Here is a 56447-nt window from a genome sequence, read left to right on the forward strand (position 1 = left end):
AGTGTGGTCAACCCAGCACCTGGGTATGTTTGCTGTTTGGGTAGCAGAGCCGCTATTTGGATAGCGATAGGAAGACTGCAGCTGGTGCTTGCTCTGCAGACAACAGGGTGCAAGGTGCACATAGCGGGGCTGTTCCCAGGGGACACAGTGCCCTAAGGGCCTCACAGTACCATCCATCAGAGCACCCGTGTGCGGAGTTGGTATCACACAGTGCCTGGCCAGGCACAGCCAGCAGCACCGAGGCACCTTCTGGAGCAGCCCCCAGCCCACCCCACGTCAAGAGGCCCAGCACCCAGGAGCCCCCAGAGGCACTTTGGCTGTGGGTGGGCTCACAGGCTCCTTGAGAGAACTTTCTCCTCCGTTCCTGTGATTAATTCCTCCCTCCCACCATGGACGCCCGCAATCGCATCTGTATCGGTAGCTCCCCACTCTTCTTCGGCTGTGAAATATTTATAACCCCCCACAGTAGGGCTCTCCTTTCTCCTCGCCTCTTTTTGCTCCTTTTATGCCTTCCACCCGGGCTCCCGGCTCTGCTGAGCCGCACCAGGAACCACTTCATTTTCATATAACTTAGAGAGTGGGGAAGCTGTGAAGAATAATTTAGATTTCGCTCAGGGAATGCGGTGCTTTTTTTAATTGCAGTCATCTGCAGCTTCTAAGCAATGTATTATTGATGGTTATTATTCAAATAAAACAGTCATTGCTTGTTTTCCCGTGGACGCAGTTGGCAGTGTTTATGGATTTCTTCTCTCTTTCTCCATTTCTGGAAGAGGTCACCTTTCATCTCGTATGCATTCTGCCTCTGCTGCCTCTCTGCAGCTCATGCTGGGGGGCTGCAGGGCTGAGCTCTGCCCGGTGCTGCTGGGGCTGCAGAGCGATCTATGCTTTCCATCCTCTTCCTCTCACTGGAAAATACCAGCTGGGTGGCTGACAATCAGTGCAGGGAGAGGGGAAAAGGGGGTTTGGTCACTGCACACTGGAGCTCAGTGCAGCAAAGCACATGGAGTGGAGGAAACGCCTGCGAACACCTATGCTAAGCAATGCCAGTAGAAGCCCACAGCTCTCTGCCCAGCCATTCCCAGAGCTCTGGAGGCATGTTTTGGGGAGGGCCTTCTTCTCAGCGGCCTGCTCCTGACACTGCAGCACCACAGGGGGCTGTGAGGTGTCACAAAGGCACCCTGCCCTGGTCAGAGCTGCTGGCACAGCACTGTTCCCCATCCCTGGAAGGAAGGCACTGAAATAGGACTTGGAGAGCAGGACTCCTCCACTCCCCACTCCCCCAGGAGTGACAGCTTGCAAGTGACAGTGATGCGAGCGGCTCTCCCGTGCTGTCACTTCTCCCTCCTCCCTTTCAACACTACCCACCACGTTGTCATTCCCAGCAGCAGGGACTTTCCTCAGTCCCACCGAGGTCCCGGAGGTGTTACTGTGATGCAAACACCGAGTGCGAGGTTCCTCCTCGATGTGACGAATGAAACAAGGTCAGAACCAAGGGGAAAAATGTTCATTTTGAGGTGGAGCAGAGGATCTCCCTATCTCCCTCTGACTTCCTGGGGAGGGGACAGGGGTGTCCCCAGGGCCCCAAGAGGTGGCCTTTGAGTTGCACTCACCAGTGCCATGCAGATCCCCCTGGGAATCACCATGGCTCCAAACACAGCATCCTGTTACCCTGCCCACAGGTGTCTGGGAAGGGGCAGCTCTCCCTCAGCTGTAGCAGATAATTGGGGTCTTCATCGATTTAGGGCCTGCCGTCCCTCTGGCTACAAGTGGGAAGGCGAAGGGGTGGGGAAAGGAAAAGCGACATCAGTCCCTGAGCTCCCGGGACTGAAGGCAGCCCTGAGCTGTGTGGAGAGCAGCCCTGAAGCACTTTGGGGACGAGTTCCTTAGGTGAGCAAACAACTTTGTCTCTTCATTGCACTCATAAAGGAGAACTGGGCCCAAATCCCTCCTGTTCCACCTGGTTTTTATTTGCAGCCTCCTCCCAACAAAGTGGCTGCTCAGTTACAAAGCAACCATGCTGTTAGAGCAGTTGGCAGCAGAGATGGTCCAGGAGATCTTTGGCAATAGCGTGCCAGAGAGGCTCTGGGATTTTTCTGGCCACCCCCTGCAGCAAGTGGGAAGCCCATGCCATAGTTGAACAACCTACAGGCAGCTGAAGGGAGGCAACCCTGTGCCCAGGATGGGACCAGAATGGGAGCATTCTGCAGCCCCACACTGCAGCAGCACCCGGGCAGCCCCGCGTCCCTCAGGACCCACCGCCAGCAGCTCACAGCAGAACAGTGCTGGGGGTTTATTTATCCGTGAGCACTGAAAGCTGAATTGCTCTCTCTCTCTCTCCCTATATTTAGCTCTGAATGGAGAAAGATTTCACAGACGCTCTGCCTGGTGCTCAAGGCTCAGTCAGTGTTTCCATTAGAAACCCTGGGGTCCAATCCTGCTCGCTGCCTCCCGGCACAGTGACAAAACCTTCCCTGCTGACTCCAGCACAGCCACGCTGGATTTGTACCCTCAGAGATGAGATCAGGATCTGGCCTCGGGTTTTGATGGGTTTGTATCTTGGCGGATACAACTTGGCTGATTCAATTCATTTTGGGCTAAAACTCCACCTACAAGTTCCCAGCCTGGGAGACATTAAAGACAAATTATTATGAAGTTTCATACACTTTGTAAAGGAAAATTATCACTTAAGCCTAATTTTTACAGAAGAACCTGGCAGACTGATCCTTTCTATTTCAGGGTACTTTTAGGCTACACACCGCTCAGGATCGCTTTCTCCTTTGCTCACAGAATGTATGGCCAAGGAGCAGCGCTCTGTCCTCTTCAGAAAAAGAGCACCAAATCATGGCTAAGAGCAGAGGATGCCAGCCCAGCAGGGCTCCCGGCAGGAGAGGGTTTAGGAGACAGTCCTGGTCCTGAAACCTGATGCAGTCCCTCAGCTGTGAGTGGGACAGCAAGGAGGGCTGAAGGATGGGGAGAGAAAGAGGTGACAAGAAGAGGGAGCAGAGCACAGGCACTGTCCAGGCAGCGCCCGCACCTCGCAGTGGGGTTGGCTCAGCACCAGCCCAGGGCTTGGATGACCCCGAAGCTCTCTGCAGGAACTCTCTGCTTGCCCTGCATACGCACTCTGCTCACTTCTCTGTGGGGCTGTCTGACTTTCCTCCATGTGCTTTTCCTTAAATGTAAAATGGAAGGGGCTTTCAGCCTCAGTGTTTATGGTTGCTCTTGATGTAATGGAAAAGCACCAGGCAGGAGCTGCTGAGCACCAGTGCTGTGATTGTGGGCTGACACGTTTTCCAATGGATTTTGCCTGGTTCCTTCAGCTGTGTGCAAGCTGGAAGAGCCTTCCCTCAATTTCAGATGGAGCCCAATGGGGCTGCAAATTCAACAGGTTCCCCGGGGCAGGAAGGCTGATTTCCTTTGCAGAGTCCAAATCCAGATGGTCAGAGATTCCTTCCAAGATCAGAAAACCTGTTTTAAAAGGCCAGTATGTCTCAACAGCCATTCTGCATCCCATCCTTTTGGAAGCACTGTCCCTCCATTCAATTTTCAAGCTGTTCTGCAGTCACTTGGACCAAACACGGTCAGTGCAGCCCTGTGTGCTCAGGAATGGAGGATGGCTGAGTTTACTTTGAGATACGAGACTTGCTTTTGCTGCGACAATGCCCAGATTTCATAGTAAGGAACAACCAGCACCAAAGAAAACATCAGTGATGAGCCCAGGCCCCTTTCCCCTGTCCTGCTGCAGAGCATTGGAGCAGTTTGGTGCCTTCTGTGTAAAGTCCCAGTGAGACACTGTGTCTGCCATGCCTGATGCTCTGCAGTCGTTCTGCTGATTTTGGATAACTGTCCCTGCATTGCAACCCAGGGTGGCTACAGGGCTGCAGGGTGCCCACTGCTGCATGCAGCTGTACAGTCTGCTTGCAGAGCACTGCCCTGAGAGCTCAGCAAACAGACAAAGCACGCAGGGAGGAATCCCCTTGCTACAGGCCCAAAGAGGAACGCCCCCCCCCCCCCCCCCCAGGACTGTTCAGGAATGCAGTTATTGAGGTGCAGGCCCTCAAGGCAGGGGGAAACGTTACAAGCGTTAAATAAGGGCTTGTGCACAGATGTTACACTGGTTTGACTTGAACTGGGTTGCATGCCCAAACAACAGGATTAGTGCTGACTTAAGGTTGCCTACACCCAGTGTTACACCAGCAGGGCTGCATCGATGCCGTGTTACGTTTTCCTTACAGCCACTGTGTTTCAAGGGCTTCCATTGAGTTTCAAGGCATACTTTCCTCTTTGCTTCCATAATAAAAGGGGGGAGTGGTGGCTTTTCCTGGGAGAGGGGCTGTGATTCATGCTCTGCAGCTCAAGGAGCAGCTGTAGTCCTGGGTTTCACCACCACCCCACGCTGCAGGGACAGCAGTGGCTGTGTCCTGAGTCGCAAGGTGGGGCAGACGTCCCCAGCACGTGTCACCAAACACAGTGACCACGAGGAACCCCGAGTGCTGCTCCAGGGATTTTGTGCTCCATGCTCAGAGCAGGGAGGACTTTTTGTGCATCCTGTTTTGCAGTGACCACACTACCAGAGGAGGTCCCAGCTGCATGCATCATGGGGAGCAACCTATACTGCTTGAGGGAATTTGCACCACCCCAGCAGGGGCTACAGCACAAGCAGAAGGGGGATACACAGATTTTGGGGGTGCAGGCACTGTTCTGCACCCGCAATGCCAGGGGTGGGGCATAGAGTGCTTGGGGGCACACCACCCAAGGGGGGATCCACAGTGCCGGGAGTGCATGCAGTGCTGCCCTGCAGCTGCTCCTCCTGGAGGTACACCTCTACAGCTTGAGGTGGGGGGCACGCACGGACCACAGTGCTTGGAGGGGAGGTCCACTGTCCCCAAGGATGCGGTGCGCTTGTGGCTGCTCTACAAGGGTGACATTGCACAGACACGCACCTCCCGGGGGTACATCTGGGCTACTCGGGGGGGGGGGGGGGGGGGGGGGGCGTTGGGGGAAGGGGTGGTGCTTCTGGGGAGGCCCACAACGTATGGAGGTACACGTACCAACACCGGGGTTCACCTGTACTACCCGACGGGGGTTCCTGGGGGAGAGGGGCGGTGTCCGCGGGGTACACCGATATCGCCCGATGGGCCTCCCGCACCGCAGCGCCCGGGGGACACAGCCCCGCCCGCCGCCTCCCGTCCCCCTTAAGCAGCGGACGGGGCGGGCCGCCACCTTAAGGCAGCCCCTCCCCCGGCAGGCCCGGCCCGGCGCGGGTTGCCATGACAAGCATTTTCTCCCGCTAGCTCCGCAGCCGTCACCGCCCTCCTTATGGCCGCCCGCGGGGGCTCCACCGACAGCCGGGACGGGGCGCCGCGCCGGTGAGTGCGGGACCGTAGCGGAGGGAGTTTGTTCCCGGGTGCCCCCTCGGGTGGGGCGGGCGGAGGCGGCCGTGCTGCCTTCGATGTTCCGTTGGGGGGGGTGGCCCGCGGAAGGAGCGCGCGGCTTTCGCCTTCCATAACGCCGCAGCTGCTGCGGGGTCGTTTGCTCTGGGGGGGAGGGCCGTCGGTTGGGTGCACGGGAGAGGTGCGGCAGGTGGGAGGGAGCGGCGGGGACTGGGGATCCTTCTCCCATCGGAACTTGGGAAGCGCGGGGGCCGCGCGCATACCCCAGATTCGAGTGGAGCGCGGAGCGGTTTGGGGGGCGGCCGTGACACCCTGGGTCTGTGCGAACCCGGAGGGGTCGGTGAGGAAGGGGGAGCGCTCCGGCTGTAACCGCCGCCGCCACTTGTTGCTGCCCTTGGGGAAAGGGGGAGCGGGGGGGCTGCCGCGGCGTTCCCGCGTGGCAGAGCGGCGTGGGGGGGGTGGAAGGGGAGGGGGAGGGGGCAGGCACGGCTCGTGGACGCGGCCGCGGCCGGAGGGAAGGGCAGAGCAACGCGGGCTGCGGGGCTGGAGGGGGGAGCGCCTTGCGGCAGCCCGAGGGCAGCGCCGGGAGGTACCGCAGGGGCGGCTCCCCCTCAGCCCGGGGCAGGAGCCGCTCCCAGCCTGCGGCAGCGCCGGGTGGGGCGCGGGTTGCGGTCACGGCCCGGGCCGCGGGGCTGCACGGCCCCCCTCTTCCTGGTCGTTCTGGATGCGGGCGGGGAGGGAGCGGGGGGAGGGACAATGGGTTATTGTCCTCTTATCTCCGGAGACCTGAGGGCGGGGGGGTGCTCGGCTCGCAGACCTGTTTGCGCCGCGGGGCGGGGCGGGGGCACCTCTCTGCATTCTCCCCCCGCCCCCAAACGGGCGCAGCTCTCCCGGTAAGCGCTCGCGTCGGATGCTGCGTCCGCTGCGCTCAACGTGAGCGCCGAAACGCACCTGAATCGTTAAACAGCGAACGGGAGGGGCTGACGCCCCCGCCTCCCCCCGCTCCCAGCCCGGCGCCGTCCTGCGGTGTCCGTCCCCGAGCGCTGCCCCGCGGGGTGCTGCCTCCCCCGAGCCGCCCGCCGCCGTACGGGGCTCTGCGCTCCGCGGCGCTCTGCGCTGAGCATCGCCGTATCCGCTCGTGCGGCGCTCCGGCCCCGTGCTGAGCGGCTGCGGGGAGGGACCGCTTCGCTCTGCCATTGTTGTGCGGCAGAAAGCGGTGGGGTGGAGCCGTGTGTGAGGAATTCCCCCTTCCCCGAGGCCTTCCCTGGCTGCTGAGATGCCCCGGGAGCTGCTTGCACACTCTCAGCTTCCCTTAGTTCCCTGCATTCTCGCTGATTGTCTCTCCCTCTTTTTTTTTTTTTTTAATTAATCGATGTGTATATAAATACATCCGCGTGTGTATGCATGTATATAATTTATTTTCTCCTTGCTATGCCGTGAGCACAGTTTGCTCGTAGCATTTCCACTGCCTGTTGCTGCAGTGCTGTAAGCATCCCGCAGGGATCTGCTGCCCTGTGCTGCAGGCACTGCTGCTGCTGGCTGCTCCCCTTCTACAGCTCCACTCCAGGACGCGCTCCAGTCCGGATCCCTCCCTGCTGTGTTCTGCAAATCCTTGCTGCTCTCTGAGCTCTCTGGAAGCTGCGCTGCTCAGCATGGCTGGGGCAATGGATGCAGGTCTATAGGGGTGGCTGCTGCAGTGCAAGGAGGTGATGCTGCCTCCCAAATTCCTCCGCCTTGTTGGAGGCTTCTGGATTGGATCCCGGGGATGCGGTGTGAGCACAGGATGCTGATGCCTGATGTTGAGGTGGATGGAGGCAGTGGTGTCTCTTCTGTTGTACAGGTGCATGAAAGGGGAAATAAATGGGTCTGGGTGAGCAGGGAGATGGAGTGCATCCCTCTTTCACCAAGGCGATGAGGACCCGTCGTGTGCTTCTGGTGTTGTGGTAATGGAGATGCGCCTGGGGTAAGCAGCTTTGGGCTTAAGTAGGAGGAGGATGGGATCTCTGCATCCCTGCTTGCAGGATTGGTGTGTGCAGAGCTCCTGCAGCAAGGAGGGATTGAAGCCCCAGCCTCGGGCTCCTGGCTCTTTGTGCCTGGTGTGGGGCTGTGCAGGAGCATCCCTGCCACCTCCTGCTGGAGCTTCCTGAGCTGATGAGACATCCCACTTTGATGTTTTAATGAGTTGCTTTTGGCTTTAATGCAGAAGGATAATAGAGTTTCCATGGTCTTATAAATCCTTACTCCTATATTTGCTCGTTGGAAAAGGGGGAGGGAAGGGGAAAAGAAAAAAAAAAAAAGGGAAGAAAGGAAACGCCTGGCACTTGTGGAGTGCATGACACTGCTGGTGTGTCACCCACCTGTGTTGCTCACCAGGACTCCCTGACACTCACTGATCTCACCGAGTAAAGGCTGTGCTGTGTCCTGCTGCCCTGGGGAGCTGCTGAGCTTCACCTGCAGGAGGCTGAGGTGTGGGTCGTGGGGCAGGGAGGGGTTGTGGGGCAGGAGCATCCCTATAGCACATGCAGAGGGACGCAGGGGCGGCGGTGTGGCGTGCGGGGTGTGGAGGTTTGGCTGTGGTTTGTGCTGATGGGGAAACTTTTCCTTCTGTGGCAGGGATGAGTCGGCAGCGGGCTGGGAACCAGCAGAGCTCTGGCATCTGCAGGCTGACAGAGTGGAAATCTGTCCCTTTATTATTTTCAATGCCCAAAGTGTGTATTCCCACCTACTGAATGATCTGGATGGGGTGAGCAGTGGGTGGAAGCCCTACCTGTAAGAGTTTGTCCAGCAGGGAGGAGGGATCCTTGCCTGCTCCCTCCCAAGCGTGGCACAGCGCTGTCCCACTTCTGTCCACGCTGCTCTGCCACCTCCCAGGCTGCTGCTGTCTTCTTGGATGCACAAAGGTCAGTGCGGCGCCCAGAGCTGGGAGTGCAGCGGAGCCCTGTGCTGCAGGTCCTGACCCCAGCATCCTCCTCCTCCTCCATAGGCAAAGGAAGGCTCGGTGCTGAGCCGTGCTGAGGTTTGGGTGGGAGCTGAGGGGATCCATTCAGGCTTGTTCTGACTGGGAACCGGCAGCAAAGCTCCAGCTTTCCTTAGGCTAAAAATAAGCTGGTGGGGCCGGGGGGGCTGCGGGATGGATCAGCCCTGCTGGGGGGTCTGGCTGGGGCTCACTGCGACCTTTGCTCTTTGAACGCTGGATCCGCTGGTCAGGTTTGCAGCTCCAGGCTCAGATTTCTGGTAGAAGGTGTCTGATTTTCAGCGCGGTTTCCTGTGATGGTCGTTAGGGACCCTGAGCTTAGCTGTCCCTTCCGCTCTGCTCCTGGCTCTGCAGCCGGGGCTCGCACAAGGCTCTGTTTGCTCTGTCTGAAATGCCCATGTCCTGTCCCAGCCCTCCTGCAGGCAGAGTGCTATCCCTGCTGTTGAAATCCTTCTTCCCACCTCCTTGCAAGCTGCTCTGGAGTTACCCTGGGTTGTCAGAGTGCTTCGTTTGTTCCAAGCAGATCTCTGGCTGCAGCTCGCTGATGCTTTCAGCTGATGGTGGGAAAGCTGCTCTGGTGCTCGTGCTGTCGCTCAGGCTGTCACTGCTGTGGGCAGTGGGATGTGAGGACCGGCGTGGGGATGGCTCTGTTCTTGAGCACCTGATGGATTGTGTGCTCTGTCTTGGGTGTCTTTGTGCAGATGTGGTTCTGTGTCAGCGCTGGAAGTCATGCAGGGCTGCTGCTGCTCCTCACATTGCATGGGCTGTCCCCGTGACCCGAAGCTGCCGTGTCCCAGGCTGTGCTGCAAGCTGTGAAGCTGCCTGGCTGTGCTCTGCAGGGTGATGGTGCCAGCTATTTTTAGGTGTCAGGACTCAGCTTGGCTAAATGATGTCTTTTGAGTTTTATTTGAGGGAGGAGGGGTGAGGTGTCGTTATTTCCCAAATGACGAATTGCTTGTAATGCTGATCCCAATGGGACCAGCCAAAAGCAAAGGGGCCGAAGCAGCTGACTGCACTCCAGCAGCATTGCCTTGTCAGAGAGTGCTGGACTGTGAATTCTTCCCCATCTTCCCCATTGCCTGTTTCTGTGTGCTTGGGATGCTCTGTGCCCCCTGGTGTCACCTCATCCAGGCATCTTACCCCACATGCACCAGGTTGGAGGTGCAGGTGGGTGGCATCCCTTTGTTTCTCCTTCCCGCAGCATCTGCCCGTTGCTCTGCAGGGCAGCAGGCAGGGGTTCCTCTAACTCCTGCAGTTGGACGTGAAATGCATCACATCCACATGAGATGCTGCAGCTTGTGCTGCTGCAGCGCAGGGGGAACTTGTGCTGCGCTCCCCAGGCAGACGCTGTGGTGCTTCCCGTGCTGTCTGATGCTTTGCTTCAGGGGATGTCCCTTTTCCCTTTGGAAAGAACACTGAGGGATCCTCCCTTCCTCCTGCCGCTTCCCTGCATGCAGCTGTCTGCATGGAGCAGCCTCGCTGTTCCTCAGCCCTGCAGTATCTCCTGACATCCTGCTGCCAAGAAGGGACCCAGGGAAGCACGCTGCCCAGAGCCTGTCTGCACGCAGAAGGGCAGTGGGGAGGACAAGGATGCCTAATGCACCCCAGTATCACGCTCACGGAGCTGGCTGCTTTGTGCCTGCTGCTGCAGCAGTCTTCTGCCCTCTCACTGCTTTCCCTGGGTTGGAGCCCACCGGTATGGCTGTCTGTGGGGGTGGGTGCTGGCCACAGTCTGGTGAGCACAGCGCAGTCCGTGCCTGGCTGTCACCTCGTGTGACCCTGCGGTCACAGAGCAGTGTTTGGTAGCTGGATCTGAGCTTGCAGGGGCGCAGCTTGCTGGGGGCTTTGGGGCACATATGTGTGGGTTTCTTCCCTACTCAGCCTACGGCTGGATGGGGGATGCAGGAGGAGGAGGTGCCCCAAACATCAGTTTCCCATTCTTTGCTGTGGTTTTGCTTCAGTAGCTCTTCTTCCCCCCCGCAGAATGTGGGGACCCTGTGGTGTGCATGCAAACCCCTGCGGCGTGGTGCGTTATCCTGAGCAGGGGTGGGCTGCTCCTTCCTGCCCCTCCCGTGGCCCATCTGACTCTCGCTTATTGGTATGTGCTTTCCAGGCTCTGATTTGCCTCTTCCGCAAAGCTGCCGCTCTGCCTCGCTGTGATCTCTCTCGATGATATCACAGAGCTGCGCTCCACAAAGGGTCTAATTTGGTGCCTGGGCTGCAGCCTTTCTTCCTTCACATAAACGTTGCTTTTTGGTTTTCTGCATCTCTCCTTCTCTCCCTCATTCCCTTTAATTAGACTTCTTACTGCATGGAACAGTTTGCAGTTATATATGGAAAACAGCCTACACTTTCCCAGGAGCGGGGAATGTTGGGAAGGGAAGTGGCGAGCAGCCGGGGAGCGGTGTGTTTTTCCTTGCTGCTGCCGGCTTTGCTTTTTAACCCTTTAGGAGGGGGAGGGGGGCTCACAGCCCCCCCCTCAAAGCCCCTCTGTCTGCTCGGTGTCTGGAGTGGCGGAGCATGGATGTCCTTCTGTGTTCCCAGTGCTGGAGGTGCCCTGTGCTGGGATGCGCCCCATGTTTTGGGAAATGCTCTGCTCATCCTGCGGTGTATGCTAAGTGTTGTGTCTCCTGCCTCAATTTCTCCTGCTGTCATCAAGAGGGATTATTATTTTTTTTTTTTTAATTGTGGCTATTTTATTTTGTTTCTTGCGTGCACTTTCTCTTTCTGCTGAGGGTGTAGGCAGAAGCATTGCATCGTGCCAACACAGGTCAGTGCTGCAGCATTGCTCCGGTGGGATGGGGGTAGGTCCCCCTGGCCTAGGATGCTGCAGGACCCCTGCTGTGGGTGCTGGGGGGATGGGGTGCTCACAGCACTGCTGCTTATTCCTCTGCTCACAGGAGGAAGTGCCGGGGCCTATTTTAAACCCCCGGGGATGTTCAGGGTAGGAATCCCCTGTCCCTGTGTAATACTGCTAAAAATACCACGACTGTGCCCATGTGGCCCCAGCTGATCGCTCTCCTTCTCCGGGTGTTGTTTTGCCCGTGAGACGCCCTCGTGCTCTGCAGGTTGGTGCCCGCCTGCTGCTTCTTGTTTTATTTTAAGTGGAGCTGTTAGCCTGCTCCCCGTGCAGGGTGATGGTGGGGCTGCCTCGGTTCCCCCAGCAGTGTGCGCTGCGGGGGAGCGGTGCTGCTCCAGGATGTTGCTGCGTTGTGGGGAGCGCTTAGGAAATGCAATGTGGGGAGCTCAGCTTTCTGAGTGCTGCTGTAGTTGGAGCCCAAACCTCAGCAGAGTCAGAGCTGTCTGCCTCTCACCACGAGGGAACTGCCTAACAGATGGATCTGGATGGGCAAAAAGCCACAGGAGTGAAGGGTTGCCCAACAGGCAGCCGGCTGGTGCCGTATCACCACGCACGGTGCTGGGGCAGGAGGAACCTGTTCCCTGGTGCTGAGTGGGATGGAGAAGCAGAGGGTAAAGGCTGTCCTGCCCCATCCCTGTGCCCGTGGGGCTGTGGAGCCCAGCGGTCCCAGAGCTGTGGGAGATGCTGCCCTGTGGTGGGGCTCCGGGTGCTGCTGGTGCAGGAGGGGCTGCTTCGTGTGCATTCCTGCGTTCCTCCACCAACCCTGCTGCCTGTGCTACCTTGTAAAGCACAAAAGAATAATGAGAGGAGCTCGGGTGACTTAGTGCAGGCGCCGGGAGAGAAATACCAAGGCCTTAGATGGAAACATTCCCCTTGACAGCTTGCCTGGAGACTCCCTCCGTTTTCTTTTTTCCACCCCCCTGAAATTCCTCTGCTCTGTGTCCTGCAGCTGCGGGGAAGCCCCATTGCGTGGGCACATTCCTGAGCCCCCAGCACAGGGCTCCTGGTCCCGCATGGATGTGCCATGCAGGAGCCCCACTCTAGACACGGAGGATTTTGGGGAGCTGTGGTGGTGTCCGAGTGTGGTGCGCGCTGCTGCGGTGCGCCTGCTGCTCTTTTGCAAGGGCTGATTGCTGCCTTGGGCGTGTGGAAAGAAGTTTTCCTACCTTAGTTAACAAGAGGCAGTACAGGCATGAAGTGAGCAACGTTAATTAGTGGGCTGCTGGCAGCTGCTGGCTCCCTGTGGAGTGATGTGCAAGGTGAGCTGCCCTTCATCTGCGATGGTCCTCCTTTCATCTCAGTGCAGTCCACCCCTGCTTCCCTCAGCCCTGTGGTGGGGGGAGGAAAAGGAAGATGTGTAGTGGTGTGGTGTTGTGGGCATGGGGTGCTGCTGCTGTGCCTGCTGGTGCCATGGCGGTACAGCGTGTGTCTCTGTGGGGTGGCTGCTGCCCATCTTCCATCTCCACAAGTGTGGGTTTTGTGGGTGTATTGGCAGGGATGCAGTGGTTGGAGATGGCTCATCCTGGGCTGCTTCAGATGTGGGAGGGCAGTGGGGCACTGTGTAGCTCCAGCCGCACGGTGCCATGGGGATGCAGCAGGGTGACGGCTCTGAGGGCTGTGAGCCCTACCCTGTGCTTGCAGGCGATGTCTGTGTGCTGGGTGCTGCACGTGCTGCTGGCAGCCCTGAGTGTGGGGCAGCCCAGGTTGGAGCGGCTCAGAGCCCCTCCTGACCCTGCAGCTTGTGTTCCAAGTGGTGGCAGCCCTGTGCTGCTGGAGTTGCTGTGGTGCAGTGGCAGTCTCTGTGTGCGGAGGCTCCTGCTCAGCTGTACTGCTGGGCTGGCTGCTTCCTGCAGCTGAGCCCCTCATGCCATGCTCAGTGCCCCTCTCTTGCAAGATGAAGGCTGGGAGATTCTTCCCAACTGTGAAGGAAAGAAGGGCACTTGCCAACTTGTTAGAGTCTGCGCTGGACTTTGACTCTTGTGCTTTGCTCAGTGCTGGAGCTGTCCCCATGCCACACGCCTCAGCTCCCAGCGAGTCAGGTGGCTGTCAGTGGCACTCAGGGTTTCCCCATGCAGAAATACTGCATGGTGCTGTCACCTCCTTGGGGCTCTGGCAGCCCCAAACCAAAGCAGCACCAAAGGAAGCAAAGGCAGCAGATGATGCTGCAGCTGGGGGCAGAGGTGAGGAGGTGACGTCCCGTGGGCAGTGTCCCTTTGGGAGCCATGCACTGCCCCTATGGAGTGTGTGGTTCACAGCTGTGAGCTGCAAACTGCTTCTGTGCTTATTTTTTTTTTCAATTGCGTGAGTTAACATGCCCTGGGGCTGGCGTCCCAGCACGGGAGGGGTTAAGCACAGTGAGGGGCAGGCAGCCCATGGGTGTTGCTGGGAACCAGGAGTGGAGCTGCTGCCATCTGCACATTGCAGTTTGGTGAGTGTGCAGGGAGGAGCCCGGGGCTCCCTTGCTCTGGGGTCGGGGGGGATTGGGGACTGCGTGGGGTGTGGATCATCCGCTTGCAGCACTCCATCCTTGCTGAGGGGCTGCAGCCCAGGGCGGTGATCCCTCCTCCTCTCTCATCGCAGTGGATGTGGCTCCATGGGGGTCTGCGCTGGGGGAACCATTGTGCTCTCTCATTGGATGCTTTTTCATTTTTTTTCCTTTTTTCTCCCGATTTGGCAATGTAAACAGCATCCCTGCCGCAGCTTTACATTGACTTTTCCATGGCAACCTCCAGGAGCAGTTTTTTTAGCCCCTGTTGCTGAAGCCGGGGAAGGGATGGCCCTCAGCAGGGCTGGGACAGGGCAGCTGCAGGGGTCAGGGGTGGGGAGGGTTGGGGGCGAGGAGCTCCATGACTGGGGCCTGTGTCTGCTTAGGGGGCTGTATCCTGCGTGCCCCAACTGAGGCTTGTTCTCCTTGCTGTGGCTGAGAGATGCTCAGGGCTTTCTCGTGCTAAATGCAGGAAGATGCTGAGCCGGAGTGCTGATTTCCCCATCTGTCATGGGTAAAGGAACAGCTGCGCTGGGCTGGGTTGGCTGCTGGGTGCAGTGCTGGGCTGGCTTTGTGTTCGCTGTCTGTCTGCTTTCTCCAAGCAGAGGTGAGGAGGGTTTGCTTTAAAGCACAGCAGAGGACACAGGAAGCACTGCTGTTGCTGTCCCAGGAGCATGTGGTGGCATCTGGCAGCATGGGAATGGGGATCTCCATGCAGGTCTGCATCCCTGCTGCCTGAGCAGCAGCTGCAGGTTGTGTTGTGCCGGGGCTGCAGTGCTGCTGGCATTGCAGGCACAGCTCTGGTGCCTTGGCATGAAGGAGTTGTGTGGGAAATGTCCAGCCGGTGTCATGCAGCCAGTTTTTGTTCCTGCGTGGCTTTGCATCCTTAGGGAGGAAGCTGTGAGCCCTGGGCGCTTGCACTGCTTGTGCCACGGAGAAGCTGTGTGATTGTGGGGCTGCTCCGGTGCCCATGGACACAGTCTGCATCCTGCAGCCATGTTCCTCTCCCTGCTGCCCTCTTTCCTTTCCCCACATCTGACAGCAGATGGGTTCCTGCCCTTGTGCCAGTGGCTGCTTTCTGCCTGGTGCCTCGCTGTGTGCTGAGGCTGTGCTGGCATGCAGCCACTCTCCCAGCCAGGACGGAGGTGTAATGCAGCCGCTTATTATTCCGGGCAGGTTTGTCTGCAGCACTGCATCGGATCCACGGCTGCCTCCTCTCTGCCGCCTGCATGCTCGCTCCTCGGCTCTGTTCCTGGGTGTCCTTCCTGCTGCCGGCTTCTGGTCTGGGAACACTGCTCAGGAGGTGACACCGTGCTGCTGGTCTGGGCTCCCCAGCTGCGTGCTCCTGCCAGCACTGTGTTCACTTGCTCTGCAGGATGCAGGCACCCAGTGCCTTGTCCTCCAGCAGAGGAGACAGCACTCCTTCATCTCCAGCACCTGGAGGCTCTGGAAACTCATTACAGAGTGATGGGCAGCCCTGAGCGCTGCTGGAGTCATTAGGAACTCATTAGAGTGTTGGCTTCTGGGGAAGCCCTAGTCCTGGCCAAGGTCTTCCTTTATTCCTGACCGCCGGAGTGAGTCCATGGGGCTGGTATTACTGCTGGAATAGCACCTGTGGGCTCCTTCAGGGGGTAATTAAAAGTTAGGCACTGCGATATGAATTACCTGCCCTTCCTTCACCCTCTCAGCTATGGGGTGCTGGTGCTTCAGTTTTTGTCCTTCTATGGGGTGCAGAAGGCAGAACCACAGCACCCGTGCAGCAGTGGTGACCCCACACAGCCATGCCTTTGCATGGGACTCTTCATTGGTGTGGCGTTGCAGGCTGGTTGGTGCCTGCTGATAGCTTTGCAGTTGCCGGGGCAGGGGTTGGGGTCAGGCCATGGGGCAGCAAGAGGGGGGCTGCTTTCTGCAGGTCCTGCTGCCTCGGGGGGGTGCCAAACTGCTGTGATTGGGCTGAGTTAGGTGTGAGGATGGTGCTGAGATGTCCAGGGCTGCCCTGGTGGATTTGCTAAGGGCTGTGCATGTCTGTGTGCTTGCACTGATTTTAATTTTTCCCCTCTGCTGGGCTTTGGCTGCATGTTCTGAGCCTCTGGGTGCTCATACAAGAGCACATACCTCTTTTATTACTCCTCTTTAAGAAGAGGCTTTATTGTCCTTCTGCAGAGCCTCTCCTGCAGGGTTGGGGTTAGGGTTAGCATCCCTTGTGCTGGAGCTGTGTGCTGGAGCTGAGCAGGGGAGCAGAGCCAGAGGGTGTCTTTTTGGGGGAGAAGGTCCTTCTTTCCCCTGGCTCTTGCTGTGCTGCTGTCTGCTCCATCTCCCAGGCTGCCACCAGTGTTGCTCTTTCCTGCTCCAGATGCCAGGGTAGGGAATGCTGTGCCCAGGGGAGGTTGCTGCCTGGAGCAGGTCTGGGGTTCTGCCCTTGCTGCAGGACTCAGCCATTGTCTGTCCAGCAGCATTTGGGGGCTTTGAGAGATGTCCTTAATGCACCAACTTCTGTGCTAGAGAGATGGGGGAGTTTCTGTCATTTCCTGTCAACTCTTACTAGCAATCAGAAACCAGCTTGGCGCTGTGAGCCCCCTCCTGTCAGACACCTGGGATGCTTTCTGTACTTGCTCTGACCAGGCGCTCCTGCCGGGGGACCGCAGTGTAGGGAGGAAACAGCTGCTTTCCACTGCTGAGATGTATTTTTAAATCCAGCTCATTCTGGACTGCCCAGCTGCGGGCTGAGTGGAGAACCACCTGGCTGCCCTTCCTGCCCCCAGCCCTGCTCAACACGGAGTTTTGCTCAAATAAAGCCAAACCCTGATGTTCTTTGGGGCCGGGAGAGCAAGCGTGGCTGGTGCATGTCCCCAAACCCCACCACCTCCTATTTCCATCTGCCATCCCCACAATGTGTGTTTCTTCACAGCCCTCCCCATGACCATCTCCTCATTTTGCCATCTTTTTCCGCAGCTCCAGTTGCTGTGGTATCCAGGGAGCCCTCCTCCTCCGGCAGGAGATGCACGCCGGCCGTTGCTAAGGTTGCCTCCGCGGTAACATGCACATCCTGTTTACACCTTCATCCGGAGGACTCAGGCTCGCCTAGAGGTACCGCTGCACCCAGCCCACCCCAAGGGACAGGGACATCTGTGGGGCTGCCCCCAGCTCCCCTCGAAAGCAAGCCTTCGTGGCTCTGTCCTTGGCGAGATGACGAACAACGTGGCCGACCACCACCCTGGGAATTCGGTTGCTGAAGGCAACCATGAGGGGGACTTTGGTTGCTCCGTGGTGGAGCTCAGGAATCTCATGGAGCTGCGGAGTGCCGAGGCAGTCGCCCGGATTAACGACTCCTATGGCGGCGTGCAGAGTGTCTGCAAGAGGCTGAAGACGTCGCCGGTTGAAGGTAAGCGGCCCCTTGGCCAGATGGGATGTGCACGGAGCTCAAGCCAGAGGGCTCCCAAGCAGCCGGCGTGATGCTGCTCACCCAACTGCCGGCGGAGCTTCAAGCGTGGTTCCATTGCACTGCATGTCTGCTGTGAGCTTTGAGGGATGCAGTATATTGAAGAATGAGGGGTGGCTGGTGGGGCTGAGGCTCCTCTCCCTGCCCTGCTGTTGCCCCACGTGTGGCACTGGCTTTGCAGCTGCTCAGTGATTCGCAGTGGGGCTGTGTGGGGTGTTGCTTGTTCTTTTGGTGTGAGCATCTCAACCCAAAGTGCTGATGGGGACGGGGAGATGTGCTGTCTTCCTGCTGATTTAGGGCTTCTCAAGCAGCCGTGGGAGCTGGGAATGTGACTGAGTCGTTCTGAGCGCCATAGGATGGAGCGTGGTGGTGGGTTTGGTGCTGGCTGCCTTCTGGAAAGTTGTGGTGGAAGGATGTCACCAGATGTCACCTCTCCCCTTGGTGTGGGGTGGAGTTTTTGGTGTTCCCCCCCCCCCCCCCGCCCATGTGATGCTGCGGCCCTGGCACAGAGTAGCTTTGAGCCTTTTCCATGGTTTTGAAAGGGGCATGGAGGGAGAAACGCCCTGCTCACAGCACTGAGGGCTGTGGGAATGGCGTGGGCAGGATGCGGCCCTGTGGGGCTGTGGGATGGGGCTGTGTGGTTTGCTGGTGCTGTGAACTGGGTTAGCGCGTTTCCCAGCTGTGAGCTGCACCGGGAAGGGGAGACAATCCCGGGATGTCATTAGAGGAGGAGGGGAGTCTCAGTGGAAATACCAAGTCCAGATGACAAAACAATGTGCTTTGGCCATGCCAAAAGGTGAGTGCGCTTTTGGGAGTGGGAAGGGAGGTGGGAAATGAACCCAAGGGGCTCTGCCCTGGCCTTGGAGCTTGCATAAGGAACGGGCACTGCTTGATCCCAAGGGCAGCTTCCAGGCCTGAGCCCCTGCCTCCATATGAGGCTGTTGGCTGTGTTCACATCACTGTATTTTATGCCTCAGGTGTGGTCCCGTCCTCTCCTTGCTTGGAGGTGATCTTTATTGTCTGTCCTGCTGAGCTTGGAGAGGGAAGAAAGGTGATTTCCTATGAGCTAAGGTTGTGTAGGAAGAGAGCTGCTGTCTGTTCACACCTGAGTGGGGTGCTCGGTTCCCACTGTGCTGGGTCTCCAGCGTGGAGGCCTTCTCTCTGTCCATTGCCCTAAGAGGTGCCAGCAGACCCCCAGAACTCCAGAGAGAGCTTGCAGGTGTGCTGTTCCCCTTCTTCCCATATAGGGCAGCAGCTGCGCCAGCCCCATCCCTGCTGATAGGCATCCCTAGTCAGGCAGAGGTGGTGGAGGAGTGGAATGGGAGCATGGCTGAGTCATCAGTCGGAGCATCTCTTGCTGGGTGTCAGCAGACACTGCCTCACACACAGCGCTTGGAGCAGCTCTGGCAGCTACTGCCTCCTTGACCCCCACCCCAAGTCTGCTTTGGGAGGCTCCTAGTGAGGAGGATGGCTCTGCTTTCCTCCCACTTTGTGGAGCTGTCCTGCACACAGCTCTCCTCCTGGGTAGGGATCACAGCTCCTAAAAAAAGAAGGAGAAAAAAAAAAAAAAAAGAGAGGAAAAAAGCTGAAAGCTGGTGGGCTCTGTCTGCCCTATCGGGAGGATGTGGGGCAGCTCTGGAGGAGGCTCTTGCAGGTAGGTTTGGAGGATCCATGTGCACACCCTCCTGGCCCCGCGGCCTCCAGCCCTGACGCTGCAATGAGTCAAGCGTGGCTCTTAGCGAGATTTTCCATCCCCGCCGCATGGGCAGGGCTGGCTGGGGCCGCGGGGCTGGGAGATCCCGCTCTGAGCCCTGGGTGGGAATGCAGGGTTAGTCACAGGGAAGAAGGGGTGCGTGCAGGCGGAGCTCCTCCTGCTGCTTCCTCCATGGGGTGCAGCGGGGCTGGGCGTTACAGCTGCGTGCCTGCTGTTTTTGGAGCTGGCAGCAGCCCCGGGGTGTGCTTAAGGTGGAGAGCGTGGAGCTGGGTGTGGGGATGGGGCTGCTCCCACGTGGCCTGCAGCCACTCTCTGCACTGCTCCCCCCGAGCTGGCAAGGCTCAGGTGGCTCCGGGCGCTGCTCCCAGTGCCAGATTTACGGTTAATTTGATGCGGTGTGTAAACAAGCTGGCCAGTGCCAACTGGCATGGCTCTATGTGCACCCCAGGTGTCCCTGCCTGTGCTGCGCAGGGGCTCTGCTCTGCTCAGCAGTGGAGGGAACGTGGCGGCTGCATTTCTGTTTGGTCACATCTTGCCCTGTCCCGTCCCCAGGTCTGTCTGGGAACCCGACTGACCTGGAGAAGAGGAGGCAGGTGTTCGGCCAGAACTTCATTCCTCCCAAGAAAGCCAAGACGTTCCTGCAGTTAGTGTGGGAGGCACTCCAGGACGTCACCCTGATCATCTTGGAAATAGCAGCCATAATCTCCCTGGGGCTGTCGTTCTACCATCCCCCGGGTGGTGACAATGAACGTGAGTGGTGGGACAAAATCAGGGGACCTGTGGGGTAAGCTGCAGAGCCTTTGGGCCATTCTGTTCCTTCTCGCCTTTGATGGTGGCTTCTCCCCTCCCATGCATGTAAGGGATGGGCACTGACAAGTGTCTGGGTGCAGTGTCACTGCAGCTTGCTCAGGGCTGCTCCTGGCTGGTCCCTGTGGATGCTCAGAGACCAGGGGTCTGGTGGCCCAACCCCACACAATGCTTTGTGGTTTGGCGCACAGAGGGATGGGGCTGGCTGTTCATGAGCGCCTGCCCAGATCACAGGGTCACAGTATCACAGGGGCTGGCAGGGACCTTTAAAGATCATCCAGTCCAACCCCCCTGCCAAAGCAGGTTCCCTATGACAGGTCACACAGGTAGGAAGGAGACTCCATAACCTTTTAGGGCAGCCTGTTCTTGTGCTCTTTCACTCTGACAGTGAAGTAGTTCTGCCTTATGTTAATATGGAATTTCCTGTGCTTCATTCTGCCCGTTGCCCCTTCTTCTATTGCTGCTTGCCACTGAAGAGTCCATCCCTATCAACTTGACTCCCACACTTTAGATATTTATAAACAGTGATGAGATTCCCCTCTCAGCCTTCCTTCCTCCAGGCTGAACAGCTCCAGGGCTCTCAGCCTTTTCTTGTACTAGAGGTGCTCCAGGCCCTTTAAAATCTTCTTTGTCGCCCTCCACTGGGCTCTCTCCAGCAGTTCTATGTCTGCCTGGAACTGGGAGTGCAGCACTAGGCGCAGCATTCCAGATGTAGTCTCCCCATGCTGAGATGTGACAGCCCCTCACCAGGGTGGCCGTGCTCTGTGTTGTACGCCGCAGGGACCGCTGGCTGTCTTGGCCGCCAGGGCGCACTGATGGCGCACGGTCAGCTGTTGGTCAGCCAAGGCGCCACTGGCCTTCTTGGACACCAGAGCATGCCGTGGGCTTGTGGTCATGCTGTTGGCCCCCAGGACCCCTTGGATCCTTCTCCACAGAGCTCCTCTCCAGCAGCTCAGCCCTGGCAGATGTGGCAGTGCTCCTCACAGCCGCGATGCCCCATGGTGGCTGAGCCATGCCATAGGGCAGTTCCCTTTTTCCCCTTGGTACAACATGTTCTCCTCTCTGATGGCAGTGTGTGGGCAGTCGTCAGGTGGCGTGGAGGACGAGGGTGAGGCACAGGCCGGCTGGATCGAGGGGGCAGCCATCCTGTTTTCAGTCATCATCGTGGTGCTGGTGACTGCCTTCAATGACTGGAGCAAAGAGAAGCAATTCCGTGGCCTCCAGAGCCGCATTGAACAAGAGCAGAAGTTCACAGTGATCCGCAAAGGGCAGGTGATCCAGATTCCTGTGGCGGAGATCGTGGTGGGAGACATTGCACAGATCAAGTATGGTGAGTGGGGTGAGGGTGGCCCGGTTCTGCCCCATGGCACACGGAGGTTGGGAGCAATGAGACGGAGTTCTGTAGTTTCAGCAGGGTGATTGGAACTGAGGTCAGCACGTGGCTTTGGGCTGCTCCAGCACTGACCGTGTCCTTGTTGGAGATCGTCTCCCTAGCAAGGGGTGTCCTAGATGCAGCCCTTGGGCAAAGTGAGGCCCTGCTCCTTGCTCACCCAGCACTCGTTTCCTGCAGCTTCCATCAGGAACGAGGGTTTTCTTGTGTGGGGCTGACTTTTACGTGGAGCTTTCTCTTGCCCCTGCAGTTGTGTGTTCCTGCAATGGTTTGGAAGCATTGAGGCTTTGGGAAGGTGGGACGTCGATTCATTAAAAGCAGACACAGGGGGAGCACTGCCTGGTGGAGTGAAAGGCCTCAATGCTTTTATACAATGCTTTTATACACCAGTGAGCTATTGGAGATCAGCTTAATCCCCAGCTTCTCTAAATTGGGATGAATTTCTTGAGCCCTGTTGCTAACTCAGAGTTTTTCCTTGGGTGCAGCAGACAGGGATGCTGCAGCCGACTGGACTGGGACCAACCCCATCTCTCTGCTCCTCTCCTAGGTGACCTCTTGCCAGCGGATGGCATTCTGATCCAAGGGAATGACCTGAAAATAGATGAGAGCTCGCTGACTGGAGAGTCCGACCAAGTTAAAAAATCACTTGATAAAGACCCCATGCTGCTGTCAGGTGAGGCTGCTCCTCCACTGGAAGTCCCAAAGCTGTCAGTGTGGTATTCAGAATTGCTAAATTGATTGGGATGGGATCCTCACCATCTTTTTGCAGCTGAGTTGTGGCTCCCAGCCCTGGAGCAGCTCTGTACTGCAAGAGATGCTGGGATGGCAGCAGGGCCTTTGCCTGGTCCCCATGTGACAAGGGCTGCTGTGGTGTCTGCTGAGGCTGCAGATGTCCCAGGGAGAAAACCTTAGCTGACATGAGGTTCTGGGGCTAGTGGGAGCCCTGTGCTGTGTCCTTTCTCACCATGCTTTCCTGCTGTGCCAGGTACCCACGTGATGGAGGGCTCTGGGCGGATGGTGGTGACCGCAGTGGGAATCAACTCCCAGACAGGAATCATCTTCACTCTTTTGGGTGCAGGAGAAGGAGATGAGGAAAAGAAGGTGAAGAAAGGTAAGGAGATCTCCTAAATCTGCTTCTTCCCATCTGTTGCCTTTCTCCCTTCCCTGGGAAGCACCTGCTGGTGTGCGACAAGCCCCATCCACAGCAATGGGATGTGGTTGTGTGATAGTGCGTGTGATACAGGCAGGTATGATGAGCTCTCAGGCCAACGTGGGATGTGCTGCAAGAGAAAAGCCCTTTGTGCACCCAGATCTCAGTTCTCCTGCTCTTTTCGGTCACATCTCTGTCTCTCTCATTCAGCTAGCTGCAGCCTGGAGTTGGAGGCTGGGCGGCAGTCAAGGACCAGAGAGGAATGGGACTGAGGGTGTTGTTGTTGGTTCTTTGTAGGGAACTCATCAGCCACCCTGTGGTTGTAGGGTGAGTTCTGGCTGCCTGCAGGATGCCAGCAGCACATGCTGTGCCATCAGGACTTTTGGTTGGCATCCCTGAGTTGACTGAGCTAAGAGGTGAAGCACAGGGCGTGGGAAGAGGGCGAGGAGAGATCTGTGCCTGGTGGGTGTGGAAGAGGAGAGGGACCAGCTTGAGATGTCCCTGATCGTACTGGAATGTGAACTCTTTCCTGCCTTAGCTCTGCCCTTTTGCTGCTCCATCTCAGAGCTTCTTGATCATAAAGGGTCCCAAGCTGGTGTTGCTGTGATCCAGGCTGGGGCAGCTGGGGTGTAGCCCAGCTTGGAGATGGGATCATGAGGAGAGAAAGCTGTTGAAGCTAACAGCAGTGTGTTTGAGGTCCATGCATGAAGCTTGGTGTTTTCCTCGTCCTCAGGCTCTGTCACTTGATCCCAGAGCAAACCTAGCTATGTGTCCAGTGCTGAGACCTTGCAGCCCTTAATTTGGGAGCATAACTTGGGAAAGGGAGTGCTGCCCTGACTCATCTCTTGCTGTGCTGCTGAGGGGAAGGGAGGGAGGGAGAAACCAGGTCTCTGGTATATAAACCCCTTTATTGTGTGCTGCTTGTTTAGGTAACAGCAGCCCTGCGCTTCCCATATTATGGTGACCCATTGGGGGACCCCAAAATGGGGACCTTGCCTGCTGCAGACCTGGGGGGATCTGCGCAGTGTAGCACTGCCCGTTGCTGGGGGAGATGTGTGAATGATCTGCTGTGCAGAGATCAGGCTCTGCTTGTGTCTTCTCCTTGGAGGTCTGAGATGCCCTTGGCACCCCGTGGAGCTCTGGTGGGGTTTATAGTGGGTGCTTTGCAGGGGTGATTTCAGGGAACGTCTGAAGCGGTGAGGTCAGGGTGCTGGGGAACTCCAGCTCCTTGCTGTGCTGGGATGCAGGATTACCTCTGGCAGGTGAGGTGAGCTGTCTGGGGTCCCACATTCAGCGCCCTGTGGCGGTGAGCCCACAGCACGGGTGCTGCTGGAGCAGTGTGTGCATCCCCTTGGAGGAGGGCTGACCCTTCCCATCCCTCTGTCTGGTCTGTGTGCTCAGCCCTGCACCCTTTCTCTCTTTGAACAGGTAAAAAAACCGGAGCCCCTGAAAATCGCAACAAAGGTAACCAGCCTCTCCATCCTTTGAACCAGCACCACACTAACTACCAAGCATTCCTCCTTCCTTCTTCTCATGAGTCTGTGCTCTTTGCTGCTCTGGCGGGACTCTCGCCTCGTCCTGGGAGAGGGTGCAATGGTCCCAGAGCTCCGGCACAACGGGATCAATGCCCTGTGGCCTTTGCTTGGGGCAGAGTCTTTGTGCAGGGAGGATAGGCCTCTTCCTGACAGTCTGGACTGCTGGCACAGCATCCCTTGGTCCAAAGCAAGTCCCCGTTGACATGACCTTATGGCTCTGAAGCATTTGTGCTGCTTTCCTGCAGGGTGTGTTTGGGCATGGTGGGGCAAGAGACATGGGTCACATCCTCCTGGGATAAATCTCCCGTGAGACCCGGCTCGTGTGATGGTTGCACCCTCTCCTCCCATGGCCTAGACTCCGTGAGCGTCTCCTCGCCAGTGTTTCTCACCCTGTTCTTTGCAGGCTGTGGAGGAAGCCCATTTCTGCACCTCTTTCTCCACCCCTTTCTCTCTTTCTTTCCTCTCAGCAGTTTGAGTTTTGCTCTCCTTCCCGTCAGATGTGTCTGGGTGCTTGTTTTGTCTGTATTGTTGTAACTGTGGAGGTTGTCAGGGCAGCTTGGGGCTGTCTCTGACCATTGAGCAGTGGCTCCAGGAGGGAATGGGTCCTGGGGCTGCTGTGGGGTGCTCCTGCTGCTCCCCCAGCCCAGTAGCTCTCAGCCTTTGCTCCATCATACCGCTCCATGCCTCCCAGCCCAGCTGGGATTTTCAGCTGAGGGAGGCCGTGGAGCTGGGCCTGGCCTTCTTGGGTCTCAAAAACATAATGAGCAGCTTGGGGCTGGGATTGCGGGAGCTGGTTCACTCCTCTTCCAGTTCCATTGGAATGCCTAACCTCCCCCTCCATCTCCCCCTTCCAGTGCTCCTCTGTGAAATGGATTCCTGCTGAGCCACCAGAAGGGCTTTAAAAAGGGCATCAAAGCACAGAAGAGGGGTACAGAGCAGAGAGAAGCTCTCTCCAAGCTCGGCCTGCTGTGCTGCAGCTGGGATGGGGTCTGCTGGTGCACTGGAGCTGCTTTGGGGCAAACCCCGCGTGCTTTTCTTGTGCTGCAGGGTGTGAAGCAGCTGTGAAGAGCTTGGAGACATCCTGCCTGTGCCCAGCAGCCAGGCTGGGGATCTCTGGCTGCACTGCTGTGACCCGTAGCCAGCATCAGCCTCAGGACCCTTTCTGCACGGGGCTGGGACATGGGGTAGATGTCAAGACTGTCCCATAGGGAGGCAACAGGGCCCCTGGACAAGGGATTTCCATGTGCTCGGATGTGTGTGTCATGGAGAATGGTTTGTGCTCTGGGTTTTCTCTCTTTCCCACCACCATATTTCTCAGCGGTGTCCTGCAGGTCTCCCTGGTCTCTCTCCTACTCACATGTGGTGTCTTATTTTGCCCTGGGGCTGTAGCTAAAACTCAGGATGGTGTGGCCTTAGAGATCCAACCCCTGAAGAGCCAGGAAGGGGTGGAAAATGAGGAGAAGGAGAAGAAGAAGGTGAAGGTGCCCAAGAAGGAGAAGTCTGTGCTCCAGGGGAAGCTGACGCGCCTGGCGGTCCAGATTGGGAAGGCAGGTGAGCCATCACCGGGGGTTGTCACTGGAAGTGGGACAGTGGGAGGGGGCTGTCCCCTGCCTGCCATCCCCATGTCCCCTCACTTGCTGCTCGGCATCTTCCCCCAGGGCTCATCATGTCAGCCATCACGGTGATCATCTTGGTACTGTACTTTGTCATCGACACCTTTGGGGTGCAGCGTCGGCCCTGGCTGGCGGAGTGCACCCCCATCTACATCCAGTACTTCGTCAAGTTCTTCATCATCGGTGTCACCGTGCTGGTGGTGGCTGTGCCTGAAGGGCTCCCCCTGGCAGTCACCATCTCCCTGGCCTACTCGGTGAAGGTGAGGCCAGTGGGGACGAGTGGCGGGTATGGAGAAGTGTGATGGGAGAATTCAGGCTTTTGGCTTTAACCTTCTTGGTCTGCTGCAGAAAATGATGAAGGACAACAACCTTGTGAGGCACTTGGATGCTTGTGAGACCATGGGTAACGCCACTGCCATCTGCTCAGACAAGACTGGCACGCTCACTATGAACCGAATGACTGTGGTGCAAGCCTATGTGGGGGACACTCACTACCGCCAGATCCCTGACCCTGAAGCCATCCTGCCCAAGATCCTGGACCTCATTGTCAATGGTGTTGCCATCAACTCTGCTTACACATCCAAGATCCTGGTGAGTCAGCTCTTAAGAACCGCAGCCTTACGTTCCCACAGTTGGCTATCCCTGCTGTTTCCATCCCACTGTGTTCTGCAGTGCCCACGTTTATATTGCTTTTCCTCCTTTCTTCTCCAGCCACCAGAGAAGGAAGGGGGGCTACCCCGGCAAGTGGGGAACAAGACAGAGTGTGCCTTGCTGGGCTTCGTGCTGGACCTGAAGCAGGATTACCAGGCTGTGCGGAATGAGGTGCCAGAGGAGAAGCTGTACAAGGTCTACACCTTCAATTCGGTGCGCAAGTCCATGAGCACGGTGCTCAAGAACAGCGACAACAGCTTCCGCATGTACAGCAAGGGAGCCTCTGAGATCATCCTCCGCAAGTAACTGTCCCCCATGCTGTCTGGGTCCTCTCCCCATCCCAGTTGTCCCATGGGCTTTGAGCTCTCAATGCACTGTTGAGCTATTCTGGGGGGCTGCGGGGCTGTGGGGTAAAGGGGACCCAGCTCTTGAGAAGGGGGAAGGGGAAAGGGTGAGCATCAACAGGTGCTGCTGTGCAAAGTGCTAACTCTTCTTAAGGTGTCTTTGGTAAGGCTGTAAGGGTACTGGGTAAGAGGGTTGTGCTCATTTTACAGATGGGAAAACTGGGTGATGGATTGTTTAACAGCCACAGGCAGCCTCCTTTACCCTCCTGTCCTGGTCCTGGTCCTGTGTTAGGTGCACCAAGATCCTGGACAAGAATGGTGACCCCCGGGTGTTCAAAGTGAAGGATCGGGATGAGATGGTGAAGAAGGTGATTGAGCCCATGGCATGCCATGGGCTGCGGACCATCTGCCTGGCCTTCCGTGACTTCCCTGCTGACACTGAGCCTGACTGGGACAGTGAGAATGAGATCCTGTCTGACTTGACCTGCATTGCTGTGGTGGGGATAGAGGACCCAGTGCGGCCAGAGGTACTGTGGCTCTGACAGCCCATCACCCAACCATGCTCCTGGCCCAGGACCCTCTCTTCTTGATGTTTAAGAGTATGAGCCCCTTACCAAACTACCAACATGCTACTGTGTGCTGGCATTGCCCTTGCGTGCACAGGCAGAAGGACCTGGTGGCAGCCTGCTTCCACTCAGACTTCCCTCCCTTGTTGCTCCACGGCCCTTTGCAGAAGCCCGACAGGTTCCGTGTGCAATTGTCAGGTGCAGGGAGGCAGGCAGCACTCCTGCACCAGTCAGGAGTGATGAGAATGCTGGAGAGGGCAGGACTGACCAGCTGGTTCCTTCACCTTGCAGCTTGCTGCCCCCATTTGCCTCCATCACGGTGTGCCAGGCAGGCAGCTGACCTAATGCAATAAACCTTCTGCTACCTGCCTCTTAATTGCATTTTGGAGTTTGCCCCTACGCTTCTGCCTTGCTTGCATCTTTCCTTATTAGATGTTCAAGTATCTGGGTCTGGGAATTGCATTACAGATGTCCTGTCTGCACTGACTCTGGAGGTTGTGATTCAATTTGCAGATTTCTCACCAATATCCTCTTCCCCCACTGCTCTGTAATAGATAAATCCATTAGTGTAGCAACATGCTTCCAGAGCAGTGCAGGGGCAGGAGGAATGCCCCTGTTCGGGTGGGCTGCCTGGCTGTGCCTCATGATGGGCAATGAGGTTCTCTTCCCTTGGGGCAGGGGTTGGGGGGGCTGCTCCAAACAGGGCTGCGAGGGCAGGAGCAGGGTGCTCTGTTCCCTAGAGATTTCTCCGTCCCTCACAGATAAGGAGCTGAGCTGGTTCTGGGTGGGATGTGTTGGTTCAGCATCTTGTCCCTGAGCTAAGGGTGGATGTAAATGGCTTGTGATCCCACTGGGACCATGGCCTGAGTGCTCTGCCCACCCCTCGCCTGTCCCCATCACCAGGTGCCAGATGCCATCCTGAAGTGCCAGCGTGCGGGCATCACTGTCCGCATGGTGACTGGGGACAACATCAACACTGCCCGTGCCATCGCCACCAAGTGTGGCATCCTGCTGCCTGGAGAGGACTTCCTGTGCCTGGAAGGGAAGGAGTTCAACCGGCTTATCCGCAACGAGAAGGGCGAGGTGGGGGAGCAGCGCGGGGCCCTGCTGTGGGTGGCTGGGTGCTTTGAGGGACACATTCTGATGAGGCAGAAGGTGTCCGGGGGGCCCTGTGCCTACTCACACCCACCCTGTCCTGCAGGTGGAACAGGAGCAGCTGGACAAGATCTGGCCCAAGCTGCGTGTGCTGGCCCGCTCGTCCCCAACAGATAAGCACACGCTTGTCAAAGGTGGGTGTGTGCCTGCTCCTGGTGCTCACCACCTCTCCCCCAAGTGCCCTGGGCAGCTCTGCCCAGCTGCTTTTTGCAGCATGATCTCTGCTGGAGCCTGCCCTCAGAGCTAACTTTTTCTGCGCTCCTTGCCCCCCCTGTTGCAGGAATTATTGACAGCACTGTTGGTGACCAGCGGCAGGTGGTGGCTGTCACCGGGGATGGGACCAATGATGGCCCAGCTCTGAAGAAAGCTGACGTTGGATTTGCTATGGTATAGAAGAGCAGTGGGTTTGCCAGCAGGTGCTCCCTGGCTATGGGGGTGGCCTTTGCTTTTCAGGGAGAGGATCTGAAGATCTACTTGATTGTTATGAGCACTTAAATTCTCTCTGCAGCGGTGAAACTCTTTTTTCAGATCTTCCTTAAGGGCTTAAAATGGAGAAATAAACCTGTCCAGAGGTTGGTGCGAGGTTTCAGGAACCTTCTAGGACTGCTAGCAAGTGATTGGAAAACAGTTCTCCAATAGCCTGGGTTAGGGGTGGGTTTCTCTGACGCACTGCAGGGGGGCAGTGTGAGGCTGAAGTTGGTAAGGTGCTGGTGCAGCACCAGAGCTTTGCACAGAGCCAGCCTGGGACAGAGCTCACTGTGCATTGGTTCAGCTTCACAGCTGTGCACCAGGCTCGTAATGGACAAGTCAGAATCCAGTCACAGTGCTGGTGCTTGCCTGGAGTTGATTTGCACTGAAAGAGCCCCGATCTGCCTCACTGCTTTTCTTTGCCCTGCCTGAAGGAGGCAACAAACAATAGCTGAGGAGTGTAACTGCTTTCCACTGAATTGTTAGTTTACATCTCCAAGCATGAGGCAGCTGCTGGACAGAGCCTGATGCTTGCCCATGCAGGGCACAGCAGGAGCGGGAGCCTGTGAGGGGACAGCAGAAGGCTGTCTTCCTTGATAATTGTGCAGCGATGCTCTGTGCCCCCATGTGTGGGATCAGACCCTGACCGCTGGGCTTTGCTCGCATTCCCCCAGAGCAGCAGTCAAACAGTAACCTTGTGCTGCTCTGCCCAGCTTCTCTCTGAAGCTCGTGCCCTGCAAAAGTCAGGCATTTCCATCCAAGACAGGTCTTGCAAGTCTCAAGAGAAGGGAAAACAATGGGGAACTGTCTCCTTGCAGGGCATTGCAGGGTGTGTTTGATACACTGCATTTTCTGGGAAGAAGCAGCATTGTAAAGCTGGGCGTGGAGCTTGTCCTGTCACTTACCCCTGCCCACTTCCTCCCTGGCCCTTAAGGGCATTGCAGGCACTGATGTTGCAAAGGAGGCTTCAGACATCATCCTGACGGATGACAACTTCACCAGCATCGTCAAGGCAGTGATGTGGGGTCGCAACGTCTATGACAGCATCTCCAAGTTCCTGCAGTTCCAGCTGACAGTTAACGTGGTGGCTGTCATCGTGGCTTTCACGGGCGCCTGCATCACGCAGGTATGGAGCTGCTGCTCTCGGCAGGAGGAGAGCGGAGCACCTTGCAAAACAGAGGTGAAAATGGGCTGGTTTAGTCGCTATGTCATGTTGTCCGCGCTCTCCCTGCAGGATTCTCCCCTGAAAGCTGTGCAGATGCTGTGGGTGAACCTCATCATGGACACCTTTGCCTCCTTAGCCCTGGCAACGGAGCCCCCATCTGAATCCCTGCTGCTCCGCAAGCCGTATGGCCGCAACAAGCCGCTCATCTCCCGCACCATGATGAAGAACATCCTGGGGCACGCTGTGTACCAGCTGACTATCATTTTCACACTGCTTTTTGTGGGTGAGCTCTGAGACCCCCAAGAAACTGGGGGGAGAGGGTGGAGGGAAGGGGTGGACTGCCCCCAGATCCTTGCCGGTGTTAGGGGCTGTTTGTTCTGAGCTGTCACCCAGTAACCCCCAAGGCAGCACAGAGCTCCTGTAATGGGTGGGAGGTGGTGGTATGATAATCACGAGTACTTATGCTGACTGCATGGGTTTGTTTTGTCCATCAGTGGCTGGTGGTTCCAGCCAGGGAAGCATATTTTCCAAATTTTTATGGCCTTTTTAAGGAAATGATGGTTGATTGGGGCTGGTGTCGGGGAGTCCAGCTGGGTCAGGGGATCTTCACTGAGAACCTTGGACTCCAATTCTACCTCCACCAGTGCAGAGAAGATGAGATCCTGTTTCTTTTCTCCCTGCCTGTGTCCCACCCCAAACCCCTTGTCTGCTTAGGGGAGAAACTGTTTGACATTGACAGTGGCCGGAACGCCCCGTTGCATTCCCCACCCACCGAGCACTACACCATTGTCTTCAACACCTTCGTCATGATGCAGTTATTCAATGAGATCAATGCACGCAAGATCCACGGGGAGAGGAATGTCTTTGAGGCCATCTACCGCAATCCCATCTTCTGCACAGTGGTGCTGGGGACGTTTGCAGCCCAGGTGAGGGTGTGTGGGAGCAGCGTGGGGGGGGGAAAAGGATGGGTGGTGGAACTGGGAGGGGACAGTGATGCGGGGAGGACCAGTATGTGCTGCACTTCCTCACCACGACTCTGTTCTTTTACCTTGCTCTTCTCCTGCAGCTTCTCAATGACTCCAAACCTGACATCTGGGGTCTGGAGTGGCTTGGGAGGTTCTGGGGCTGGCTAGCCAGCATGCATCTCTGGTGGCCTTACTGGTCTAGATGGGAGGCTCCAATGCTTATCTTATGATCTGTGGGTCTGGAAGACCTTTTCTTCCCATGACTACTGATCGTTGTATCCCTCTAAGTTTCCAGTGTGTGACTTGTACTCTCCTGTGCTGTAGATCATCATTGTGGAGTTTGGTGGGAAGCCATTCAGCTGCTCTGGGCTCACCCTGAGCCAGTGGTTCTGGTGTATATTTATTGGAGTGGGAGAGCTCCTCTGGGGCCAGGTAAGAGCCAGCCTATATGAAAACTAAGCAGCTGTTCCTCCTTGCCCAGCTGTAACCCTAGCCAAGCCCACCTTTCCTTTTCCCACCACTTCAGTGCTCAGATTCTCCCTAGATTCTCTTTGTTCAAAGCTGAGGATGGTGATGCTCCATCCCAACCCCATACCACCAGAGAGGAAGCTGCTGGTAGATTCCTTGCTCTCACCCTGCTTGCCTGAGATGTGGGTTGTCTCAGCTGAGCTGCTCTCCTTGCCTCTCCCCAGCTGATCTGCACAGTCCCTACCAGCCACCTGAAATTCCTCAAGGAAGCTGGGCACGGCATCACCAAGGAGGAGATCCCAGAGGAAGAGCTGCCAGAGGATGTGGATGAGATCGACCACGCTGAGATGGAGCTGCGGCGTGGGCAGATCCTGTGGTTCAGGGGTCTCAACAGGATACAGACGCAGGTAATGTGGGGCAGCGGGTCCTGTGGGCCCTTCTTCTCTCTCTTTCTCCTTTTCCCTTTCTTTCCAGGGCTCCGTCTGGAAAGATGTGACAGCCACTGCTCAGAGGATGCCATCACCTCCTGGGCTAGACTTCTCCCACCACCTGTGCCTTTCTGGGTCTGTCCTGGTTTTCGGAAACCAGGATAGTCTGACTTTCTGGGACAGCCTGGGGTGGGCAGGGGGTGGTACGAGTTCTGTTTTGACGCAGAATGTGGCCGATGGCCACCTCATTGGTAGCAGAGTAGTGCTGGAGCTGTAGTGATCCTGGCAGGGATCAGCCCAGTGGAGCTGCAGCGTGGAGCACTGAGCACTCTCCCTTGGGGCTCTTACAGCAGGGCTGTCTTCCACTCCAGGCTGATGTGAGCTGGTATCAGCCTAAGGCAGTCTGAGGTGTCTGGGGAAGGCGTCTTCCCCTTGCCAGATGGTTGCTGGTGCTTCCAGGAGCTGACTGTGCTCTCTGAGCTCAGGACCTCAGGCTGAGCCTGGCTCCCTCAGTCCTCGAGCAGAGCCCTGCTCCAAGGGGATGGCTGTGGATGAGCATCACCTCCTGCTGCCCTCGGAGGGTTCTCGCCATCCTCCTTGCCAGCTCTCCTGCTCTGTGTCTGCTGCTCTTGGCCCTGCAGCAGGGAAAGGGAAGAGAATTGGTTAATATGGTTTTTGCATCAATTGTTTCTCTGACTTTTTTTTTTTCCCCCTGAAAGGTGTTTGTTGTCCTCGTGTTTTTTTTCCTGCCCTGCCTCCGCAGTGGTTGGCTGTTTGGGGCAGGGGGAGTCCCTGCAGTGAGGAGCTGTCCTTCTTCCCTTGAGGCCCAGGACAGAGCTGCCTTATGGAGCGAAGCTTGGGGCTTGGGGCTCATGTATCACCCTTTGTTCCCACTTCTCAGGCCTTGCAACAAACCAAGTCAACTGAAGTGGCCCAAGTGCAGGAACTGGAGCTAGCATGGCAGCTGTCTTGGGCTGGGTTAGCTTGGCTTCTCTTTGAGATGTTGCCTTGAGGGTTTCAAGGTGAAGGGCAACGCTGGCAGGGGCTGAGCTGCCTCTGGGAGCCCCGGGTCAGGTCAGGAAACAATCCCAATGTCCTGATAGGCGTGGGCAGCCAAAAGTCAGGCGTGCTTCTGGCTCTGTGCCTGCATTTGTGCCCGTGGCTCTGGATTCTATGTCCTGTGAGCTGTGGTGGACCTGTTGCAGTGCCTAGGAGCATTGTTCCCCTCTGCAACTGCTGGCAAATCTTGAGGCCTCTCGAGCATGTTTTTTCTGGCTGTGGTGCCCCATATGTCAAGTGGAGCAACAGCAGGTCAGACCTGAGCATTTCAGGGGAGTCAGTGCCCAGATGGCATGCCTTAAACAGGCTGTGTTCCTTGTGGCCAGCCTGGCGTGCCAGGGCAGGGTGTGTCCCTGATGAATGTCAGACTGGGCAAAGAGCAAAGCAGGGTGTGAGAGCTGCATGCAATCTGGAGAAAGTGTCCTTTCCCCAGGGGAGCAGCAAGGGGTCGGCACAGGGCAGGGGGCAGCCGAGGGGACATGAGTCAGGGAAGCTTCTGAGTGCTGCTCGGTCCCTCCTGCCTGGAGTGTGCCATGGGTGCAGCATCTTGGTGGCTTCCCTGCCGGCTCTACCAGCTCTGCTTCTGGGCCCTGTGTTCTTCTGGGGGAGAGGCTTTGGAATGCATAGAACGCTATGGTCCTGTGTACCTGCTGCACTCCAGGACGCAGCCCCGTGGGGCCAAGGGACCACGAACTCTTCCTCAGTACAGTTTTCCAGGCTGCCAGCTCACACCTCCGCTGCTCTCTCTCTGTCTCTGCTCCTCCTGCAGCTCTGGGAATGACCTGGGCTGCTCCTCGTGCCGCTCCCCCTCGCCTCATCTCTCGGTGGTGGAACGAACCCTGCACCTCTTGCACCCTCAAGGACTGGAAGCCTACCTCCCCTCTGCCCCCGTGCACTGACCAAACCCGTGTGGGTTTGTGGGAGTGAGGGCTGGGTGGTGTTGGCTCTCTCATCCTTCCTCCTCCGCCTCTCCATCCTCTTCCTTCCTATCCCTGTGTGTCTGCCCCAACCCCGTTCCCTCTGTCCCTGACCCCTGTCTCTGTTTCTGGCTGGGACGATGCTATCTCATTCTCTGATTCTTTGCAGATGGACGTAGTTTACACATTCCAGACCGGCGCCTCCTCTTTGCAGGGAGCCCTCAGGAGACAGCCTTCCATCGTGAGCCAGCACCACGATGTAAAAAATGTTTCTAGCCCAACCCATGTAGCTCTTTCCTCCGTCAATTCCACTCCCACCACTTCTGCTGTTGCTGCTGCTGCATCTCCTCCTGCGGGCAGTGAGTGATAGTCTATTACAATGCATGACTTCTAATAACCACAGAGCACTGCACAACCTGACCCAGCCTGCTTTCTTTCCCTCTGACCCACTGTTTTCTAAAGTGAAGGATGGGGTGGGAGATGGTGTTTGTTTATTTATTTATTAAAAAAAAAAAAGAGGTGCTGAATCCTTAATAAGTTGGTGATACTTTTTGGTCCTTCCCTCACCCCATTCCTTGTTGCTTCCTTGTTTTTTTCACCTCTTCTCCTTTGCAGGACTGACATGTGAGTCCCCCCTCCTGATTGGGTTGGGGGGAGGGGGAGGGAGGTGCCAAATTGGTGGTTCTGGCTGAAAGAACCATGCTAATTTCTGAGCAATTCAGAGCACCGCTGTGAGAAGGGAGTGCTGTTTGTGCCCAGACGCTGCCAGTTCTTTGCAGTGGGGCCCTGCACAGCCCCAGGAGCTGCTGGAGAGGTTGCTTTTCCAGAGCCCTTCACGTGGAAGCAAAGCAACCTCTCGGCCCTTCCCACAGCAGTCAGCACACTGTTGGGGCTGGCTGGGCCGCAGGGCCGTGCTGCCTGCATGCTCTCTGCTCTCGCCACGTGTGTGTGAGTGACAGTGGGGTTTGCACCCTACCATGCTCAGCAGTGCAGGAGCAGTTGGGTGCTCTGCATCACTCACCCACAACCAGGCCCACCTGTTCAGCAAGCAACCTCCCCATCCCAGGGTTAACCTGCATGCCTTGTGGGATAGGATGGAGGGCTTCGTGCCCAGCCTGGAGTACTCACACCCCCAGGGTCCCACAGAGCCCAGCCCTGAGGCTGGAGAAAACCTTGGGCTGCGCAAATGTGCAGCAGCTCAGCAGAAGTGTAAATGATGCTGTGGCGAGGAGCACACCTAAGTGTGTCCCCTGCTCTGCAAGGGTGGCATGGGGGCTCTGCTGGTCCCCTGGTGGCCCCGGAGCATCGCTGCCCTGTGCAGCAGCTCAGCAGGGCTGGCTGCTCTATTCTGTGCCCACAGCTTTCTGCATGCAAATGGGACGGAAAACATGGCTGGACAAAGCTGGATCTTGCATCTGGCAATAGGTTTCCAGAGCAAAGCAAATCTTGATCTGTTATGGTGCCCTGTGTTTGTTATGAGCAGAGTAATGGCCCACGAGCACGTGAGTGAGGATTCTGTCTGCAGGGCTGTCAGTAGGTAGTGCATCTTTCTCAGATAATTGGCTTTTTTATTGCACAGTCATTTTACCTTCTTCTGTTCTTATTAAGGAAATACCCTGAGTGACTTTTTAAGCAGCTTTCAGTCTCCAATGTTTACACAGTGTGGTGGAGAAGAGAGAACTTTTGTATAATTTTTTTTCTCTCTCTTTAGTCAACACTGATACCTGAGTTTTGTTTAACCCCAGTGTTTCTGAAGCAGCACGGCTGCCTTCTGGTCATCTCTGCACCGAGACGTTCTGACTGGAAGAAAACCTATTAGAGGGGTCTCAGGGCAGGGTGTTTGGATGGGCAAAATCACAATGCAGTTTTTTTTCAGTCTGTGGATTAATTTTCTCCCTGTTCTGCAGCAGGGGGTATTTTGGATAGCAAGTGTCCTTCCAGGCAGCAAACAACTTCACCAACAGCTAACCCAAGCTGCTAAGTCTTCCCTCTGTTTTCTGTCTAGATGTTTCTCTATTCCCTTTGCTGCTTTCCTTCCCTTGCTCTGAGCTCCAGTTCCCTCTACAGATTAACAGTGTCTTGCTGTCTTCCACTTCATTTCTGGGATGAGTTTTCCAGGGCTGGACCTCAGCAGCCCTGTGTGCTCTGTTGGAGCCAATGGACGAAAGGGAGATCTCGGGAGGGCCCTCCAAGAGGTGGTTGGCAGAGCTCACCTCGTGTCTGGTTGGACCTGGTTTGGGATGGTGGGGTTCAGCAGTCGTGGTGCAGGAGATGTCACTTCCACCTCGTTGTGCACAGTGGTTCTACAGTGGTGATGGTGCAAAATGAGAGTGAACTGTAAAGCTTATGTAAAGTTCTTTTAACGAAGGAACAGCTTCTTGGATTAATCTTGCAACAGTGGTTCAAGAGATGGTTAAATCAACGAGTATATGGAAAAAGCTGCTGCTCTGGCAGAGCAGATGGTGTAGGATGACAGGTGGGATCTGGGCTCACCTGTGCTGCAAGTGGTGGGGAAGGGAGAGCTGTGCGACTGCTCCAGAGCTCGTGCTGCACTCCCTGCTGTGCTTGGCAGGCACCGAGGCACTGTCTAGGTGGGTTAGGCTGGTTCTCTGTGGCTTTTATACACCACGTCAGGGCAGTCAGCACTTGCAGTTGCTCTTCTTGAGGTGCTGATGAAGTGCTGCACTGTTGGTCTCAGTACCAGGTGGTCTGCTCAGCGGTCTGCCTTGTCTTGTGCACTCACATTAAATCCTGACTTTATCTAGGATGTTGCTGTGTTCGCTTGTGCAGCAAACGGCTCTGAATCCCTTTTTCCAGCCATGGAAACTTTCAGTTGTCACAGGACAGCTGGTGCTCCAGCTTCATGGTGGTACTTCCTCTTGAGTGCCTGACATCCAGCTCGTGGGCTCCGAGCAGGTTTGTTTACTTCTAGCTAGGATGTGCTGCATCTGTGGGGATGCCCTGGTGTGGGGTATCAGCGTCATTCTGAGCCTGATGCGGAGCAGATCAAAAGCGCATCCCCTGTGCTGAGGGAACCCTGGAGCATTGTGCAGGTAAACCTCCTGAGTTTCAGGCATAAGAATTGTGTTTGAGTAATTTCTCTGGTTTGCTTCTGTCAGTGCTATTAAAGCTGAAGCCAATGATCCCCGGAGGCTCCCTCTAGCTGTGCTGGGTTTGATGTGCTTCCCAGCCTCTAATGGTTCCTGAAGAAGTGGCAACATACACTTTCAGCATCAGCTTGCAAGGGGCTGCATAGCTCATTCTCCTCTAGCAGCTCTTCGAGCTCTCTGCTTCCCCTGCTGTGTGATGGGGAGGCTGCAAGGGTTGCAGCATGAGGGTGCTTTAGAGAAATATCTGTTCTGTGTGATCTACAGCTCTCCTTCCATTTGTTCCCCAGGGGATATGGAAGGGAGTTAATAGAGTTCCTTAGGTGCTGGAGCTGCTTTCTTCTTCTGTGTGCCTGGAGATGGAGCAAGAGTAGCGGTGCTGCTGTGGGGAGGGGTCACTGATGGCTAAGGCAGTGCCCAGTGGCAGTGACACGAGCCAGCAGTATGCTGGTGTGAGCCCCAGCAAGGTGGGAGCACTGGGGGAGAAGCAGCAAGCAGAGTATCTGTGGGAGCTGCCATGGAGTCATCCAAGAGCCGCTTTGGAGGAGCCCTGTGTGCTGCACGGCTCTTGGCTTTGTAATAAAAAGGCAAAGCAGGGAGTGTGGTTTCACCGGGTCTTTCTTAACTTGGGAGCCTTCAGCTGTTTGTCAGCCTGCATACTGCAGCGTTCATCCAGTTTGTCTTTTGACATCTTCTGAGTGATTGCAGCCCCCAGTCATCTGCAAGAGCTGGAGCCCTGCAGGTGCATGCATTGGTTGCCCTGTGCATGGTGTGTGGGCGCGGGGCTGCAGGGAGAGCTGCCTGCTGAGCCCCCAGCAGTGCCCCCTCACCCCTAGGATCTGATGCTTGTCACCTGTCATGCAGGGAGGGACTGGAAGAGCACAAGGCTGCACTTGCAGAGGAGCTGGCAAGAGCAGTGAATTTGGTGCTGGCTGTGTCCTGGCTCATTTCCAGAGCTCTCCCTCCCCCCCGCCCAGTGCAGCACAGCAGGACCCCAGCTATGCAAACTGGGCTCTGGATCTCTTGCTTGTCATGCCTTGCTTTTTGGCAGCAATGGAAACCCAGTGGTTTCACAGGGCAGCAAGTGGCCAAGCTTTCTAGTGAGGTTTTGGATTTCTTGTGTGTGCAGAGCTCCGAAAAGAACAGCTGAATCTGCCTTGGGGGATTGCTGAGACCTCTTTGGCACATGCAGGGCAGGATGCGGAGCTCCAGCCTGGGATCTCTGGCTGCAGTGCAGGGAAGCTCACGTGCATCTGGCTTCCTCCTTGCATGTTTCATTGGGTCCTATTTTGCTACTCATGGCATCTATTTGGACCTACAGCTTCACGTGGGCTTGGAAAGTTTGTGACACCTTGTTAAAGCCCGTTCCTTTCTGTAGGTCTAAAAACAGAACAAACACATTGCTCCCACAGTAGGTTTTTTTTTTTTTTGCCTTGAAGCAAACCCACTGTTTGTCTAACCCACCTCTTTTTTGAGTTGTAGTGCCACTTTTTTGTCCTTGTTTACACACACAGATATGCGTGCGCACACATAATGACAACTAATGCAGTTTGGCTTCTGTTCATTCAAAATGATCTCGTTTCGTTTTTTTGTTTGTTTGTTTTTGAGGTTTTTTTTGTCTTTTCTTGCAGCTTCTGAAGCAAGAAAGTCAGTTGACTCCCCATCACACACCTTGTGCCTGGTCTGGTCCATGTTGGCCCTCCTAGTTCACCATAGATCTCTCATTTTGACTTACCTGTCTGTTCCGTGGTGGTGATCATTGTTGTTGTCCTTTTTGTTTTATTGTCCCTTTGTTTTTGTTTTTTTTTTTTTGTATTTTCTCCCGGGAGCTCCAGCCTCATGGCTGCTACTAACCCCTCTTTTATTTATCCCCATGCTCTGCACCCTCGCCTGCTGGCAGATCAAGGTGGTGAATGCGTTCCGTAGCTCCTTGTATGAAGGCCTCGAGAAACCTGAGTCCAGAAGCTCCATCCATAACTTCATGACACACCCGGAGTTCATCCTGGAGGAAGATGAGCCTCGAACACCATTCCTTGACAGCGCCGAAGATGACCCCGAGACCGACGGACTCACAAAGCGAGGTGGGGGCAGCCTGGGTGGATCTTCATCCCTCAACAGAAATAACAACGCAGTGGACAATGATCAAACCGAGGTCAACTTTGTGGAGCCTGAAAGCCTCTTTCACAGCTTGGAGACATCGGTTTGACCTTAGAACTTCAACCCCCCTCCCACCGCCCTCCTCCACCTTCGCCCCACGTCCAGCGTGATGTTGCCATCAGTAACTGATCACAAGCTGCAGTCACTTTGTGTCAAACTGCTCATAAGTATATCATTTGGGGTTGTTTTTGTTTTGTTTTGTTTTGTTTTTTACTATGATTTAGCTGTGGGAACCAGAGTACCATGATGCTGAGAATTAGAAGAGGGGGCATCGTGCATCTTTGCCCCTAGTTTTCAGTGGTACTTGCCCAAGTGAAACAGCCAGGTTATTTCCTCTCTGAGAGTTGGGCTCCATGTGCCTGCAGGGGGTTTTCACGTTGAAAAATGCATGTTCCAAGGAAGCTCAAATTGTTGTAGTCTTACATGCACAGTCCCTGCCTGAGGGCTGAGGTGCACTTGTGACTTTCTTTTTCACTTGTGGTTTTTAAGGTTTTCTTCCAATGTTGGGGGTTTGTTCTTTGCTTGTGGGATTTGCCCCCAGTTACTTCACAGTGGGAAGTTGGGGGAGTTAGCACTGTAGTGCAAAAAGCCTAAAAATAAAACAAAAACAAAAAAAAAAAGAAAAAAAAAAACAGTCGGGAGGAAGGTGTTTACTCACAGGTTGCTCAGACAGGGATGTACACCAGTCTTCCACCTTGACAAATGGTACCCAGCCTTTACAGCTCCTCCTCTTGTGTGCACACATTGCTGTCTGTTTCCAAAGCAGTCTCTGGTAGACAAGGAATGAAGGTGGCTTGGTTTGGTTGTGAGGGCTTGATTTTATTTTTTCCTTTTTTTCCTTTTTCTCCCTGCCATGAAGTAAGGTGGAGGTGAATGGCAGGTCAAGCATGGTGAAGAAGAAACAGTGAGAAACGGGGTGCTTTCTGTTAGAGGAGCTGCGTCTCTTTTGCTCGTGGTCACCTGTGCAGCGTTTTGGCGAGAGCTCTGGGGAGCTTTAGCAGTTCCCACTCTCAGGAGCAGAGGGACTTTTGCCTGCTTTGGATTGTCTGTACTCCTCCTGGGCTGAGTAATCATCAGCCTCGCAGTGAAAGCTGTGTCAGGTGAGGAGGAACCCAGGGGATGCTCCAGCTGGACCCACCGGTTCTGCGTGTCACTTCTTAAGTGTGAATGGAGAATAAATGTTGTTGGTGTGGCTGGGGCGGCTCTCAGATCATAAGAACAAGTTGAGTTGTGCCCTAGAAGGAAAGGGATCTCTGTGGCTGTGGGGAGACCTGTTGGTTTCCACAGCACTCCTGCAGTTTGATGTTGGTGCTGGGTTTGTTGGTCGGCTGCAGCTCTTCCAGAAGTGCTGTGGGCCTTGCTTGCTGGAGGTTCTCTCCTCACCCTGCGTCCTGCCTCTCCTTGGTCTATAGTAACTGTTCCTCTGCAGGGCAGCAGCTGTAGGTTGTGTCCTGTGTGTCCTGGCTCTAGCCATCTTGCCAAGCCAAGAGTGGGCAGGAGGCAGGATTTTTGCTTTGTTTGGGCTTGGTTTCTTTCCCCGTGAGTGCGGTCCCTTGGTCGTTGTCCCCTAGTATGCAGGGCTGAAAAGAGCTCTGCTGCCTTCTGTCCCTTGTCCCAGTAGGTTTGATTGGAAGCAGAGAGAACATGGCGGTAACTAGCTGTGCTGTCTGCCCGGCCTCTGTCCCTGTAGGTATCTGTGAGGGGGTGCTCTGGCTGGTTTCTTCTTTCCTTTTCCGTTAAGAACGCACAGCAGAATCTCCCGTGCCTTCTCTGAGCACTGCCTGCAGCACCGCCTGCCACGCGAGGGCCCACTACTTTGCCAAGAAATAAGTGTTACTTAATGACAACAGCAAAAACCAAGTGTCTTTGTTTTGTTTCCAGCCCAGCGCTGAGCCATCCCTTCCTTGGGGTGGAAGCAGGGAAGGACCCAGGCGCCGAGGCCAGGCCCTGCTGCCCTGCCCAGCGCCGCCAAGGGGGGCGTGAAGGCTGGGCTCAGTTCACTGCCAGCAGCGAGGAGAAATTGCCACCACTGCCCATCTCAGTTGCAAATTCAGTGTTGAGACACCAGCCCTGCCCGTGCAGACAAACCCGTTGCTGTCCTCCCCTTCCTCTGCATGCGAGACGAACAAATGCTGTGGGTAGGAAGGCGCAGCGTGCCGCTGTGCGGCAGTGTGGGGAAGGGATGCTCGTGGGGTTTGGTTCCGTACTGAAGGTGACATTGCTCGAAAGATCACGTTTTTTTCTATTTTAAGTGCTTGCAAAAAAAAAAAAAAAAATCTTAGAGGCTTACATAAATATTTATTATATGTGTTGGGGGAGGGAGGGTGCTATTTTTTTTTTTTTTTTTCTTTTTCCTTTCTTTTTAATTACCTCAGACCTATTTAAAAACAAACAGGAAAACCAAAAAAAAAAAAAAAAAAAAAAAAAAAAAAAAAAAAGACTTAAGCCAATGAAAAACAACACAAAGCCAACTCTGGAGGTGCTTAATTCCCTCCCAGAGGCCTGTGACCAGCAGGTTGCCATAGGGGTCTGGTTGTTTGTTAGTTGATACTTTATTGTTGTCCTAGTTTCCATATTAGGAGGGGGGGAGAAATCATTATAGATAAATATTATGCAAAAAAAGAAGTCTAGTTTTCTTTAGATCAGAAACTGATATTTTTACGTCAGCCATATGTATTTTGTTTAAAGTAAAAAAAAAAATAATAATAATAAAAATCTTAGGGTCCTGCATCTGCAGTGGCTGCTGACTGAGATGGCAATTCCAAGTGCCAGCGTGTTGCCATTGATGCCAGTCAGCCTCCTTTTCTCTGAGCAGCCATCTTTATACTAGGTGTTAGTTGGAGGACAAGTTTTTATATATATATATATATTTATATGTGTGTATATATATATATATATATATATATATAAATCATGTTGGTATGGCTGGTTGCTTAAGGTAAGCCATTTATTGTGCATACATCTTTCATGTAAAGTATTTTTTCTTATTTGGTTTCAATGATATACTGGCAGAGGACAATTATTGGGTTAAGTTATTGAGGACATTATAAAAACAAACAAACATTTGGGGAGATGGGTGCTCTGCTGGAGAGGCATGGGCAGCAGCATGGACTGTGGGGACTCTGCGACATGCCTTGGAAGAGGGGGAGATTTTGTTTTTCGCTTTGTTTGAACTGCAATGAGTGCCATTGCCAGACAGGAACTGAAATCATACCCTGTGATCTGTGTTAACTTGCCTTGGAATGCTTCGTTATTAAAACACTCTGAACATAATTTTGCATCCAGTTCTTAATGACAGGGTCTCTGGTGGTGGTGTTTTCCATGAAGTAAATGGGCAGATTGGTACCAAAGACATTACATCACGTCCTGTGTGCAGTGCCGAACAGCCATTCGTAGGCATTTGCATTCTGTGATGAGGTTTTCTTTGATTTACACAGGGGCTGTACTTAATTTTCAAAGGTTTTGTGCAATAAGCATCGAGGAGAATTTTGAAACAGCCTCAAGAAGGGAAAAAATAAATAAACTGCATTTTAGCATGGGCAGCCTCTGGCTTTCCGTGGCCGAGTCCTGCAGTGCTCAACCCCTCGAGGACTGCTGCTTGCTGCGCCAGGACTCGGGGCCAAGGGGAAAGCCCCCTCCCAGCCCCAGGGAGCGCACCTCCGTGCCAGGGGCTGCGGGGACGGAGCAGCTCCACCGCGCGTCCCTGCGGGGAAGGAAGCTCCTAGCACCAGCAGCTGCTCCTCGCCGCTGTGTCCGGCCGCCGTGCCATCGTCACCCCGGAGCACAGGGGCCGTTTGTGGCACGCAGCTCTTCCTACCCGCCGCCTCTTTGCCAGGGCTGTTCCCTGCCTCCCTCATCGTCCTGCTCAATGAAAAGAAAACCGGTTTTTGTTCGAAGAAGCCCATGGCTGGAACTGCCTTTAGTTTATTTCCTACCCTTAATTATATATATATATATTTATATATATGTATGTGTGTGTATATATATATTTATATATATATATACAGTATTGAAACAACATTTGTGTGTGTATATATATATTTATCCAGCGCTCTCACGACAAAATTTTCATTTGAAGAGGGCACTCAGAGCTGAGTTTTTTTTTTTTTTTCTTTTCCAGTAACTAGTATAATAAGCACTGGTATTTTTGTATAAAAACAGAAAAATATAAAACAAAAGACTGAATATTATGTGGTATGCATGACATTAAAAAAAAAGAAAAAAAAAAAAGGTGGTTTCAAAACTATGTACCCTGGTGTGTTTGCCATATCCTAGAGTCCAGCTTAAAGTGCACCTGATCTGTATTGCATTTTGATATTAATCTCTATGTACAATGTTTTGCATGTAATTTATATGGTTCTTGGGAGGGAAAAAAAAAAAAAAAAAAAAAAAAAAGAATGAGTTGTCTGTTGGCTTTTTCTGAGAAAACAGACTCCAAACAGATATAATACTCAAATTAGAAATCTAAGAGTGGGTGAGAGGTGGTAAAGGGGCTATGCAGACAAAAAAATGTGGGTGGGTGAGGGGGAGAAGGCTACTGGATTTGAATCCATAAAGCTTTGGCTGTTGAGCAGAAATGGTGCATCAAGAGAATAAAATGTGCCCACGTGTAATTGTGCCATCCTTGTGTGTCTGCCAGCTCGTGACGTCTGTGCTGTGGTCTCTCCTGGCACTGGAGGAATGGTTGTGCTTCCCTATGGGGAGAGCAGGGCAGAAAGGGGTGGGAATTGAGCAGCAACCCAACTGCAATGGGGTCCGTGTGGGTTTTCACTGTTTAATCCTCCTTATCCAGGGGCAGGGAAAGCGCTTCCATCTCACGGCAAAATCCAGAGCAGTTGCCTGATGCCATCCGGAGCTGATGCCTCCTGGGCTAAGTGACAAGGGGAGCCCTGGAGCAAAGCACCCCCATCCGCTTCCCTGGCACCCTGCGATGCCCCCAGGATCGTGCTGGCTGGGCAGCGCTCTTTGCCTTCCAGCTGTTTCCTGCCTTGGCACTGATACTGCTCTGCCTCTACAGAGGCTCTTTGCTCAGACAAGGATATTGGGAAATAAAAGCAGCTCCAAAATACTCTCACTTCCAAACAGCACGTTTGTGCTGGGTTGGTTTAACTTTGTGCTTTTATTGAGGAGGTTGTTGCTTCTCTGTGCCCCGTGAGGCTTTCTCCAGGGCCAAGAAGGCGCAGGGCAGCGCTGCAAAGAAGGAAGCTCAGTCTGAAGGTCCCGTTGACAAGAAGAGGCGGTAAAAGCTTTGTTCTTCAGCTGCTTCCAAGTTGAGGCAGCGTCCCTGGGACGAGGCCGTCAGGTAACCCCAGCGTGTGGAGAGCTGCCTATGGCAGCAGAGCTGCTCCTCCTGGCAGGAAGCACAGGGGAAGCACCGCTCTGTCCTCAACGCAGACAGCTCTGACTGGAGCCAGAGGCCTGGCAGCCCCAGGAGAGGTGGGCAAGGGCAGACAAGATAAACAAGGCTGGGCACCAAAGAGGCTCCAAAGAGAACTATTCCTGGGGAAGAAAAAAAAAAAGAAAAAAAAAAAAAAAGGATGTTTCTCAACATTAGTTCTATACACAGGCAAAGAGAGAGCTCACCTGAGACCCTTCCCCCAGTTCAGCGCCTTGCTGGAGGCAGTTTTGCAATGTCTTAGAACATGCATTAGACTTCCTGGAAATAGGCAAGCACTTCTCCAGAATTGTGAGAATATTCATTTTTTAGTGTATATACTGAGCTTGCTTTCATCCCTGAGCCTGCATGCAAGGAGGAGGAATGCTCCATGCACCCAGCACTGCAATAAACTGATGTTGGCTTTCTAAGCCCTCATTTGGTTTGGAGTGTTCTTGGTTATGATTTTTGGTAACAGTTTTACTAAAATTATGGGATACAACTGGAATGATTCAGCTGCAGTTACATCATATCAATTGCTTCAGTCTAATTATATATTGAGTATTTGATGCCAACACCTTTCCAGTCCCATCAGAACGAATCTTATATTAGTGAACTAGCTACGGCTATGATGACCTGTGCCAACTGCTAGAATGCATCTGAAATAATGGAGAAAAACCTGTAATCACCATTCCTCATGACAGAAGAGATACACCATGTCCAGGAAGAGTGAAGAAGGATGTCATCAATGGCAACAAGAGCTTTTAATTCCACGCTTCGCCTAGTTTTGATTCTACTAACTCTAACATTGTTCTATCTATTGCTTATCACTGTATTGTACATGAAACGTTGACACAAATTGTCAAAGACAAATCACAGAATCACCAAGGTTGAAAAGAGCTCCAAGATTATCCAGACCCACTGTTCAGCTACCACCAAAATTTCCCACCAAATCTAAATGTTTCTATATAAATAACCCAACTCAAACCACTCTCACCAAGACAGATCAAAGACACAAAATGTGTCTCAAACTTGGGGCAGACTCCTGGCTCCACTGCTGAGGGCCAACTGAGATGTGCCTAAAAATGAAGTGTGACAGTTGCCCATATCAACCAACAGTACAGGCCTGAAGGCTCCTGCTGCACGCATGCCAGCTGAACTCATCTTCATCAACAATGCTTTGGCATTTACATTTCCCAACTCCCCCACCATCGATTTCTTCTTCATTTTCACATGCAGACTGTATTCACATCTGGAGGACTTTTCAGCGTGTGCTCCTTGCAGAAAGGAGTCTGGACTGGACTTTGCAGACATGCATGCTGCTTGGGCTCTTCTCAACTCCTATTGCCCCTCCTGAGAAATGGAACCCATTGTGCTCCCCATGTGCAGGGACCGTGGGATGGATCCATGGCTGCTGGCCTATGCCTGAGTTATTGTTTTTGGCTTCTCAAGCCTTCAGGAGCTGCTGCTCCTTGCTGTGTCCTACTGACTCCCTCCTCAAAAAGCACCATGTTTGAAGTAAGATCCAGCTCCAAAGCTAGCCCAGGCTTCCCACCTGCTGTCAAAAAGCTGTAAGTTAACTGTCCCTTTGCTGCGCCTCTTTTGCCAGTGCTCAGTGCGTGCCAGTGCATTTGCTCCCCTGTCCTTAACTTACTTTGCAGGCTGTCAGCTTTTCATCATATTTTCTCCCCATTCTGTTTCGAAGGGGCCAGGGGTGAGCAGGGTGCTGAGCTCCCTGCTGCTGTTAAACCGCCACACGAAGGTTCTCTGTTCCCTGGAATGGAAATGCAAGGAAGAATGCATTGTGCAAGTGCAGAGAACAGAGTTACTGATTCCAGCTAAGTAGACTCCTTTCACTTTAATCACTGTGTGAGTGTGAAGCAGGACAACATGTGGTCCTGATCCCTCCCAGGTGTGAAGTTGCAATAGATGCACAGGACATGCAGTGGAACGGGTAATTTCCAGTCACCATAAATATATCACCTGCCAATCTTCAAATGGAACATATTGAATTGCAATCAGATTTTCAACTCAGAACAGGGATCGTACCTCTTCATCAGAATTGCAAAACACCTGTCTTGCCAGAGAACAAGATCCCCCGCTTCACAGTCATGACGTTCTCCTGCCGTTGCTTTTTGGCAGTATGCACATCTGTGAACAACTGTTTTCAAGGATGAAATGCAGGAACAGCAAAATTTCACCACCACTCTCTGATGAACACTTTGAGAAGACATCAGAAGCAGAGATGTGGAACGGAATTCCTCCATGAAGAAACAAACAAACAAGCAAACAAACAACAAAACCAAACAAAACCAAACAAAAGAACAACAACAACAAACCCGGCTCGTTGACATTAATCGGCGAACATCAACAGGAGCCCAACAGCGCCGCGGCGGCGGCCGCGCGTTTCAGCACCGGGACAGCGCCTCGCGCGTGGGCAGCTCCGCGGCGGCGGGGCAGTAGGAGACCCCGGAGACCCCCAGGATCGCCCCTAAACCTTCAGCTGACCCCTGAGTTTCCCCCCTCCGGCTCTAAACTGTCCACTTAAGCCCCAGTCGTCCCCCTCCGCCCCCCCCCCCCCATAGTCCCCAATTTCATAGAAGTCATAGAATGGCTTGAGAGTGGAGGAAGCCAGAATGGAGCAAACCACTGTGTGTGTGTGAGGAAGAGGGGGGCAGGGATCAGAATGAAGTGAACCGCTGGGTGCAGGGGGGTCAGAATGGAACAAAACATTGGGTGGGAGGGGTCAGAATGGAGTGAGTCACTGGGTGTACGTGGGACGCAGAATGGAGGGAACCATTGGGTGTGGGGGGATCAGAACGGAGCAAGCCATTGGGTATGTGTAGAAGGGGTTTGGAACGAACCGAATCATCAGGTTTGGCCCCAGACACCGTGTTGGGTGGGTACAGAGTGCACCTCTTGCCCCATGGGCGGTTCCCTCTTCTTTATTGGATGTAGAGACTCAAAGACAACACTGTGCTTTACATTGGCACCAGCCACTTCCATGGTGGCCCAACAGCTCCTGCATGCAGCACACCATCCCACCCTCCTCTCCTGCAGGAGGACAGGGCAGCAAAGGGCAATGGCAAGGGGGGGAGACGGGGCAAGGGGTGCAGGGAGTGGGAAGGTCATACAGGTCAAGGGGGCCAAAGGTGAGGAAGGGCTAGTAGGGAGCCAAAGGGATGGGTGCGGAGGCTATGGGGGGGCATGGAGGGCCCCAAAGTAAAATAGAGGAGCCATGAAGGTCTAGGGGGTTCTGTGGGGAATGAGTGGTCCGGGTAGTGGAAGGGGAGGGGTCATCAGGTGACCTGGGCAGGCCTGAAGTGAAGGCAAATGGGGATATTGGGAGACCTGGAGCAGTCTCAGAGATGCGTGTGGGGGGTCTCCTGGGGGAGTATGGGAACAGTGGGGGACATGAGTGGGAGGGAGGCTCTGGGCACGTGAGGGTGGTCTGGTGGACATAAAGGGGCCCTGGAGGTAAGGGTGGGTACATGGAGACGTTGTCAGGGGGGCATGGGGTCACTGGGAGACATAGAGGATATGGAGACATCTTAGGGACACACACAGGGCTGTGAGGGGGGAGCCCCCTGTGCCAACCCCCCCATCTCCCCTGAGCAGTGTGTGGCACAGTTGGTGGCAGGGCTGATGGCACTGGTCCTCAGGTGGGTGGTGGTGGTCTGCACCCCCACCCCCTCCCGGCCCCACAATGTGCTGGAGCTCATCCTGTAGGTACAGCCCTCCCACCCCACAAAACACCTTCAGATACCCACCCAAATATCCCCAAATGTCCATAATTCCTCCCCAAATAACTCAAAAAATGCCCCCAAATAATCCAAAAGCCCCCAAATAATTCCCAAATGCCTCAGCCCCCTCCAAGTCTACTCCAAAATGCCCATGTCCTCCTAAATAACTTCCAAATGCCCCAAATCCCAACAAAATAACATGAAAATGGCCTCAAACCCCCTAAAATCACCCATAAATGTCATAAAAACCCCTATAATAACCCCCAAATTGCCTCGTAAATATGCCAGAATACCCCTAACACCCCCAAATCTCCCCCAACTACTGCAATAAACTCAAATCACCCCAGCCCTTTCTAATGTAAACTTTAAGTGCCCCCAAACTCCCCCAAATTGCCCCAATTCCCCCATAATAATCCCCAAATATCCCCAAATACCCCAAAATGACCTCTAAAGCCCCCCTCATATTCCTCCAAATAATGCCCAAACTCCCAAAATAACCCCCAACTCATCCAAAAGGCTCCCTAAGACTCCCAAAATAACTTCCAAAAGCACACACACACACACACAAATGCCAACCAAACAAATGTCCCAAATCCTCCCCCAGAATGTCACCTCCTCAGCCCCCACCAGGTGACCACATAGATCTGGGGCATCATACCTTCACGGCGCTGCTGCTGGGTGAGAAATCTCCTGAGGCTGCTGCCCTCACCCCTCCCAGACACCCCCTACCCCGAGGACATGCTGCTGAGCTGCTCTTCCTTCTCAAGAGTGGGAGCAGTGAGATGCACCCCACCCCCACCTCCCCCCCCCCAAAAAAAGGAGAAGGTCAATATAGAACAATGGGGGGCTTTGTAGGGGGTTGTCATGGTGGAGGGGGGCATCTGGAGAGCCCCCATAGGCCCCAAAGGGAGCCGTCAACTCCCATGGGAGAGGGGTGGGGGAACATGGCCTCCTTTTGGGCTGGAGGGTGCCCAGGGAATCTCCATGGAGCCCTGTGGACCTCCCCCCTCAAGGGATCCTTTTGGGGTGGGGTGCACTTGGACAATGCTCATAGACACTTTTGGCATCCTCTACTCCCATGGATTTCTTTTTGGTTTGGGGGGCATCTGGGGAACCCCCCCAGACCTTTGTAAAATCCCCACCCCATGGTGTCCTTTTTGGGCTGGGAGGCACTTGGGGGATCAGCTTAGCTCACTGTGGGACTTCCACTCTGATGGGGTTCTTTTTGCCATGCAGGGCACTGGGGGGTCTACTTTTAGGGGGGCACATAGGGAATCCTATGGAGTCCCTGAAACCCCTTCCGGGGTGGGGGACATCTAGGGAACTCCCATAGGCTCCTATGTGACCTTCCCACTTCCCATAGGGTCCTTTTTTGGGGAGGGGCAGTCTTTATTTAGGGGGAGCAGCCCCAGAAGTCTGTTACTGGAGGAGCGTATGGACACACCACTTTTGGGGTGCCTCCAGTTCCTAGTTCCTCTTTTTTTAGAGGGGGAAGGGGGATCCTACTAGTGTGTTGGGGTTATTTTGTCCTCCCTCAGGCCCCCTGGAGTAGATTTGGAGCAGTCGCATCCCATGGACCTGAGGCAGTGGGGCACACGCTGACTGCTGGAGGAGCTGTGGTGGCAGCAGACAGCACAGGCAGTGGATGCTGAGGGGAAGAGTCTTATCAGGGTCCCTGATGGGGAGAGGGAAGGATCCTTACAGGTTTTGTAGTCCATGGGGGGAAAGGCCTCATGTTTAATTGGAGTAATTAAGGGAGGTCCCTATAGATAATAGGGACCCTGTGGGGTCTTCTCAGTTTTTTGGGGTGGGATTCCTTTGATTACTGGCGTCATCAAGGGAGGCCTCCCCTGTTTTGGAGCTCCTGGAAGGGGTCCCTACACGTATTGGGATTCCTGGGGGGAGTCTCCTCATTTCTTTTTTTATTTGAGGGGTGGGGAAATGGACCCCTACATATATTGGTTATTGGTTTCTGTGGGGAGGTCTCTCCATTTTTTTTTTTTTTTTTTTTTTTTTTTTTTCCTTCTTCAGAGAAGGGTCTCTGGGACACTTCAGCTTCCTCATGTCTTCTTTCACTCTCCTGGAAGGAATCCCCAGCTCTGAGCTGCTCTCAACTCTGCAGGATCTGCTGCACCTGGTGGGATGGACTCACCTTATTGGACCCTATGGGGGCCCTGCCCCTGCCATGGGGGTTGACACCCACTTTTGGATCCTGGAGGTGGCACCTGGGGGGGAGGAAGGGGGGGAAGAGTTCTGCTTTGCCCCGCTGGGGTGGGAGGGGGAGGCGGAATTTGGGGTCCATTTCGGAGCTTTTCTGGCAGGGGATCATTTCGGTTTTACCTTGAAGGGTGCTTTTGACGTCATTTTGGATCCATCTGAGCCATATTAGGGCTGATTTTAAACATTTTGGGCTCATCTGGGGTGATTTCAAGCTGGTTTTTGAGATAATTTTAGGGCCATCCGAGGTCCCTTTTGACGGTTGTTTGGTGTTACTTGGGGCTGTTTGTGGACAATTTGGTGCTATCTGGGACCACTTTGAGGTTAACTTGGGGCTGCTGGGGGGTCATTCTGGGATAGTTTTGAGTCTGTTGGGACCATTTTGATCCCATTTGGGGCCTTTTTTTGGTGCCTTTTGTTTGGGGGGGGGGGGTTGCATTCATTTGGGGTCCTACACGTACACAAAAGTTATGAGGCCGCCATTCAGCCTCCTCTGCTTCTCCCCTCCCTATTAAGCACTGTCACCAAACTTGCTCAGAACACCTTCCTGTCCAACCACGCCATTTATAAAGACAATGAAAAGAACCGGCCCTAGAGGGGAACCCGGCAGAGACCCCCCCGCTGGACGGAACCCCACTGACTGCTCACCCACTGCACGACGGTTTTGCCTACAACATTACTCCAAAAGAGCCCTAAAATGACTCCAATGCAGCCCAAAACCAAAGCAGCCTCCGAAAGGCCCAAACAACCCCAAAATGACCACGAAATGGAACCACAGGGACACACCACTCACCACCCCTCCAAACACACAGGCCCCTCTCTCCGCCCCTCCCCCACACCACTTCCGCTTCCCTGCTCCATCCACTGCCGGGTCACGCAAGGCCGCGCCCCACAGAGCTGCCCGCAGTGCGCATGCGCATGGAGCAGCCGGGGGAATCCTGTGTGCGGAAGACATGGCCGGAAGCCGTTCCTGCGCTGCCGCCATCTTGTTTGTGGGCACTGCCCTGCTGCTGGGTGCCGCCATCTTGGTTGAGGGCACCGTTTTGCTGCGGGGCACCGCCGCCTAGTTTTGCGCAAAATCGCGTTTATTTCACTAAAACGGTCCCAAACGGCCCCAGAATAGACCCTGATGGTCCCCCTGAAGCATTCAGGACACCTATGTCCCTTTAAACTGTGAATGGTAATGAGGCAGAGTTCAGCTTTTACCCTGTTGTAATATTTAAGATCATATTTTCCTTTTCCTTTCAATCTTCTACCCCCACCCATCCTTCCCAAATGGATGGGCAGATACCAACACGGATATCCAACACTTCTACTCCTGCTATGGGAAAAGGAGATCGACGAAACAATTCATCAGAGCAAGGAACAGTGCTGATCAAACCAAGAGATGAAGAAAAAAAAAATACAGATGAGGTAATGCTCAGGAACCAGCAGAAGAGGGCTAAGCAGGAGAAAAATAGAGCAAGATCACATCTGCTCTCTGCTCCACCAGGCTCCAGTTGCAACAGAATGAGAAGGAAAGCTCTTGTATGCCGCTGCTCATCATTGGTTTGTGTGCAGTACTGGAAATTCCCACCCACCTGCTGTTGGCTGGAAGAGGGCTAAGGAGATTCCACATGTATCCAGAAAATCCATGGCCAGACGAGATTCTCTTTAACATTTTCATAAATGCTTTGGATGTAGGACTAGAAGGTGTTTTGAGCAAGATCGCTGATGATACCGAATTAAAAGTTGTTGATTCCATAGAGAGTGGAAAGGCCTTGCAAAGAGATCCAGGCAACTTAGAAAGCTGGGCAGTCACCAAACACATGGAGCACAGCAAAAGCATCACAAAAGCAAGTGCTGGATTCTGCACCTGGGAAGGAGTCGACCCTGGCTGTACGTACAGACTGGGGGATAGGACACTGTAGAGCAGCCCTGCCAAAAAGAATGTGGGACTCTTGGTCGAAAGCAGGTTAAATACGAGCCAGCAGTGTGCCCAGGTGGCCAGGAAGGCTAACCCTACGCCAGGGTGCATCAAGAATGGCAGTGCCAGTCGGTGAGGGAAGGGATTGTCCTGCTCTGCACTGCAATGGTGCTGCCTCACTATGAGTACTGTGTACAGTTTTGGGCACCACAGTACAACAAGGACATAAAATATTAAAGAGTGTCCAAACAAGGGCTGCAAAAATGGTGAATGGTCTAGAGGAGACTGAGGGGAGACCTCTGTGGCCTATGGCTTTGTGAGGAATTGGGGTGGAAGGACAGTGCTGATCTCTGCTCTCTGGTGACAGAGGGGAACAGGCTGGCCAGCCCTAGGTGACTCCTCGAACCTGGATGGAACTTCAACTTCTGTATGTGCCTGTCTGTCAAGTTCCAGAGTCTCATCCCAGTTGTGTAAGAGCACCCAGAAAGGGGAAGCAGTTGGGAAGGGGGTTTACAGAAGCCTATTTGCATCACTGTCTCTGTCTCCTAGTCTCCTCCTGCCTTGTGGCAAGTTGTCAGGGGATCCTTTATTCCTTGTGCTGTGGGTATCTAAGGGACTTGAGAATGTGATACCATCTCTTTCTCTGACTCCCTGATGCTCCTCCGCCTGCCCAACTCCTCCCAGATGTCTGTCTCTGGACTGAGCAGTGCTTCCATGTGGGCGCACCCCCACCGGTGTACTTTCTGCCTTCAGGCTCAGGCAGAAAACTCAGGCACACCCCTCACCCTGTGTCCTGGGTGGCCACATGTTAACTTGGGCACTCTGTCTCCATAAGAAAATCCCCAATCATCCTCATTTCCAAGGCAGCAGTTTTTACTTGCTTCCGCCTGCTCTCACAGAAGTGCCTCCAGCATTGCTCATGGCTCAGCTCTGACCAGTGGCAGGTCTCTTTCGGAGCTGCCTGGAAGTGTCTCTTCTCTACCATGGGGCAGCTGCTGGGCTCTGTTCACAGAAATTCCTGCAGCTCCTCCCAAACCCAACACACTGCTTCAGTTACACCCTCAGCGTGGGCCAAAATACATGAAACTGAGTTACCACATCTTTTTTTGTTTAATTATTCTGGCTGAAGAAGCTCTTTTGGCCTTGCTGTCTTCCCATGAACTTCCCCTCGATAGATGCAGGTATCTTCAGAGTAGCCCCAGTTGCTCTGCATCTGGAATTTGATACAGCAGAATGCTTTGGGAGGGTCGTCCTGTGAATAAAATGGGAGGCATCATTATCCAGGAGCCACATCACATCTGCAGAGCTCCCTTTGCTGTGCACCAAATGGCAGCTGTGACAGAAGAGTAAGCAGGAAAAACCAGAACTTCCTTGCTGGGGCCACACAGAAAACCTGCAAGCCTAGAAAGCAGTGCGCAGCATGCAAAGGGGAGCTGTGGAAACCTGAGTTTCTCTGCTCTTGAGGCTGCCATGGGGCACTGGGACAGTCCTGATGATGGGGAAAGGTATCAGTAATCCTCCCTCCTGCTGGTAGTCATCCCTTCTCACCTGGAGTGGGACAGTTTCCCTCCCAAACCCCCTTCCCACTGCTGCTCCCTCTGCTCTACTGGGAAGAAAAGGAAAGTGTGTCCAAAGATGGCCAACTGCCACCTTTGCCAACTTCCCTGCAAGAGTTACTCACCTTGGAGAGCAGAGGGTAGCCTGGGTGATCAGGCAAGCCCTTCCTTTCTGGAAATTGCAGGCAACTTGGCCTTCCTGCATGGCAGCCTGCTGCACACACTCGCTGTACCGGCACATGGAAGGTCTGAGAAATCTCTCTGTCCATGTCATAAGTGAACAGCTCCAGACGAGTTTCAGCCTTGTCCTCATCCACTCCCTCAAAGACAAGCGATGATCGTGGTCATGCACAGGCAGGCCATCCAGAAAAGAACGTGCTGAGGCCAAAGGTGGGAAGCCTTCCCCACTTCCTTTGGCTCTGTGAGGATTCAAGCACAAGGGAGGGTGAGCCTGAGTCAGGAGACGTGGACCAATTGATCTCAGCTCGTAGGCCATGAGGAACATTACCCTCCAGAGGTCTGTAACCACCCCCAGGTGTCTCCACGTCCTTTGTCAGAATGCAGTGCTCTGTGGCAGCCCACCACAGGTCTCTGGGAGATCCCACCACCAGAAGGACATCTCTGGTAAAGCTTTTCCTTGAGGCTGTTGTCCCTCCAGAAGAAGCAGGCAGAGAATTATTGAGATGGCAAACTTTTTGGAGCGCTGCTGACTTACAGCAGCAGGCCTACTGCCTTAGGGATGTGCTAGATGGTGAAAGCTGCGGGGACAGATTTTCTCTGGCAGCCTGATAACAATGTGGCCCCGAGATCCTTGGAAAGCCCAGCAGTTCCCAGGAGAAATATCATGCTGGAATGAGAAAGACACAGCCATCAATGGCGAGGCAAAAAGCCAGCAGAGCTGTCTGTTCAGCAAGGAGCACAGACCTTGCCTTCTCTGTAAGCTGCCATTCTTCTCATAAATGAACACTCGACACAGGGCAGGAGGGGAGTATGGAAAGGTTCTGACAAAATGTCTGGAGTCAGCCAGATTTCTTTGCTTGCCCAGAGCTTGCAGAGTCAGAGCAGGGCCAGAGGAAGCAGACAGGCAAGAGAACAAGGATACAGGCAGGGAAGGGAAGGAAAAGCAGAATGTAGTGACAAAAAGCAAAAAAAGAAAACCAACAAGGAATTAGAAAGTGAAAGGAAAGCAGAGAAAACTAATTTGAAAAGAGAAGAAAAGACAAAGATCACTTTTAGGAAGGACAGAAATAAAGCAAAGACATGGACTGGAAAGGAAAAGAACCAAGATAAAGGAAATCAACAGAAAGCAAAGTAAAAGGAGCAGTAAATGGAAAGGGTAAAAAACCCAACAAATTTTAGTTAAACGAAGCAAAGAAATACAAAGACAAAGCACAGAGATAGGATGCAGCATCATGGCAAAGCAAAGGATTCAAACACAGAAAGTGGAAAAGAAAAAAAATAAAAATCGAGGTAAAAAGTATAATAGAAAAGGAAAAGAAAGAAAAAAGAAGTGAAAGAAAGCACAGAAAAAACTTTTGAAAAGAAGGAAAATGAAAAGGATTACTCATAGAAAAGAGAAAATAATGGGAAGAAAGAAATGCAAAGAAAAAAATGACAAAATGAAGAAAACAGTGCAAAACAAAGAGAAAAACGCAGTAAGGAAAAATAATGGGGAAAAAAAGCAAAAAAAAAAAAAAAAAAAAAAAAAAACAATGACATCCAAACCAACATAAAAGAAATTGTTAAATTTTTTAATAAAAATATAAGAGAAAAAAAAAATGCAAAGCAAAGCGACAACATCCAAAGCAAAGCAATACAAAAGAAACAAACAACAACAGCAAAAACAAAACCAAAAGCAAACCAAAATAAAACAACTAAAAACAAAACAGGAGAAAAGAACAGCAAAAAAGAGAAATGCAAAGAAAAATCAGAACCATACAATGCAACATCATGGCAAAGTAAAGCATTCAAACAGAGAAAGCGAAAGAAAAAAAAAAGCTAACTAAAGCTAAACAGAGAAAATGAAAAATAAGTGAGAAAAAAGTAAAAAAGCAAAGGAAAGAGAACCAGCAAAGCTGAAAGGAAAACAAAGCAAAGAAAGAAAACTAAAAAGCAATGCAAAGGAATGCAAAGCTGTCCGTGCCATTGAGACAGAACTGCAACAGCACCAAGCACAGAAGGAAAGCGTGGGGAGCAGGCTTGAGTTAAACGAGTCAGAAAAAGGAGCAAACAAAATAAAGTAAATTTAAAAAACAAAAACTGTAAAAAAGGAAAAACGAAAGCAAAGGGAAGGATTGGGAACAAGCAGAGTCGAAAGTAAAGCAAAGCACAGAAAGAAAACTAGAAAGCCATGCAAAGCAACGTGAAGCAGAGGTGAAAAGGAAGAACCAAAGAGCGAACCAAAGCAAAGCAAGGGAAAATAAAAGAAGCCTCAATTTTGGCAGCTCCATCTTCCTGATGGTTGGTTTGTTGTCCTTCATTGGCCTGGCTGCTGGGCACACGAGCATCTCCAGGGCACACCTTCGCACCCACATTCTTTGTTCAGGCAGCATTCCACAGCTCAGCAGCCCATACAGGTTTACCCCTCCGCCACCAGTTGTTTTCTTCCCGCTGCTGTAAGCATCCCCATAAGGCGCCTGCCACCATCCAGGAGACAGTGCAAAGGCGGAGCGTTGGCCACCCCTCCCGCTCAGCAGCATCTAGGGCCAGCTGGACAGCCTTCACCTCTGCACACTGCCTCGATTCTCCTTTTCCTTCAGTGGCCTCTGCAACTCGTCATGTGGGGCTCCACACAGCAGCTTTCCATCTGCGATGCTTCCCCACAAAACGACACGATCCATC

General features: G+C 54.0%; 1 protein-coding gene and 2 long non-coding RNA genes across 9 annotated transcripts; 2 read left to right on the forward strand and 1 right to left on the reverse strand.

The window, feature by feature from the left end:
- The first annotated feature begins 397 nt into the window (after positions 1 to 397).
- Positions 398 to 2721, forward strand: LOC125684078 (uncharacterized). The gene is made up of 2 exons (XR_007373210.1): positions 398 to 1887; positions 2349 to 2721. It is a non-coding gene; the product is annotated as an uncharacterized LOC125684078 (long non-coding RNA).
- A 2507-nt stretch (positions 2722 to 5228) lies between these two features.
- On the forward strand, positions 5229 to 42926 carry LOC125684077 (plasma membrane calcium-transporting ATPase 4-like). 7 transcript variants are annotated; one of them, XM_048925793.1, is made up of 22 exons: positions 5229 to 5369; positions 16665 to 17094; positions 19418 to 19615; positions 20745 to 21002; positions 21610 to 21735; positions 22048 to 22173; positions 23641 to 23676; positions 25137 to 25298; positions 25406 to 25620; positions 25709 to 25951; positions 26072 to 26313; positions 26648 to 26882; positions 27825 to 28004; positions 28123 to 28210; positions 28357 to 28463; positions 29479 to 29670; positions 29779 to 29992; positions 30424 to 30635; positions 30999 to 31106; positions 31367 to 31549; positions 33716 to 33805; positions 38554 to 42926. In XM_048925793.1, exons 2-22 carry the CDS (start codon positions 16899 to 16901, stop codon positions 38857 to 38859), a joined length of 3717 nt encoding a protein of 1238 aa, XP_048781750.1. In that variant the 5' UTR covers positions 5229 to 5369; positions 16665 to 16898; the 3' UTR covers positions 38860 to 42926. The 7 variants fall into 7 exon arrangements, with proteins under 7 accessions (XP_048781750.1, XP_048781748.1, XP_048781742.1 ...); XM_048925791.1 differs by having other exon boundaries at positions 33716 to 33905; positions 38554 to 38691; XM_048925785.1 differs by lacking the exon at positions 33716 to 33805.
- A 993-nt stretch (positions 42927 to 43919) lies between these two features.
- On the reverse strand, positions 43920 to 46699 carry LOC125684116 (uncharacterized). Its single transcript, XR_007373220.1, has 3 exons — positions 46234 to 46699; positions 45839 to 45958; positions 43920 to 44309 (listed from the first exon to the last, which is right to left on the reverse strand). It is a non-coding gene; the product is annotated as an uncharacterized LOC125684116 (long non-coding RNA).
- Between the last annotated feature and the right edge of the window lie 9748 nt (positions 46700 to 56447).

The sequence above is a fragment of the Lagopus muta genome, chromosome 24 (assembly GCF_023343835.1).
Source record: "Lagopus muta isolate bLagMut1 chromosome 24, bLagMut1 primary, whole genome shotgun sequence".
Lineage (NCBI taxonomy): Eukaryota > Metazoa > Chordata > Aves > Galliformes > Phasianidae > Lagopus > Lagopus muta.

Coding starts and splice junctions, on each gene's coding strand:
- LOC125684077 (XM_048925793.1), top strand. CDS start 16,899: ATGACGAACAACGTGGCCGACCACCACCCTGGGAATTCGGTTGCTGAA. Junction 19,616..20,744: donor CCCGGGTGGTGACAATGAAC/GTGAGTGGTGGG, acceptor CTCTGATGGCAG/TGTGTGGGCAGTCGTCAGGT. Junction 31,107..31,366: donor GAGAGCTCCTCTGGGGCCAG/GTAAGAGCCAGC, acceptor GCCTCTCCCCAG/CTGATCTGCACAGTCCCTAC.